General features: G+C 39.8%; 1 protein-coding gene, 1 long non-coding RNA gene and 2 pseudogenes across 15 annotated transcripts in view; all 4 read right to left on the bottom strand.

Moving 5' to 3' along the window:
- The window catches only part of LOC112268247 (uncharacterized), an 11,786-nt gene extending 4,647 nt beyond the window's left edge, over nucleotides 1-7,139 (bottom strand). The window contains exon 1 of the long non-coding RNA XR_002958424.1: nucleotides 6,780-7,139. This is a non-coding gene — a long non-coding RNA (uncharacterized LOC112268247). The remainder of the gene's footprint in view (nucleotides 1-6,779) is intronic.
- KRT18P40 (keratin 18 pseudogene 40) lies at nucleotides 15,872-18,239 on the bottom strand (annotated as a pseudogene).
- Nucleotides 28,600-56,046, bottom strand: ZNF85 (zinc finger protein 85). Of its 14 annotated transcripts, none has more exons than XM_047439353.1 (6): nucleotides 55,881-56,046; nucleotides 45,147-45,273; nucleotides 44,250-44,348; nucleotides 35,001-35,045; nucleotides 32,908-32,997; nucleotides 28,600-30,553 (listed from the first exon to the last, which is right to left on the bottom strand). In XM_047439353.1, exons 2-6 carry the CDS (start codon nucleotides 45,178-45,180, stop codon nucleotides 28,995-28,997), a joined length of 1,827 nt encoding a protein of 608 aa, XP_047295309.1. In that variant the 5' UTR covers nucleotides 45,181-45,273; nucleotides 55,881-56,046; the 3' UTR covers nucleotides 28,600-28,994. The 14 variants fall into 14 exon arrangements, 13 of the variants coding, with proteins under 13 accessions (XP_047295309.1, XP_011526565.1, NP_001243100.1 ...); XM_011528263.3 differs by having other exon boundaries at nucleotides 55,894-56,046; NM_001256171.2 differs by lacking the exon at nucleotides 35,001-35,045 and having other exon boundaries at nucleotides 55,894-56,046.
- On the bottom strand, nucleotides 63,060-63,825 carry LOC100418993 (proline rich 21 pseudogene; annotated as a pseudogene).

Below are 64,460 nucleotides of genomic sequence, written 5' to 3'. Positions count from 1 at the left end.
CACAAAGAGAACTACAAAATACTGCTAAGAGAAATCATAGATGACATAAACAAATGGAAGTACATTATATTCACATGGATTAAAAGAATCAATATTAAAATGACCCCATTGGCCAAATTAATCTACAGATTCAATGCTATCTCTATCAAACTGCCAATAAAACTTTTCAGAGAATTAAAAAAAAAACTATTCTAAAATTTATATAAAACAATAAAGAGCATAAATACCCAAAACAATCTTAAGCAAAAAGAGCAAAGCCAGAGACAGCACTCTACCCAAATTTAAACTATACTATATGGCTACAGGAACCAAAGAAGCATATTACTGGTATAAAAGCAGACAGAGACCAGTGGAACAGAATACAAAACTCAGAAATAAAGCTACACACCTACAGCCATATAATTTTTGACAACATTGACAAAAATAAGCAATGGAAATAAGACTGTCTATTTAATAAATGGTGCTGGGATAACCAGCTAACCGTATGCGGAAAAAAATACTAGATAATACTGAACCCCTACAATTTGCCATATACAAAAATTAACACAAGATGAATTAAGGATTTAAATTTAAGACATCAAACTATAAAAATCCTACAAAAAAACCTACTAAATATCTTTTTTGACATTGGCCTTGGCAAAGAATTTTTGACTAAGTCTCCAAAAGTAAGCAAGAAAAACAAAAAGTGACAATTTCCCAACTTCCTAACTATTCTAAAGAGCTTCTGCACAGCAAAAGAAACTATCAACAGAGTAAACAGACAACCTACAGAATGAGAGTAAATGTTTGCAAACTATGCATTTGACAAGTCTAATTTCCAGAACCTATAAAAAAATTAATTAAAGAAGAATAAATAACCCCACAAAGATGAGCAAAAGACATAAACTGATACTTCTCAAAAGAAAACTTACAAGAAGCCAACAAACATAAAAATATGCTCCATATTCCTAAACATAATTTTGCTTTCAATGAATAGTTTTAGATCCCTGCTGTCTAGAAAATTTGGGGAATTTGTTAGTATAAAAAAAGAATTTTTTTGGCTGGGCGCGGTGGTGCATGCTTGTAATCCCAGCACTTTGGGAGGCCGTGGCAGGTGGTTCACCTGACGTCAGGAGTTTGAGACCAGCCTGACCAACATGGTGAAACCCCATCTCTACTAAAAATACAAAATTAGCGAGGCGTGGTGGGACATGCCTATAATCCCAGCTACTCAGGAGGCTAAGACAGGAGAATCGCTTGAACCTGGGAGGCAGAGGTTGCAGTGAGCCAAAATCATGGCACTGCACTTCAATCTGGGCAACAAGAGCAAAACTGTCTCAAAAAAAAAAAAAAAAGTAGTGCAGTGGTCTTGGCTGGTCTTGAACCCTTGACCTCATGATCTACCCACCTTGGCCTCCCAAAGTGCTGGGATTACAGGCATGAGCCACCGTGCCCCGCCCAATATGTTTTATTTTGAGATTAACCTTTTTTTCTTGAATGATTGACATTCTTCACTCTAGTTTAGTGGTAATTATAGAAATTTAGTAGCATAAAATGTTGCTCATATTTTAAAATCCAATTTTCACCACCAGCTTTTGATTCAGTAGTACTACTGGGTAGTGAGCTAAGGACCCACAAATTTAAAATACTTTCTAAATATTCTAAAGATTCTGTCGAAGAAAAGGTATTTTGATATTAACTTTACATTATCTGTAATATTCTTTTTCTTTAGTAAGCACAGTACTAAGTACTAGTCTGGTAATTGGAGAATCCAGCAAAACTCATGTTTCCTTTTTCTAATAAGACAGATCTTGCTGTGTCTAATCTGGGCCTGATCAACTCTCTGAAGCAAAGGAAAGAATCTTGGAATTTAGAAAGACAAGAGACCATAGCCAGCACCTAGGTAGGCGGGAGTGAAAGAAGATGACACAGCTGAGGTCCAAAGGTGAAGAAGAAAGCCAGACCATAAAATGTGGTTTAGGAAGGTCTGCTGCAATAGAAATAGTTTCTAAAATGCCTGATTTCTTTTCTCATACCCAAACAGTGGGGCAGCTTCTGTCCCATGGTCTTAAATCCCCCAAGAATTCTACTTTAATTTAATCTTCCTTCAAGCTTATACTTAGAGCTGAAGTCCATCTTATGGTTTATAAGAGGTTGAATAATCTGACAGGTCTTCCATTGCTATTGGGGGACATGAGACTATTTGTCTTTTAGAGAAACTCTGTATGAAACTATTTTAAATCCTTTCTACATCATTGCTGAAATGTGTGAAAGCAGTAGTGATATTGAAATTTGGTTTCAAAATCGCAAGAACACCAGATAAAGATGTGAGTTTTCTACTTTATGACTTTCTATTCTGTGATGGTTTCAGATGTGTTTCTAGAGATATTTGTACTCAGTAACTTTATCAGAACACTAAGTACCTCTGTAAATGTAAGAAAATCTATTTTTTTTTTTTAATTTTCAGGTTTTTTTTTGTTTTGTTTTGTTTTTGAGATGGAGTTTAGCTCTTGTTGCCCAGCCTGGAGTGCAATGGCATGATCTTGGCTCACTACAACCCCTGCCTCCCGGGTTCAAGCGATTCTCCTGCCTCAGCCTCCCAAGTAGCTGGCATTATAGGCACCTGCCACCACGCCCAGCTAAGTTTGTATTTTTAGTAGAGATGAGGTTTCACCATGATGGTCAGGCTGTTCTTGAACTCCTGACCTTAGGTGATCAATCCACCTCGACCTCCCTAAGTGCTGGGATTACAGGCGTGAGCCACTGCACCTGGCCCCGATTTTCAGTTTTTTTAATATAAATTGAGATAGGTAATTTAAACACTACATGACCAAATTTCTTATGGTAATGTAGCTTAATGTATTTATTGCATATATAATATATGTACATATATTATATATATGTACACATGTATATATTATATATACATATATTATATATGTACACATGTATATATTGTATATATGTACACATGTATATATTATATATGTACACATGTATATATTATATATATGTACACATGTATATATTATATATGTGTATATATATATATTTTAAAAGGAGTATCACTCTGTTGCCAGGCTGGAGTGCAGTGGCATGATCTCGGCTCACTGCAACCTCCCAGGTTCGAGTGATTCACCTGCCTCAGCCTTCTGAGTAGCTGGGATTACAGGCACATACCACCACACCCAGCTTATTTTTGTATTTCTAATAGAGACGTGGTTTCACCATGTTGGCCAGGATGGTCTCGATCTCTTGACCTTGTGATCTGCCTGCCTTGGGCTCCCAAAATGCTGGGATTACAGGCATGAGCCACCGCACCCAGGCTACCGTGTATATTTTTACAATATACTGTGTCATTGGGAAGCTTAGAAAATTGCTGAAGGCCAGGTGCCATGGCTCATGTCTGTAATCCCAGCACTTTGGGAGGCTAGGGTGAAAAAAACACTTGAGCCCACGAGATTGAGACCAGCCTGGGTAACACAGCAAGACTTTGTTTCTATAAAGAATTACCAAAAAATTAATTTATTTGTATGTACATTTAAAAGGAGGAGATTGATTTTTCTTCTGGAGAGTTATAATTACATTCAAAGCATACTTTTTGCATTAAAAAATTAAAATTCTTGAAAAGCAAACATTGATGCAATTCAACTCTTTTTTATTTTTTTGAGACAGAGCCTCACTCTGTCACCCAGGCTGGAGTGCAGTGGCACGATCTTGGCTCACTGCAACCTCTGCAGCCCAGCTTCAGGCGATTCACCTGCCTCAGCTTCTCAAGTAGCTGGGATTAAAGGCACCTTCCACTGCGCCTGGCTAATTTTTGCAGTTTTTAGTAGAGATGGGGTTTCACCATCTTGGCAAGGCTGGTCTTGAACTCCTGACCTCATGATCCACCTGCCTCAGCCTCCCAAAATACTGGGATTACAGGCGTGAGCCACCATGCCCGGCTGCAATTCAACTCTTAGATCACTTGTTATGCCTTCATTCTTAGTGTGTATACAAAAGCACATGGTTAGTTTTTGCTTCATCAGACCTATAAGAGGCACATCTCTATTAGACAAGCATCATTCACATAGTTTTTCATAGACACTGAAATGTAAGACATATCAAGAGATTCTAAGTGGGGAAGTGCTTTGTGGTTGATTAACAACAGCATGTGATACATGGGGTAGGTTTTTAGAGTAAGATTCCATGCATTATAGTAAGGGAGAAACATTTTAGATCTTCAATTCAAGTTGTTTTTCCAATTGCTTATTAAAATAATAAGATACAGTGGATTTAAAAAAAAATTTAGATTCTGTGTGAACTTAATTTGTTTTAATTAAGCATAATTGTTTTTGTTTCTACTATTGTGCATTGAACAAAGTATTATTTTTTTACCAGTGTTAACCTATCCAACCTAACTGAAGCTTGTAGGTAACAGATGATAACAATACACTATTGGTTAACATAGTTGAATAACATTTTTAGGGATCCCTTTTTTCAATAACTTTAAACATCAAACAGTTTAAAGAATATTGTTTCTATTGGTAATATTTTTATTCTTTTTGTAACTACAGGGCCATTATAATGGTAATAATGAAGATTATATAAAAGTACAATTTAAAGCCATGTATTTCTGAATATTGAATGAGTATTTACAAAATTTTATTCCACTTTTTTTTTTGCACATGTCACCTTTCTGACTTGCAAAATATATGCAGACTGATAGTCTTGTTTTACAAGGATAAAATATACAAATATATTCCTCTAAGGATAAATCTTAGAAGTAAAGGAGTTACGGAGTAAGTAATTGTGTTTGTGTGAGTTTGGGTGTATACCTATTTTGCAAAGAAAAGAAAAATATTGAAATAAAACATAATTTCCAAAGTGTTGATAATTTACTAAAAAGGCAAAAATGTCAAAAATTCTGAAAGCGAGTCTATTTTCTTTGCTTTATGTCGAGCTCACTTCTCTGAGATTTTATTGGTCCTCCATAGGATTCTCCCCATGCAAATCCCCCCGCCTTTTTTTTTTTTTTGAGATGGAGTCTCACCGTGTCACCAGGCCGGAGTGCAGTGGCATGATCTTGGCTCACCGCAGTCTCTGCCTCCCGGCTTCAAGTGATTCTCCTGCCTCAAGCTCCACAATAGCTGGGACTACAGGCGAGCGCCGCCATGCCCAGCTACGTTTTGTGTTTTTAGTAGAGACAGGGTTTCACAATGTTGGCCAGGATGGTCTCGATCTCTTGACTTCATGATCCGCCCACCTTAGCCTCCCAAAGTGCTGGGATTATAGGCGTGAGCCACCGCGCCCGGCCAATTGCTTTTTTTTCTTTAATATTAAAGGGAGTCTGGAGAAATAACTACAACAATCCCAGAACTGGCAAAGGGGCAAATGCTGGAAAACTCCAGGGTGGGAGAATGCCCATCACAGGGCCAAAGATCTGAGCAGATGACTCAAAAAAGAGAAAATCTTAATAGGTCTTAAACAACTGAAAGGTGACTCAAACGTGTCAGTTTAAAAACTGAAAGTGAAAGGGACAATGAGATTTTATTTGCCATATAGACACAAACTGACAACAAAAATTAAAAGAATGTAATATGCAGGAGAGCTTAGATACAGAGCAGCAGGTGCATCAGAGAATGCCAGCGCCGATGGACCTGCTACAGCCCTTTTGGAAAGTCATCTGGCTGTAACTGTGAACAGTTTACATAGACATCATTTAACCCAGTAATATATTTTCTGAGGATCTATCTTCAGATAATTAGTAAATGTTATGGGATAATTTGTTATTTTCTCAATTCCCAGGATAAATACTTTGTATCCTTCAATCCAATCAAGTTGACATTCAGTATTAACCATCACACCTGTGGACTCCATCCATGGATGAGTGTCACAATTCCAACTGTCAACTTTTCTGGGTGTGAGATTCAGAACCTCAACAGTGGGTTGTGTGCATGTGTGAGGCTGATAATTCTAACATTTGGTTGAGTATGCATACAAGAATCACAATTTTTCCTGTGTGCTGGGTTCTTTTATGACACTCTATGTACCAACCAAGTGCTTTATACAGCATGCATGAGAGCTGCAATCTTCCCTGAGACCTGCATGATGGTATAGACACATGATCTTACCTGTGGCCTTAAGCCCAACAGAAGAGTCAAAATGTTTCTTTTTTTTTTTTCTTTTTCAAGACAGAGTCTCGCTTTATTACCCAGGCTGGAGTGCGATGGTGCGATTTCAGGTCACTGCAAACTCCGCCTTCCGGGTTCAAGAGATTCTTATGCCTCAGTCTCCCAAGTAACAGGGACTACAGGTGTGTGCCACCACGCCTGGCTAATTTTTGTATTTTTAGTAGAGATAGGGTTTCATCATATTGGCCAGGCTTGTCTCAAACTCATGACCTCGTAATCAGCCCACCTCATCCTCCCAAAGTGTTGGGATTACAGGCATGAGCCACCGCACCTGGCCAAAAATGTTTCTTATTGGCTGGGTCCAGGTATGAGACTCATGATCATGCCTGTGGGCTTGGTCCAAAAATGAATGACCATCCCACCTGTGTCAAGATTCACATAGAAGAGTCACAATTCCAACTGTCCAGTATGTTTGGCTATAAAATTGGGGACCTCACTAGTGAGCTGTGTCCATGTGTAAGAGTAACAATCCTAACTTTCAACTGGGAGTGCATGAGAGCCACAGTCTCACTTGCGTGATGGGCACTGTTATGACACTCTACCACCTGAGAGTTTTACGTGATATGCTTGAGAGTCACAAACCTCTCTGTGACTTTTGTACAAGTATGAGATCCATGACCTTACCTATTTCCTTAAGGCTAGCTATGAGAGTCAGAATGTCTCCTCTTCACTGGGTCCAGGTATGAGAGTCATCATTGCCTGTGAGCTGGGTCCAGCTAAATCTTACAATTCCCCCTGTGAGCCTGGCTCAGGCAGAAGAGCTACATCACCTGAAGGCTGGGCCCATGTATATATCGCAATCTCTCTTATGGTCGAGGCCCAGCAGAAGAGTCACATCACCTAGGTGTGGGGCCCAGGTATATTAAAGTCCCCTGTTTGGCAGGTCCCAAGCAAGAGAGCCACATCACCTAGGTACTGGGCCCAGGTATGTGTCACAATCCCTCCTGTTGCTTGGGCTCATGTTGGAGATTCACATCACCTAGGTTCTGGAATTAGCTCTACATCACAATCCCACCTATGGCCTCAGCCCAGGCAGAAGAGTTACATAGCCTAGGTACCAGGTATGTGTCACAATCCCCACTATGGGCAGGTCCCAGGTAAGAGAGACACATTGTCTAGGTGCTTAGCCCTGGTATATTGTCACAATCTCTTTTGTTGGCTTGGCCCAGGTTAGATGTACACCTCACATAGGTGTTGAGCCCAGGTATGTGTCACAATACTCCCTGTGGGGTGGGCTCAGGCTAAAGAGTCACATCATCTAAGTGCTGGGCCCAGGTATATGTCACAATGCCCCTTGTGACTTTGGCCAGGCATGAGAGTCAGAACACATAGGTGCTTGGTTCAACTATATGTCACTATCCCATTTGTGGCCTTGACCTAGGTGAGAGAGTCGCATGACCTATGGTCTGGGCCCAGGTATATGTCACAATGTTCTCTGTGGATTGGGCCCATGCAGGACAGCCACATCACCTTAATTCCTGAGCCCAGGTATATGTCAGTCCCCCTGAGAACTTGACCTAAAAAAGGCTCAAATCACCTCAGTACTCGGCCCAGTATTATGTAATCCCACTTGTGGCTTTAGCCTAGGCAGCGGAGTCACATATCTTAGGTGCTGTGGTAAGAAATCTGTCAAAATCTTTTCTTGTGTTCTAGGTCCAGGCAAAGTGTAACATCACCTAGGTGCTGGACCCAGGTACATGCCACAATCTACCCTCTGGGTGGGACCCAGGAGGAAGAGCAACACAACTCAGAAGATGGGTTCAGGTATATGTCACAATTACCTGGAGGCAGGGCCCAGGCAGGAAAGTCACATTACCTAGGTGCTGGAAGCAGGTGTGTTACAATCCTCCCTTTGGACAGGGACCAGGAAGGAGAGCTACATCACCTAGGTGATGGAAACAGGTGTAGGCCCCAATTTCAAATGTGGGCAGGGATCAAGCAGAAAAGTCACATCCACAGGTGTGTCACAATACTCTCTTTGGGTAAAATCCAAGCAAGACACTCACATCACTTGGATGCCGAGCCCACCAATGTGTCACAATCTCCCCTGTGGGCAGAGCACAGACAGGAGACTCATATCACCTTGGTTCTGGGCCCACTGATATGTCACAATCCCACATGTGGGCAGAGACAGGGCAAGAGAGCCACATAACCTGGATGCTGGGCCAGGAATATGTCACAATCCTTTTTGTGGGCAAAGCTAAGGCAAAATAATTATACCACCTTGGTTCTGGGCCCAGAAATATGTTACAATTTCCTCTGTGGGCAGGGCCCAGGAAGAAGTGTCCCATCACCTGGGTGCTTGGCCCAGCAATAAGTTACAATCTTCTTTGAGGGTAGGACCAAGGGAGAAAAGGAGACACATCACATAGGTGTCGGCCCCTGTAATATGTCACAATCCCTACTGTGGGCAGAGCCCTGGCAGGAGAGGCATATCACCTGAGTGCTGAGCCCAGCGATATGTTACAATATCTCCTACGGGCAAGACCCAGGCAAGAGATTTACATCACCTGTGTGCTAGATCCAGTGATATATCACCATGCACCCTGAGGACAAGGCCCAGAAAAAGAGTCACATTACTGGGTGTTTGGCCCGGCAATATACCGTAATGCCCTGTGTGGGCAGGGCCCAGGCAGCAGAGCTATATCACCTGGGTGCTGGGCTCAGCGATGTGTCACAATCTCACCTGTGAGCAGAGCCCAGATAGGACAGGAGAGTCACATCACCTAGCTATGTCCAGCATTATAGCAAAATCCCCCATTATGACAGGGCCCAGGCAGGAGAGTCACATCACCTGAGAGCTTGGGCCCAGGTATATCTCACAATCCTATTTAGGAGCCAGACCCAGGCAGGAGAAGCACCTCACTCAGGTACTAGGCAAAGATATATCTCACAACCACATCTGTGGAAAGGTCCAGAGAAGAGCTTAACAATTCCACACATGTCCTGGCTTCAGGTATGAGAGTCAATGCCTGTGAGTTTGGTCCAAGTACATGAGTCAGTCTTAAGGGTTAGCTGGATTTGTGCATAAGATCCCCAATCCTGCCTGCAGGGGACTGTGTTTCAGTAAAGGAGTCACAGCCTCACCAGTGTTCTGAATCCTGGTCTGAGAGTCATTATCCAACTGTGGAAAACATTCACGTAGGAGAGTCACAATTTCAACTTTTGACTGAATCCAGGTGTGAGATTAAGAACTTCGACAGCGGGGTGGCTTTATGATAGAGGGTGACAATCCTTACTGTTGGCTGGGTGTGCATATGAGAGTCACAATCGCTTCTGTGTGCTGGGCCATGTTATGAAACTCTGTGTAACCCAAGGGCTTTATACAGTGTGCAAGACAGTTGCTATCTGCTCTGGAAATTTGTGCTGGTATGGAGCCAGGATCTTACTCATTGTCCTAGGTACAAGAGTCAACATCTCTCCTATTGGTTGGGTTCAGGTATGAAAGTCATCATTGTCCCTGTGTGCTGTGTCCAGAAATGAGTCAGCGTCACACCTGTGGCCAGGCCTACGTATGACAGTCACAATTCCAACTGTGTACTCCTGTGAGATCCAGGACCTCACCAGTGGGCTGTGTCCATGTTTGAGGGTGACAATTCTGGCAGCTGAGTGTGAATATGAGAGTCATAATCTCATCTGAGTGCTGTGTTTTTGTTTTTGTTTTTTGAGACGGACTCTTGCTCTGTCACCCAGGCTGGAGTGCAATGGCGCAACCTCGGCTCACTGCAACCTCTGCCTCCCGGGTTCAAGCAATTCTCCTGCCTCAACTTCCCGAGTAGCTGGGATTACAGTCATGCACCACCACACCTGGCTAATTTTTGTATTTTTAGTAGAGACGGGGTTTCACCATGTTGGCCAGGCTGGTCTCAAACTCCTGACTTCAGGTGATCTGCCCGCCTCAGCCTCCCAAAGTGCTGGGATTACAGGTGTGAGCCACTGTGCCCTGCTCCTATGTTCTGACACTCTCTGTACCACTCAAGGGCTTTATATGATATGTGTGAGTGTCATAATCCTCTGTTATCTTCATAAAAGTAAGAGACCCAGGACCTTACCAGTTGCCCTAAATGTATCTATGAGAATCAAAATCTCTCCTATTGGCTGGGTACAAGAATGAGTTATTTTCACAGCTGTGAGTTGAGCCCAGGTATGTCGCACTCTCACCTGTGGGAAGGAACAAGGCAAAAGAGTCACATCACCTAGGTGCTGGGCCCAGTGTTATGTCACAATTCTTCCGGTAGGCAGGGCCCAGGCAGGAGAGGTGAGTTACCTCACCTAGGTGATGGAAGCAGTGATATAATTCCTTCTGTGGGCCAGGCCCAGGCAGGAGTGTCACCTCACCTGTGTACTGTGCCCAGAAATATGTCACAATCTTTTGTGCATAAGGTCCCCCCAAAATAAGTGAAATGACCTAGATTACAGGCCCATAGATCTGTCACAAAGCCTTCTGTGGGCAGAGCCTAGGCAGGAAAGTGATATATCACTAGATGCAGCATGTAGGTGATGTGACTCTCCTTCCTGAACTCTATTCCCCAGGGGACATTGTGACACATCACTGGGCACAGCACACAGGTGATGTGACTTTTTTCCTGGGCCCTGATCTCAGGGGGCATTGTGACATATTGCCTTGCCCGGTACCCAGGGCAGGTATTAAGCAGGAGAGGAGACTAACACCACCTAGATGCTGGGCTCAGGCACATGTCACAATCCCATCTGTGAACAAACCCAGGCAGAAGAAGAGTAACATCTGGGTGCTGGGCCCAGTGATATGTCACAATGCAACCTGTGGTCAGGGGCCAGGCAAAAGAGGAGTCACATTACCTAGGTGCTAGGCCCAGTGATGTGTCACAGTCACCAATTGGGCAGGTCCTAGACAGGAGAGGAGAGTCACATCGCCTAGGTGCTGAGTCCAGTAATGTGTCATAGTCCCAGAGCAGGGAGGGGGCAGGAGAGGAGATTCACATCACCTAGAAGATTGGCCCAGATAGATGTCACAATTTCTCCTTTGGGCAGTGCTAAAGCAAGAAGGTTACATTACCTGGGTGCTGAGCCCAGCAATATTTTACAATCCTTAGGGCAGGGCTCAGGCAGAGAGGAGATTCACATCACATGGTTGATGGGCCTGGCGATAGGCCACCATGCCCTGTGTAGGCAGTGCACAGGCAGGAGAGTCACATTATCTGAGTGCTGGGTCGAGGAATATGTCACAATTTTCTCTGTAGGCAGGGCCCAGGCAGGAGAGGAGAGCCACATCACCTAGGTGCTGGGTTCAATGATATGTCACAATTCCCTTGAGGGCAGGGCTCAGGCAGGAGAGTCACATAACCTAGGTGCTTGGCCTGAGTATATGTCACAATCACATTTGTGGGCTTGGCCCAGGCAGGAGAGTCAAATCATTCAGATTCTAGGCAAAAATATCTGTCACAATTACACCCGCAGAAAGGTCCAGGGATGACATTTACAATCCTGCACATATCCCGGGTTATGTATGAGAGCCAGTATCTCCTGTGGGTTGGGTCCAAGAATGCAAAGCAGTCTGAATGCTGGACTGAATCCCTGCATGAGAGCCCCAATTCCACCTGAGGTCCAAGAGTCATTATTCCACCTGTGGACCACATCCATGTGTGAGAGTCACAATTCCAACCTTTGACTCACTCTTGGTGTGACATTCAAAACCTCCACAGTGGTCTGTGTCCATCTGGAAGGGTGACAGTCCTTACAGTCAGCTGGGTGTGCATAGGAGAGTCACAGTCTCTTCAGCATGGTTGGCCCTGTTGACACTTTTGGTGCCACTTGAGGAATTTATATGATATGTGTGAATGTTGTTATTCTCTTTGACTTTGGTACAAGTAGGAGACCCAGGACCTTATCCATTGTTGTAAGCCAACCTATGAGAGTCAAAATCTCTTCTCTTGGCTGTGTCCAGGTATATGAGTCATTGTAGCATCTGTATACCTATGTAGGCCCAGGTATATTTAATAATCCCACTTATGGGCAGAGATAATGCAGGAGAGTCACATCACCTAGGTTCTGGGCCCAGTGATATATTCAGGATAAATGAATTACAATTTTAAAAATAAATATAGTAAAATAACAGGCCGGATGTGGTGGCTTGTGCCTGTAATCCCAACACTTTGGGAGGCCGAGGTGGGCAGGTAACCTGAGGTCGGGAGTTTGAGACCAGCCTGACCAACATGGAGAAACCCCATCTCTACTAAAAATACAAAATTAGCCGGGTGTGGTGGTGCATGCCTGTAATCTCAGCTACTCAGGAGGCTGAGGCAGGAGAATCACTTGAACCTGGGAAGTGGAGGTTGTGGTGAGCCAAGATCGCACCATTGCACTCCAGCCTGTGCAACAAGAGTGAAACTCTGTCTCTAAATAAATAAATAAATAAAACAAAATAAAATAAAATACTGTCATTACTTCTAGTTGACGTAACACAAGAATTCAGATGTTGTTGCTGTAGAAGCTCAATATGTCATGGCTGACTCCACTTTACTTCCTGTCTTTCTATTTTAGACAATCAAAGTAGCACAAGCAAAGCCAGAAATGCTCCACCCTGATTGCAAACACACCAGTGCCCTTCTAGTGAGAATATATGTGTGAGGATATTAACTTGAAATTCTTGGCATCTTTTGTTGAAGTACAGACTTCTATATGACAAATAATAAAGACAAGAATTTAACATTGCAATAGAATCAGAAAGATATTCTAAAAGTACCTTCTAATCCATTATTATTATTATTATTATTTCACCAGAATGGTTGTGATAGAGTGGTTGCAGCAGTGTGGTCATAAATAACCCATACCGTGTACTTTGTCATTTTTGGTCTATGACCATAAGACTTTTATGCTTAAAAATAAATGTTTTCTTGCCAGGTGGAGTGGCTCACACCTGTAATTCCAGAACTTTGGGAGTCCAAGGCAGACAGATCACCTGAGGTCAGGAGTTTGAGACCAGCCTGGCCAACATGGCAAAACCCCATCCCTACTAAAAATACAAAAATTAACTGAGCATGGTGGCAGGTGCCTGTAATCCCAGCTACTCAGAGGGCTGAGGCAGAAGAATTGCTCGAACCTGGGAGGCAGAGGTTGCAGTGAGCTGAGTTCACGCCACTGGACTCAAGCCTGGGTGACAGAGCTAGACTCCACAAAAAAGAAAAAAAATTATTTTCCTAATTCAGGAATTTAACATGATTTTCACAGCCTCACATTTTCAAAAATGGTTTATTCTAAAAGAGAAATGTGATTAAACCATTTTTTCCCCAAAAAGAGTAGAGTGACAAATTATAATCTAGTGTACAGTTAATAAATACAATATAAAGATGTGGCCATTTATTTTAGCTGCATACTTGGGGATAAGACACTTTTTGGGCTATAAACCAAGGGTTTTCAGAGACGTTAGGTCATAAAACGTGGGGCGACCAGGTATAAAAACATTCACCTCTGTACCCAAAACGGACATAATTCTGTGTCTTTCACTCCTAATTTCAACTATTAACCCAGAACTGGAGAAATATAACATGCCATTATACCACAAAGCATTTTATTATTTTTATTTTAGATTCATGAGGGTACATGGGCAGATTTGTAACATAAGTATACTGCCTGATGTCGAAGTTTGGGCACTTAATAATTCCATTGTCCAAGTAGTGTACCTCATACCTGATAAGTAGTTTTTCAATGCTGGTCTTGGCAGTTTTTTTAAGAACTCCCAGCATTTATTGTTTCCATGTTCACCCAATGTTTAGCACCCAATTATAAGTGAGAACATGTAGTATCTGAAATACGTATATACCGTGCAATACTAAGAAACCACAGAAAAAGATGTTCTTTGCAGCAACATGGATGCAGCAGAAGGCCTTTATTCTTTTTTTTTTTTTTTTGACCTTTGAAGTTTTTATTGGCCTCTTGCTCCCCAAAGAGTACCCTGCTTCTGCTGGCTTAATGTCTCAATTTGGTGTCATTGGTCTCAGACAGCACTTTGCCATCCATTCTCTGGCGGGTGGTGGTCTTTTTGATGGTTTGCATGGAGTTGCTGCTGTCCAGGGCATCACCTAGATTGAAGTCCTTGCCATCTTCCAGCAGGCGGCGGTAGGTGGTGATCTCAGCCTCCTGCTTGACTTTGATGTTCAGCGGGGCCTTGTACTCCTGGGCCTGCTTGACTTTGATGTTGAGCAGGGCCTTGTACTCCTGGGCCTGGACCTGTGCCAACTCTGACTACAGGTGCAGCAGGATCCCATTGAGGTGCTCCATCTGCAGGGCATAGTGGGCTTCCACCTCCCTCAGGCTGTCCTCCAAGCTGGCAGAAGGCCTTTATTCTAAGCAAATTAACAAAGAACATGAATCTAAGATTCATGGGTACCTACTTTAATTCTGTCTTTTTTTATGGTGAATAGTGCTGCAGTAAACATGTGAGTGCCAGTGTCTTTTTGGTAAAATAATTTTTTCTTTGGGTATATACCCAGTAATTCGATTAATGGGCCAAATAGCTATTCTATTTTTAGCTATTTGAGAAATCTTCAAACTGTGTTCTACAGGGGCTGAATTAATTTGCATTTCCACCAACAGTGTATATAGATTCCCTTTTCTCCACAACCTCAACATGTTTTTATTTTTGTTGCATTAACTTCTAAGGTGTTAGTTATAATTTTTTTTCTAGAGCCCTGTGTCTAGAAGAGTACTTTCTGCATGTTCTTCTAGAGTTTTAATAGCTTGAAGTCTCACAGTTAAGTCTTTAAACTATATTGAGATATATTGTTTATATGGTGGGAGGAAGAGTTTTTTTTCTTCTTCTGCATATGACTAACGAGTTTTCCCAGTATCATTTATTAGATAGGGAGTTATTTTCTTTTTATTTCTGTTGACTTTGTCAAAAGTAGGTTGTAGGAGTGTAGCTTTATTTCAGGGCTCTCTCTTCTGTTCCACATGGTTTGGCTCTGTGTCCCCACCCAAATCTCACCTTGAATTGTAATAATCCCCACATGTCATTGGAGGGTCTGGGTGGGAGGTGATTAAATCATGGGGGTGGGTTTTTCCCATGCTGTTCTCTGGGTCGTGAATAAGTCTTTTAAGATCTGATGGTTTTATAAAAGGGAGTTCTTCTGCACATGCTTGCTCTTGCCTGCTGCCATGTCTTGCTTTCCCTTTGGCTTCCATCATGAATGTGAGGCCTCCCCAGTCATATGGAACTGTGAGTCAATTAAACCTTTCTTTTATAAATTACCCAGTCTCAGGTGTGTCTTTATTAGCAGCATAAAAATGTACCAATATAGTCTGTATGTATATTTTTGTACCACGACCATGTTATACCGATTACTGTAGCTTGTAGCACAGTTTGAAGTCAGGTAATTCGAGGCCTCCAGGTTTTATTTTGTTTGTTTGTTTAATGTTGCCTTGGCTATTTTGGCTTTTTTTATTCTTCCATATAAATTTTAGAATAGCTTTTTTCCCTATTTCTATAAAAATGGCACTGATAGTTTGATAGGAATAAAAATCTGCAGGTTGCTTTAAGTGGCATGGACATTTTAATTATATTAAATCTTCAAATTCATAAGCATGAAATGCTTCTCCATTTATTTGTGTTTTGTCTGATTTCTTTCAGCAGTGTGTTTTCTTTGTAGCGATATTTTACCTCCTTCGTTTAATGTATTCCTAAGTATGTTATTTTTTGTTTTTGGCTATTGTAAATAGAATTCTGTTCTTTTATTTTTTACCTCTGAACTTTTTATTGGCCTCCTGCTCCCCAAAGGGTACCCTGCTTCTGCTGGCTTAATGTCTGAGAACTTTGGTGTTGTTGGTCTCAGACACCATTTTGCCATCCACCATCTGGCGGGTTGTGGTCTTTTGGATGGTTTGCTTGGAGTTGCTGCTGTCCAGGACATCACCAAGATTGAAGTCCTCGCCATCTTCCAGCAGGCGGTGGTAGGTGGCGATCTCAGCCTCCTGCTTGACTTTGATGTTCAGCGGGGCCTTGTACTCCTGGGCCTGGTACTGCCCCTCTGCCAGGGTCTGTACCAGCTCTGACTCCAGGTGCAGCAGGATCCTGTTGATCTGCTCCATCTGCAGGGCTTAACATGCCTCCACCTCCCTCAGGCTGTTCTCCAAGCTGGCCTTCAGATTTCTCATTGAGTCCAGGTCGATCTTCAAGGACTGGACTGTACATCTAAGCTCTGTGAGCATCATCTCAGCAGCTACAACCTTGGTGGACTGCGTGGTGACCACTATATACTCTCCTCAATCTGCTGAGACTGGTACTTGTCCAGCTCCTCTCGGTTCTTCTGAGCTACCTCGTCGTATTGGGCCTGGATGTCTGCCATGATCTTGGCAAGGTCCTGAGCTTTGGGGGCAACTACCTCCCTGGTCAACCCAGAGCTGTCGACCTTGGCTTGTAGTCCTTTTACTTCCTCTTTGTGGTTCTTCTTCATAAAGAGCAGCTCCTCCCTGAGAACCTTGATCTCTGTCTCCAACCGCAGCCGAGTGACATTGGTGTCATCAATGACTTTGCAAAGCCATGGATGTTGCTCTCCACAGACTGGCACATGGCCAGCTCTGTCTCACACTTGGGTCTAAAGTCATCAGCAGCAAGATGGACTGAAGGGGGCCAGCCCCTCCACACCTGTGGGTATTTCTTGTCAGGTGGGATGAGAGACTGAGAAAAGAAATAAGACACAGAGACAAAGTACAGAGAAAGAACAGTGGGCCCAGGGGACCAGTGCTTAGCATACAGAGGACCCACACTGGCGCCAGCCTCTGAGTTCCCTCAGTATTTATTGATCATTATTTTTACTATCTTAGCGAGGAGAGTGTAACAGGGCAACAGGTGGGGAGAAGGTCAGCAGGGAAACATGTGAGCAAAGGAATCTGTATTATGAATAAGTTCAAGGAAAGGTACTGTGTCCAGATGTGCACGTAGGCTAGATTTATGTTTCTCTTTACCCAAACATCTCAGTATAGCAAACAGCAACAGAGCAGTACTGCTGCCAGCATATCTTGCCTCTAGCCACAGGGCGGTTGTCTCCTATCTCAGAAGAGAATGAATGGGAATGGCCAGCTTTACACTGAGACATTCTATTCCCAGGGATGAGCAGGAGACAGAAGACTTCTTCTAATCTCAACTGCAAAGAGGCCTTCCTCTTTCACTAATCCTCAGCACAGACCCTTTATGGGTGTCAGGCTGGGGGATGGTGAGGTCTTTCCTTTCCCATGAGGCCATATCTCAGGCTGTCTCAGTGGGGGGAAACCTTGGACAATACCCAGGCTTTCTTGGGCAGAGGTCCCTGCAGCTTTCCACAGTGCATTGTGTCCCTGGTTAATTTAGAATGGAAAATGGCAATGACTTTTACCAAGCATACTGCCTGCAAACATATTGTTAACAAGGCACATCCTGCACAGCCCTAAATCCATTAAACTTTGATTCATTACGCACGTTTCTGTGAGCACAGGGTTGGGGCTAAAGTTACAGGTTAACAGCATCTCAAAGCAGAAGCAATTTTTCTTAGTACAGATCAAAATGGAGTTTCTTCTATCTTGCTTTTCTACATAGACACAGTAACAATCTGATCTCTCTTTCTTTTCCCCACAACGGACACTGTCGATCTGCAGAACGATGTGGGCATTGTCCACAGTATTTGTGAAGATCTGAGCCCTCAGGTCCTTGATGGTCTTGAAGTAATGGCTTGTCTCTGACCTGAGGTCCCATCTTCTCCAGGTGCTCCCAGATTTTGCTCTCCACCTTCCGGTTCTTGGTCCTCAGGCTCCTCACTCTGTCCAGGTAGGAGGCCAGGCAGTAGTTCAGGGTCTGCATGGTCTTCTCGTTCTGGATGCCTCCCATTCCTGTCAGACCCCTGGCTATCCCCGCAGCCAGGCCCCTGAACCCCATGGGCCTTGAAGCTGGTGAAGCAGGACACGGAGATCCTGGAACCAGAACCCCCCATGCCTGCATAGATGATGGCTGTGCTGCTGACTGGCCAGGCACCTGGACAGAGCCCAGGGACTGGTAATTGGTGAAGGTTGAGCGAGTGGTGAAGCTTATGCTGTCCAGGGAGGAGAGCAAGAGGACAGGACTCAGGCTTTGCTGACGACCAGAACTGTGTTTTTTATTTTGTTCTCAGCTTGAATGTTATTCATGTACAGAAATGCTACTCATTTGTGTATGTTAATTTTGTATCCTGAGACTTTGCTTAAGTCATTTTTTAGGCTTAGGGGTCTTTTTGTGGCATCTCCAAAGTTTCCCAGGTAGAGAATTATATCATCTGTGAGAATAATTTGACTTTCTCTTTTCTTATTTAGATCTCTTTTATTTCTTTATCTTGTTTAATTGCTCTAGCTAGGACTTCCAGAACTATGTTGAATACGAGTGTTAAGAGTGGATATTCTTGTCTTATTTTTATTCATATGGAGAGTTCATCCAGCTTTTGCCTGTTCAGCATGATTTCAGCTGCAGATTTGTCACAGATGGCTTTACTATTTTGAGATGTTTCTTTAATACCTAGTTTGTTGAGAATATTTTTATAGGTATTGGATTTTTTGAATGCCTTTTCTGTATCTATTGTGATAATCATGTTAGCTTTTAATCATCTTTACCTGATGAATCACATTTATTGACTTATATATGATGAAACATCCTTGCATTCATGAAGTAAATCTCCCAGGATTGTGGTAAAATAACGTTTTGATTTGATTATGAACTCAGCTTGCTAGTATTTTATGGAGAACTTTTGTTTTAATGATCACCCAAAATATTGGCCTATAGTTTTTGTTGTTGTTGTGTCTTCACTAGATTTTGATATCAAGGTGATACTGGTTTTATATAGTTAGGAAGAAATCCCACCTTGATTTTTGGAGTACATTCAGAGGATTAGTACTGGTTCATCTTTGTATATGTGGTAGAATTTAGTTGTGAATTCATCTGATCTAGGGCTATTCATGGTTCGCGGGTTTTCTATTACCAATGTATATATTTCTATTACTAATGTATGATTTCTATTACTATTCTATAATATAATGTATAATTTCTATTGCTAAATTTATAATTTCATTATACATTTTATTAATTTTTGCTGTGTTCAAGATGTTTGCTTCTTTCTGGTTCAATCTTGAGAGGTTGTGTGTATCCAGTTTATCTATTTCCTGTAAATTTTTTACTTCGCATGCATGGAGATGTTCATAGTAGTCTCTGAGGATGTTTTGTATTTATGTGGAGTTAGCTGTGATTTCACAACTCAACATTTAAATAGATGCAGAACAAAAGTTTAACACATTCCCTAATGATAAATCTCTGAAAAAATTAAGTATAGGAAAAATGCACCTGAAGCCAATAAATGCCACATATAACAAAAAGTGCACAGGAAACAGCATACTAAACAGGGAAAAGTTGTAAGCTTTTACTCTGAAAGTTAGAACAAGACAAGGATGCCCACTTTCTTCAGTCTTGCTAAACATAGTACGAAATGTCCAAGACAGAGAAATTAGAGAATAAAATCAAAGGCATCCAGATTGGAAAAAAAAGTTGAATTATTACTATTTGTAGAAGACATAATCTTAAGTATAGGAAAGCCTAAGACTTTACTAAGAACTACTAGAAACTAATAAATTCATTAAATTTACAGAATAAAAAATCCACATGCAAAAGTCAGTGGCATTTTTGTAAACAATTAACTATCTCAAAATAAAATTAAAAAACAATCCTATCTACAATAACTGTAGTAACTACACTTTGAGATAAATGTAACCAAAAAGTTGAAACACCTTACATTATAATCTAAAGAATATTAAAGTAATAAATAATACACAAATGAAAATATTTATGAATTGGCATTAATATTGTTAAATACCTACATTATACAAAATGATATACAAATATAATGCAACTTCTATCAAAATACCAGTGACAAACATCATAGGAATTTAAAAATATCTATCTAAAATTTATATGGTGCTGCAGAAGACCCTGAGTAGCAAAAGCGATCAAACAAAACAAAAAAGGCTGAATGTATTACCCTACCTGGCTTTGAAATATGCTACAAAGCTATAGTAACCAAAACAGTATGGTACTGCAATAAAAAAAGACACATAGGCCAGTGGAGCAGAAGAGAGAAATGAGAAATGTATTCATTTACTTACAGCTGATTATATTAACAGGTGACAATCTTTTAGGGAAATGACAATGTCTTCAATAAATGATGTTGAGAAAACTGTATAGCCACATGCAGAGCAATAAAATGAGACCCTCATTTCACACCATATATAAAAATCAACTTAAAGTAAATTAGATATTTAAATGTAAGGCTTGAAACTATGAAACTACTACAAAAAATATACAGTGAAAGCCCCATAACATTGGTCTGGGCAGTGACTTTCTAAAATTTAATCTCAGAATCCCAGGGAACCAAAGAAAAATTAGAGGAGTCAGATTACTTCAAATTAAAAAGTTGCTGCACAGAATCTGATACAATCAACAGGATGAGAAAACTAAAAAATGGGAGAAAATATGTACAAATTATACATGTGACAAGGGTTTAATATCAAAATATATAAGAAACTCAATTATAGAATAAAAAATAATATTAAAAATGAATTAAAGACTTATTTTTCAAAAAAGACATATAGGCAAGAGATATAAAAAATAATCAGTATCAATTATTACCAGGAAAAGCAAAAAAAAAAGAGAAAAAACTATGATATCAACTCACTTGTTAGAATAACTCTTATTAAAAAGAAAAAAATTAGTAAAGGTGTGAAGACAAAGGAATGCTTGGGGGCCGGCTGTAGTGGCTCACGCCTGTAATGTCAGCACTTTGGGAGGCTGAGGTGGGTGGATCACGTGGTCAGGAGATCCAGACCATCCTGGCTAACATAGTGAAATTCCATCTCTACTAAAAATACAAAAAATTAGCCAGGCGTGGTGGCGGGTGCCTGTAGTCCCAGCTACTCGGGAGGCTGAGGCAGGAGAATGGCGTGAACCTGGGAGGCGGAACTTGCAGTGAGCCGAGATTGCCACTGCACTCCAGCCTGGGCAACAGAGCGAGACTCCGTCTTGAAAAAAAAAGAAAAAGAAAAAGGAAAAAGAATGTTTGCATATTGTTGGTTTGAGTGTAAATGAGAACAGCCTTTATAAAAATAAAATAGGCCGAGCACGGTGCCTCATGCCTGTAATCCCAGCACTTTGGGAGGCCGAGGCAAGTGGATCACCTGAGGTCTGGAGCTCGAGACCAGCCTGACCAACATGGAGAAACCCTGTCTCTACTAAAAATACAAAATTAGCCAAGCGTGGTAGTGCATGCCTGTAATCCCAGCTACTCGGGAGGCTAAGGGAGGAGAATTGATTGAACCTGGGAGGCAGAGGTTGCGGTAAGCCGAGATCATGCCATTGCACTCCAGCCTGGCAACAAGAGTGAAACTCCATCTCAAAACAAACAAACAAACAAAAATAAATAAATAAAAAATAGAGAAGTCTCAAAAAATTTAAAACTATCATATAATACAGCAATTGTAATATTGGATATATATCCAAAACAATCAGAATAAAAAAAATTTGCACTTCTATGTTGTTTGCAACACTCTTTACAATTGTCAAAATATAGAATCAACAGTTTAACATCAAATGAGTAAATAAAGACAATATAGTAGGCTGGGGACAGTGGCTCATGCCTGTAATCTCAGCACTTTGGGAGGCCGAGGCGGGTGGATCACTTGAGGTCAGGAGTTCAAGACCAGCTTGGCCAATATGGTGAAAACTCATCTCTACTAAAAATATAAAAGTTAGTTAGCGGGAGGTTGCAGTGAGCCGAGATTGCACCCCTGCTCTCCAGCCTGGGCTACAGAGAAACACTCTGACTCAAAAAGAAAAAAAAAAAAGTATGATATATTTAAACAATGGAATACTACTCACCTTCAAAAAAGAAAATTCTATTATTTTCAGTCAGATGGATTACATTACCTGAAATAAGCCAGGCACATCAAGATTATTATTATTTTTGCAACAGAGTCTTGCTCTGTTGCCCAGGCTGGAGTGCAGTGGTGCAATCTCAGCTTATTGCAACCTCTGCCTCCCAGGTTTAAGCGATTCTCCTGCCTCAGCTGGGACTACAGGCACCCGCCACCATGCCCAGCTACTTTTTGTATTTTTAGTAGATGGGGTTTCATCACAGTGGCCAGGCTGGTCTCAAACTCCTGACTTTGTGATCTGCCCGCCTCGGCCTCCCAAAGAGCTGGCATTAGAGATGTAAGCCACCGCACCCGGCCTAGAAAGATTATTTCATAATTTTACTTACACACGGATCCTCAAAAAACGTAATCTCATGGAAGTAGAAAGTAAAATGGTGACCACCAGATACCAAGGTATTTAGAAGGGGGGTTTGGAAAGACGTCAGTCAAAAAATACATAATTATACTTGAATAGGAGAAATAATTTCAAAAGATTTTTTCTACAGCATGGTGGCTATAGTTCCTAATAATGTATTTGTATTTTTGAAAAGTGCTAAGACTATGTCACGTGCTCTCACCACAAAAAATGTTAACTATGTGAGGTAAAGCATTAATTACCTAGAATTAAACATTTGACAATGTATACACACTTCAAAATTCATGTTTTACAGAATAAATATTTATTTATTACAGATAATAACTGCATAAAAGACACTAAAAGGGCAGTTGTTGCTTTGGTCTCATGACTGGCCACTCTTCGAACACAGTAAACAAGTTTGTGAGCAAACTAATAGGATATGTTTCAATCCAAAAGCTGTCATGATCTCCAAGTTTTACAGAGAAAATGATCAATAAGTTGGCTACAGTTATGTGACAAAGAATAGAAACTCTAGACTGAACTTCACCCACTAAAAAAATTATATAAGACTGAGAGATTTTTTCAAATTGTAATATCAATATAAAAAAGAAATATTATTCCAAATTTTAAATCCACAGAGGTCATTTTATTATTTTACAAACTTTAACATTCACACTTAAAAATAGAAGATTCTGCACGGAAACGTTAAGTTGTGCTATATCATAGAAAATTAAATTTAAAAAATTTCACTCACCATTAGCTTTCTTAAAAATTTAATTTCTGAGATATATTTTTTAGCAAATATTTGCCACACTTTGTGTAAGATTTTTTTTCTTTTACAAGCAGAAAAAAAGAAAACTAACTGACTTATTCCTCTCACCTGTGGATACTGAATGCCTTTTATCTTAATTAACTGATCTGAAAGTTGTATTGACAAACTCTCCAGTTAAAACTAATTTTTTAGTACATTAAAAAAATACCAACTTTCTCATCAAAACCTACAAAGTACCATGTAAAATGACATGGCATAAAGACAACAATGAGAAAACCATAGATATAATACTGAAAAAGAAGGAGAAGGGCTGTGATGCATACATAGCTGGAATACACATAATAAAACAAAAGATACTTAGAAAATAAAGGAAGAAGAATTTCTCTTCAAATTCAGCAAGAGTTAGTTTTGTAGCCTGGAAAAAGTGTCTTTTTAACATGAAAAATCAATATTATTTTTTCACCATTGATATTTTCCATCTCTGACTTGAAGTTACAAACTAACTTCAGCAGGAATATTTATAGCTTGTTATGCAGCATTTGTTACACAGCAAGCACTCTCATGTTTGTTTGCTATATTTATATATAAAAACATCCTCATGACTTATAAAGCATCCTTAGTATTTACCTGAAAAAAAAATTGGCTCAATAAATAAATATAGTTATTTCAATTATAAAAAGTGAAAAGAACAACAACTAAAGCAGGTTTAAAGAGTTCTCCAATTAAAAGAACAAATGAAATGTTCTAAGAAAATAAAATATAACTTGATAGACTAATTTTGGAATTACATATAAATATTATTTTGTGTGCACTACTAAATTTTATAAAAGCATTATAATCCCTGACAAGCTCACATAATGCCTCAGAAACTATAAAAAAAATTATAAAAAAAAGAAAATTATAGGTCCAGCATGAGTATCAGGCAAGTCAAAACAAAATATTTGCATGGGAAGATTCTGAACTATAAACCATAAGATATTACAGTAATAAATTTAACACAAAGCAGACAGTATACATTTGTTTTCAGCATTTTTGAGGTATTCAGTTTTCTAGTAAACTAGTTACCTTATTATTTTTTTGAGATGAGTCTTACTCTTTCACCCAGGCTGGAGTGCAGTGGCATAATCTCAGTTCACTGCAACCTCCAAATCCTGGGTTCAAGCAATTCTCTTGTCTCAGTCTCCTGAGTAACTGGGACTAGAGGTGCACACCACCACACCCAGGTAATTTTTGTATTTTTAGTAGAGATGGGGTTTCACCATATTGGTCAGGCTGGTCTCGAACTCCTGACCTCAGGTGATCCACCCGCCTCAGCCTCCCAAAGTGATGCGATTACAGGCGTGAGCCACTGCACACAGCCAATTAGTTACCTTATTAAGATGATTTGTTTTGTGCCAATATTGCTCTTTTCTTCTGAATATAGGTACAAATTCATATTCACAAAAACACACATACTTTATAATTTTCTTACCCTTAAGGTTTATCTTTAGAGTAATATATGTGTATATTTACATCTATGTAAATAAAAATTAAGAGTCTGTATGTGTTTGCAGGCAGTAAGACCACATGTTTAAAGAAAAATATTAACAAATTTTTAAATGTTTATTCAGAATTCAGAAATGTATGGATTTTATTAATACTTCTATACAATTCTTATTATGACCATAAAACAAAATCATGACCAAAATCTTGCCACTTGCCAAAGTGGCCAGATGGAAATAGACATTCCATGCAAATTGGTTACTGTAACCAATAACAATTGCACATTTCAAAAGAACTAAATGTGTAGAATAGGTTTGTAATACAAAGGGTAATGCTGGAGGTGATGGATACTTCACTTACCCTGATGTGATTGTTACATATTATATGCCTGTATCAAAATATTCTATATATGGTATAAATATATACACATACTATGTACTCACAAAAATTTTTAAAAATAAGTTCATATAAGAAAAAAAGAATAAAAATTTAACCTACAAGAACAATATTCTTTAACCTATTTGCAGTTTAAAGCCACTGGCAAAAGAGATGTTAGTTCATTATGTTACCAACCTGCACACTGTAACCATCTTTTAACTACATTCTTGAGTACGGTAGATAGGTTAAACTTAGTGGCATCACAACGCATCGTTGAATGCACAATGATCATAATATGTTTAAAAAAGTTTAATTATAAAACTAAGTTTACATGTAGTCTGAAAATTTAAAAACGTACTGCATTTTATTACATAGAAATATAATTAGTAAAATAATATATTACTAATTTTAACTAATATTAAAAATGTTTTTCATTTACTATAATGCAGAAGAATATTACTCTAAACAACCACCTCATATATCACTCAATATTATGTTAACCACAAAGAGCCCCACCACTTAGATTTTCATCATGCATCTTACGTTTTAATGTTCTTATTCTTTTTTTTTTTTTTGGTGGTACAATGGTTATTTTTTTCTTTTTTTTTATTATACTTTAAGTTTTAGGGTACATGTGCACATTGTGCAGGTTAGTTACATATGTATACATGTGCCATGCTGGTGCGCTCCTTTTTTGTTTTTGAGATGGAGTCTCGCCCTGTCACCCAGGCTGGAGCATACGTAATAGTGTACTTCTCCTTCTCCCTCTCCCTCTCCCTCTCCCCACGGTCTCCCTCTCCCTCTCTTTCCACGGTCTCCCTCTGATGCCGAGCCGAAGCTGGACTGTACTGCTGCCATCTCGGCTCACTGCAACCTCCTTGCCTGATTCTCCTGCCTCAGCCTGCCGAGTGCCTGCGACTGAAGGCGTGCGCTGCCACGCCTGACTGGTTTTCGTATTTTTTTGGTGGAGACGGGGTTTCGCTGTGTTGGCTGGGCTGGTCTCCAGCTCCTAACCGCGAGTGATCCGCCAGCCTCGGCCTCCCAAGGTGCCAGGATTGCAGACGGAGTCTCGTTCACTCAGTGCTCAATGTTGCCCAGGCTGGAGTGCAGTGGCGTGATCTCGGCTCGCTACAACCTCCACCTCCCAGCCGCCTGCCTTGGCCTCCCAAAGTGCCGAGATTGCAGCCTCTGCCTGGCTGCCACCCCGTCTGGGAAGTGAGGCGCGGCTCTGCCTGGCCGCCCATCGTCTGGGATGTAAGGAGCCCCTCTGCTCAGCTGCCCAGTCTGGGAAGTGAGGAGCGCCTCTTCCCAGCCGCCATCCCGTCTAGGAAGTGAGGAGCGTCTCTGCCCGGCCGCCCATCGTCGGAGATGCAGGGAGTGCCTCTGCCCGGCCGCGGCCCCGTCTGGGAGGTGAGGAGCGTCTCTGCCCGGCCGCCCCGTCTGAGAAGTGAGGAGCCCCTCCGCCCGGCAGCCACCCCGTCTGGGAAGTGAGGAGTGTCTCCGCCCGGCAGCCGCCCCGTCCGGGAGGGAGGTGGGGGGCCCGCCTCCGCCTGGCCGCCGCCCCGTCCAGGAAGTTGGGTGGGGGGGCGCCTCTGCCCAGCCGCCCCTTCTGGGAAGTGAGGAGCCCCTCTGCCCGGCCGCCACCCTGTCTGGGAGGTGTACGCAACAGCTCATTGAGAACGGGCCATGATGACGATGGCGGTTTTGTCGAATAGAAAAGGGGGAAAGGTGGGGAAAAGATAGAGAAATCAGATTGTTGCTGTGTCTATGTAGAAAGAAGTAGACATGGGAGACTTCATTTTGTTCTGTACTAAGAAAAATTCTTCTGCCTTGGGATGCTGTTGATCTATGACCTTACCCCCAACCCTGTGCTCTCTGAAACATGTGCTGTGTCCACTCAGGGTTAAATGGATTAAGGGCGGTGCAAGATGTGCTTTGTTAAACAGATGCTTGAAGGCAGCATGCTCGTTAAGAGTCATCACCACTCCCTAATCTCAAGTACCCAGGGACACAAACACTGCGGAAGGCCGCAGGGTCCTCTGCCTAGGAAAACCAGAGACCTTTGTTCACTTGTTTATCTGCTGACCTTCCCTCCACTATTGTCCTATGACCCTGCCAAATCCCCCTCTGCGAGAAACACCCAAGAATGATCAATAAAAAAATAAAAAATAAAATAAATAAAGAAAAAAAAAGAATAGTATACTTTTTTTTTTTTGAGATAGAGTCCTGCTCTGTTGCCCAGGCTAGTGTGGAGTGGTGCGACCTCGGCTCACTGCAACCTCTGCCTTTTGGGTTCAAGTGATTCTCCTGCCTCAGCTTCCCGAGTAGCTGGGGTTACAGGTGCGTGCCACAGTGGACAGCTAATTTTTGTAGTTTTTAATAGATGGGGTTTCACCATATTGGCCAGGCTGGTCTCAAACTCCTGACCTCATGATCTGCCTGTCTCAGCTTCCCAAAGTGCTGGGATTATACGTATGAGCCCTGCGCCCAGCCTAATGTTCTTATTCTTTAATAGAAAAGGTCATAAATAATGACCTAAGAAAAAAAAATCTCCTATCTTTGATGTAGCAACCACTGATCACATGCTTTCACATGTGAATATAATAGCAATGAAGAAGAAAGAGCATGAAGTAATTTGAAAGTTGAATGACATGATTATTTTCTTTTCAAAAAAACCTAACTTTTTTAAGGAAAAAAGTATACTTTGAATGTAATTAAAACTCTGCAAAAAAAGTTCTACTTCTTTTAAAGTTATATACAAATAATTAATCCACCAAATTTAGTTTTGGATTATTTTCTATACTCAGCACTCTGATTTAGTGTGGTGTCTGAAGTGCCAGCACCTTAGATATTTCTACTGTGAATCCTCTGATATTTACATAAACTTAACTTTGGATTAAATATATTTTTATATCTACTGCATCTGCAAAAATATATTTTAGTATGAATCCTCTGCTGCTTTTTAAGCTGTAGTTTTTGAAAAAGTTTTTCAAAATTTGTTACATTTGCAGGGTTTTTCTCAAATATAAATCCTCTGATGTTGGCCAGGTGTGGTGGCTCATGCCTCTAATCCCAGCACTTTGGCAGGCTGAGGCAGGTGGATCACCTGAGGTCAGGAGTTTGAGACCAGCCTGAACAACATGGAGAAACCCTGTCTCTTCCAAAAATACAAAATTATCCAGGCGTGGTGGCACATGCCTGTAATCCCAGTTACTCAGGAGGCTGAAGCAAGAAAATCGGTTGAACCCGGGAGGCAGAGGTTGTGGCGAGCCGAGAATGCGCCATTGCACTCCAGCCTCGGTAACAAGAGCGAAACTCCGTCTCAAAAAGAAAAAAAAAAAAATCTGATTTTAAACAAAATTTAAGCAACTGCTTCAGGGGTTTCCTCTAGTACAAAATCTGTACAATAAGATTTGTGATACAATTAAAGGTACTACAACCCTCTTTAAATTTGCAATGTTTGTCTTCAAAATGGTTACTCTTTTTCACATTAAAGGCTTATATTTTCTGAATGCTTTTGACAGTAATTCCATTTATAATGCTTTTATTAAGTACTTTCTGATGCTGAGTAAGATGTGAGCAGATATTAACGGCTTTTCCACATTCTTTATATTTGTATACTTTTTCTCAACTAAAAATTCTTTTCTGTGCAGTAAGGTGTGAGCATAAATTAAGTTTTGCCACATTGTTTGCACTTGTAGTTTGTTCCAATATGAATTATCTTACCTAAAGTGTGACAACCATTTAAAGACTTTGCCATAGTCTTCACATTTTTAGAATTTCTCACCAGTATGATTACTTTTATAAGTCTGAGGTGTTGTCAAAATTATTGTCACATCTTTCAGGTTAGTAGTTTCTCTCCAGTATAAATTTTCTTATGTTTAGTAAGACTTGTAAATTGATTAAAGCTTTGCCATAATTTTCATATTTGTAATTTTTCTCCGGTATGAATTATCTTATGTTTAGTAAGGACTGAGGACCATTTAAAAGCTTTGTCACATTCTTCACATTTGTAAGGTTTTTCTCCAGTATGAATTCTCTTATGTTTAGTAAGGTTTGAGGACTGGTTAAAGGCTTTGCCACATTCTTCACATGTGTAGGGTTTCTCTCCAGTATGAATTTTCTTATGTTTGGTAAGTTTTGAGGATTGGTTAAAAGCTTTGCCACATTCTTCACATTTGTATGGTTTCTCTCCAGTATGAATTATCTTATGGATAGTAAGGGTTGAGGGCCATTTAAAACCTTTGCCACATTCTTCACATTTGTAAGGTTTCTCTTCTGTATGACTTTTCTTATGTCTAGTAAGATTTGAGGACTGGTTAAAAGCTTTGCCACATTTTTCACATTCATAGGGTTTCTCTCCAGTATGAATTTTCTTATGTTCAGTAAGTTTTGAGGATTGGTTAAAAGCTTTTTCACATTCTTTACATTTGTAAGGCTTCTCTCCAGTATGAATTATCTTATGTTTAGTAAGGGTTGAAGAGTGTTTAAAAGCTTTACCACATTCTTTACATTTGTAAGGTTTCTCTCCAGTATGAATTATCTTATGTGTAGTAAGGTGTGAGAAATGATTAAAGGCTTTTCCACATTTTTCACATTTGTAGGGTTTCTCTCCAGTATGAATTACCTCATGTGTGGTAAGGTGTGCAGACTGGTTAAAGGCTTTTCCACATTTTTTACATTTGTAGGGTTTCTCTCCAGTATGAATTATCTTATGTGTAGTAAGGTTTGAGGACTGCTTAAAGGCTTTGCCACATTCTTCACATTTGTAAGGTTTCTCTCCAGTATGAATTTTTCTATGGGTAGTAAGGGTTGAAGATCGGTTAAAAGCTTTACCACATTCTTTACATTTGTAGGGTTTCTCTCCAGTATGAATTATCTTATGGGTAGTAAGAGTTGAGAATCGGTTAAAAGTTTTGCCACATTCTTCACATTTGTAGGGTTTCTCTCCAGTATGAATTTTCTTATGTTTAATAAGGTTTGAGGACTGGTTAAAGGCTTTACCACATTCTTCACATTTGTAAGGTTTCTCTCCCGTATGAATTCTCTTATGTTTAGTAAGGGTTGAGGACCAGTTAAAGGCTTTTCCACATTCTTCACATTTGTAGAAATTTACTCTAGTATGAATTCTGCTATGTTCAGTTAGGCATGAAATCATGCCAAATGATTTGCCACATTTTGTACATTTGAAAGGTTTCTTTTTAGTATGTCTTATCTCATGTCTGTTTGAATTTGAAAATTTATGAGCGACTTTTACATATTTATCACATTGAAATATTTTGCTCTGGGTAGCTGTGAGACATTGGTTAAGTCCATTACAACCTCCTTTGTGCATCTTACACTCATCCATACTTTCACAGCCTTTTCTTAATGGTAAATTTTCATGTCTACATTTTCCATATCTTTTCAGTGTCACTTTTTGGAAAGAATCTTTTATATTCTGCTCCGGCCAAAGGTCTTGGGCAAAATGAGAACACATAACTGAAAGAAACAAAAATGACAAATTACTCCACTTGCTAGACTTAGATGAAGATAGTTTACAAATGTAATATATAAAATTAAACAAACTACATTAAGTAAGATGGCACAGCAAAATACCATAGGCCCTAAATCCTTCATAGACATTTAAATGTAACAAAAACATACTGACCAAAATACATTTGTGGAAAATTTATAAATGAGTTAAGTGTGTGCAGTGCCCCAGGTGAGCATAATGCAAAGAGCCACATAGGAAAAAAAAAGTTTGTTACATTTACAACACAGCTATTTCGGTTGCCCAATGTAACACAGTGGCTTTAGAAGTAAATTGGCAACTCTTGGTTTCTTTTATAAAAGACAAGAAAAATAGCGGCAAAAAACATTTTTATTTCTGGTTTCTAGGGACTTTTCCAGACACTGGTTTCTGTCTTGAAATAAATGGTATACATTGGAATGGCAGTTTGAGTCTGCTGAGATCAAAGGTAAATGCTACAGCAGCAAAGAGACTGCAATATTATAGGCAGGAAATAGTTGTAGCAAATGATTACTGACTATTAAGAAGAAACATGAACAAACTCCTTTAACTAAAAAAGACCTAAAACATTTCAGACAAGACACATCCTAAGAACATGTTAGAGAAACTCTCAGAATCTCTATCCAAGACAATTGGTTTCAGATATGCCAAGACAAAGCTATATTATAAAGATTGTTACAGGTGGTTTGTTTTTAATGTCTAAATTTCAATGAAAGATTACAACATATAAAAATATTGGGGCAACATAGCCCCATCAGAAACATAAAAATTTCAGAAAGCTATCATTAAAAATAAAGATATACAAATTAGTTTGAAAAACTTGAATAATATTCAGTGAGGAAAATAGAAACACAGACAACAATTGAAAATTAGAAGAATGAGGATAACAACAAAAATATTAAAAATATCAAAAAACAGAAATTGTGGAGGTGAAAAATACAAAAAAATTTTAATATAAGAAAAAATGATGTAAAAATGAAGAAGCTCAACAAACTAGAATACACACAAAGATATTTATAACAAACACATGCATGAGTGCAATTTCAAGTCACAAAGTAGAAAATCCTCAAAGATGCAAGATAAAAGTGATGTGTCATTTATAAGCATAGTCTTATGAGATTACTAGTAAATTTGTCATGAAAATTTTGCAAGCGAGAAGGGAACTATGTGATATTGTAATAGTCCTGAAATTAGTAAAAAAAAAAAAAAAAAAAAAAAAAAAAAGTGTATTGGCACTGCATATGCCCTACATATCAAAGATGCTAAAAATAACATAATGTAAGAAAACAACATATTATTACATAAAAATGCATAACTTTCTGGGAAAGATATGCACATATCCAAAATTAGAATTCCTTAGCATTATCATAATGGTGCAGAAAACATTTTTAGTTATTCTCTAAAAGTTGAAAAATAAAAACACTAATTATTATAAACACTCATTAATGTACTTACAACATAAAGATATAATTAGCAACATCAATAAGAAAGTTGAGGGCAGATATAATGAGAAAGATTTTTTGTATACAACTAAAGTTCATTTTTTACCATAATTAAATATACTGTTGCATCTTTTAGAGATTTTATGTAAACCCCAAGGTACCACAAAAAAATCTGTATAGAGATATAAAAGAAAATTTTAAAAAGTGAAAGCATATTAGTACAAAAATAAAAATGACACAAAGAAAGAGAGAGAGAAAATTGGGAACAAAGAAACAAGAATCAACTAAAACAATAAAATAACATTTGTAAGTCTGTTTCAGAAAATTAAATATACATAAAGTTAACTTTTTAATTAAAAGACATACTTTCAATAAAGGGATTTATTAAAAAAATTAAAAACCAGGATTCAACTTGCCTTTCTACAAGAGTCAGTTGCGATCTAATGATAAAGAAAGACTGAAAGTGGCAAGATGGAAGTAGACATTCCATGCAAATTTTAACCAAATGAGAGCAGAAGAGGTCTAAGTAATATTACACAACACATCTTAAGTTAAAACTGTCATATTTTATAAAATGTACTTTAAAGTCAAAACTCCAAAGAGACAAAGAAGGACATTAAACAATAATAGATTCACTCACTGAGAACCTCTGAAAAATTTCTATATACATTTGTGGGGTGTGTGTGTGTGTGTGTGTGTGCATGTGTATATCTCACATTAAGGTTCCAAATATATAAAACAAATATTGACAGAATCGATGAAACACATAGAGTGCAATATAATTTTTATAGTAGGATATTTCAATACCTACTTTCTATAATAATAAAAAAAAAGAATATTAGAAGGCAACAGGTAACTTTAAGGCAATATAAAACAATTACTTCTAACAGAGGCATAGAGAACACTCCTCAGTAACATCAGGATATACACCTTTCTCAATAGCTCATACGACATTCTTTTTGATAGACAACCTGTTAGGACAAAAAAAGAAGTCTTAACAAATTTTTTAGAACTAAAATTTTATAAATTACTCTTTAAGATAAAAATGGAATCAGGGTATAATTAATGCTGTAAAGATGTTCATACTGCTCAATGTAATCTACACATTTAAGGCAATGTTTTTAAAACTTCTCATTGCATTTTTGAAGAAATAGAAACAGCAACCTCAGAAGTATATGGAATCTCAAAAGACAATAAAGTACCCAACAATCTTCAAAAAAAAAAAACGTTTGAGGCATTACACTTCCTGATTTCAAACACAGTACAAAGCTACAAAATTAAAACAACTTGGTATAAGTATAAAGCTGAAAACATAGACTAATAAGAGAATGCAGTACATACGTAATGTACATGTCATATAAAGAGTCATTTACTTACCCATAATTATTGCAGCATTGTTACTGAAAGCCAATGGGTGAAAGCAATGCAAATTTCTGTCATTAAACCATCCAGCAGATTTAATTTGAAATATAAAATTACTGGAATAGGCTGGGTGCGGTGGCTCAAACCTGTAATCCCAGCACTTTGGAAGGCCAAGGCGGGTGGATCACATGAGGTCAGGAGTTCGAGACCAGCGTGTCCAACATGGTGAAACCCCACCTCCACTAAAAATACAAAAATGAGCCGGGCATGGTGGCGCATGCCTGTAATCTCAGCTACTTGAGAGGCTGAGGCAGGAGAATTGCTTGAACCCAGGAGGCGGAGGCTGCAGTGAGCCGAGATCGCGCCATTGCACTCTGTACTCCAGCCTGGGCGACAGCGTGAAACTTCACCTCAAAAAAACAGAAAACAAAATACTGGAATATCCCTCAGTTTTCAAAAAGCAGGAAATATTCTGACAACTGTAAATATAAGTTTTGATGACATTATGCCAAATAAAATGAGCCAGCCACAGAAAGACAGAGATTGTATAGGATATTTAAAGCAGTTACAACCTTAGACAAGGAAAACAGAGTGGTGTTTGGAAAGTGCTACAAAATGGAAAAAATTGGTAGTTGTTTAATGTGTATTCAGATTCAGCTTTGCAAGATAAAAACATTTTGGTGATATGTTGCAAAACAATGTCAATATAATTAAGATCACTAAATTGAATATTTACAAATATTTTATTATAAATTTTATGTTTTTGATAAGTAAAAATAAACAGAAATACCTAAGATACAGAGTAATGATAGTTTTTATATTATCTTAAAATTCAAAAGTGTTTCTCCCACACAGAAATAATATAGATTCACAAATAAGATGATAAAAGTAGAAGAATTTTTATGACTACTCACCTACACAGGATTAAACAACCATTCACAACCAAACTACACAATAAATACACAAGTTATAGGAAAATAGAAATAATATTTATACAGGCAAGCAAACATAAACACATTAGCAATAGACATATGGCTGATTCATATTTGATTTTGCTTCACACTGTCATAAATTGCAGAGTTAAATATTTTCATACACAATTATAATATAAACTAAAACATCCAAACACAATTAACTAATGTGAGCTGGAATACCCTTAAATATAAAACGCAAAAATATAAAAGTGCAAAACAAAATTAAAACATGAAATGTAAAACTTATTGGACACCATCAAGTAGAACAATATATTCATGAAAAAAAATCATAGAATAATATAGCAAAAAAGTAATACAGAGGTTACTTGAAGATTTAAAAAAGCTGAGAACTTTCCAAATTATGATGTAATAAAAAATTCTTAACCAATACTACTTGAAAATATGTTTATAATTATATATTAATATAATATATAAGTATATAAAAATATATAATAATTATACTACTAATTATAATTACTTTACTTCAAAAACAAGATAAAAATAAAGACTTTTCAAAATAAAAGGTGAGGGTATTCATCACCCCTACCACAGTCCTACAAAAACTGCTACATGGTTGCCAGGCAGTGGCTCATGCCTGTAAATCCTACAGTTTTAAGAGGCCAAGGCAGTCAGCTTACTTGAGACTAGGAGTTGAAGATCAGCCTGAGCAACATAGTGAGACACTGCATACAAAATAAAAAAGAAAGGCTAAATGAGTCCATTATGTTAAAAAATAAAATGATGCTGAACAGCATCATAAAAACATATATAAATAAAAAACTATTAAATATATCAACACATAAAATTATTTATTATCAAAATAATGGTGCATAAAACTCTTAAATTTCCTCTATAGAATATGAAAAACAAAATATAAATCTGTTAATAGATACACAACATAAAATAATATTTAATACCAATAACAAACTGGAAAATATAGAGTCAAATAAGCTGAAAGTAACAGAATGGAAAAACTTTTTATTACATGCAAATATAACCACAATTGAGTAAGACACTCATAATTATATTAGACATTATATGCTTTAAGTCAAGTACTAGCATGAGACAAAGACTGATATTATACAATAGTAAAATGGATCAATTTACCAGGAATCTAAAACTATTATGCCTATTTATTTATGTGTATATGTATATACAACATTAGGGCTCCAAAATACGTAAAGCAAATATTGACAAAAGTGAAACAAGAAATACATAGCAACATAATAATTGTAGACATCAAGACCCCATTTTTAATAATAAATAGAAAATTCAGACAAAAGATCAATAAGAAAACAGAAAACTTAGACAACGTTACAGAATATATTATTTTGCACATAGAGGAATACCTGAGAGTGGATAATTTATAAATAAAAAGGCTTGTTTGGTTCATCGTTGGGCAGACTGTACAAGAAGTGTGTGCCGGCATCTGCCTCTGGTGGAAGGTTTCAGTAAGCTTCCACAATGGTGGAAGGCCAACAGTAACTGGACATATCACATAGTAAAAGACAGAACCAAATGTGAGGTGAAGGGGCCAGGTTCTTTTAATGAGGCAGCTCTCATCTGAATTAACAGAGTGTAAACTTTTTGATTACCAAGAGGATAGTACAAAGCCATTCATGAGAAATTTGCCCCATGATCTAAACATCTCCCACCAGGTTCCACATCCAACAGTGAGGATTACATTGCAGCATAAGATTTGAAGAACACGAACATCTAAACCACATCACAGACCAACTAGGATTAACAGACATGTACAAAACTTTTCAGTCAAAAGCAAGAGAATACACAACATTCTTATTTGCACCTTGTGTATTCTGTTAGGACACATAACAAATCTTATTAAATTTAAGAATACTGGCTGGGTGAACAGGCTCATACCTATAATCCCAACACTTTGGGAGACCAAGGTAGGAGGATCATTTGGAGCCAGAAGTTTGAGACTAGACTGGGCAACAAAGTGAGACTCTGTCTCTACAAATAATCAAAAAATTAGCCAGGCATAGTACTGCATGTCTGTAGTCCAAGCTACTCGGGAGGCTGAGGTGGAACAATCACTTGACCCCAGAAGGTTGAGGCTGCAGTGGGCCAAAATCTTGCTACTGCATTCCAGACTGGGTGACAGAGTAAGATTCTGCGTCAAAATAACAATGACAACAACAACAAATAAATTTAAGCAGACAAAAATTATACACTGTGTGTTTTCTGACCAAAACTGAATGCAACTAGGAATTAAAAGCAAAACTGGAAAATCCAAAATTACGTAAAAATAAAACACACCCTTCAACATATTCTTGCCCAAGTTTCAAAAAAATTAATTTTTCAAAGATGTCAATACAAACTACAGTGGCAAACAAATTCAATATAATCTAACTAGAAATCCCAATACCACATATTTTTACAGAAATATTGTTTAAAATTTGATTATAAACTATAGCCAAACACCCATGAAAAAGAACAGAGGCATTATACTTCCTGATTTAAAAACATAATAGGCCAGCAAGGTGGCTCACGTCTGTAATCCCAGCACTTTGGGAGGCCAAGGCAGGTGGATCATGAGGTCAGGAGTTCAAGACCAGTCTGGCCAACATACTGAAACCCCGTCTCTACCAAGAATACAAAAAATTAGCCAGGTGTGGAGGTGGGTGCCTGTAATCCCAGCTACTCCTGAACCTGAAAGGCAGAGGTTGCAGTGAGCCGAGATTATGCCATTGCACTCCAGCCTGGGAAACAGTGAGAGACTCTGTCTCAGGAAAAAAAAAAAATTAATAATAATAATATAAAAGCTACAATAACAAAAGCAATGTGGTACTGACACAAAAACAGATAAACAAAGAACAGAGTAGAGAGCACAGAAATCTGTATATGATCAAATGATCTTGTAAAGTTGCCATGAGCACACAATAGAAAAAAAGATAACCTCTTCAAGACATAATGTTGAAAACTGGATATCAACATGGATAAGATGAAGATGGATTATATCCTTGAACCACATATGAAAAATATTTTTAAATAAAATGCCCAGATATAAAAATGAAGGGGGAAAGACATGACATTTGTCTTGGCACTATTTTCCTAGATACGACATTAAACGCATGAGCAACAAAGAAAAGACAGTAAAATTTAACTGCATTACACTTCAAAGTTTCTGCGCATCAAAGAAAACATTCAATAGAGTGACAATGCCTCCTAGGAAATAGCTAAAAATATTTGCAAATCACATATCATAGAAGTTAACATTGAGAATGTATAAACAACTTGTAAAACTTAACAATAAAGTTGAATAATTTTATTTAGAAATGAACAAATAATTGAACTAAATTTTTCTCAAAAAGAATACACAAATGGGAAAAAGCATTTGAAAGGAAATGTGGCCAGGCACGGTGGCTCATGCCTGTAATCCCAGCACTTTGAGAGGCTGAGACGGGTGGATCACTTGAGGTCAGGAGTTCAAGACCAGCATAACCAACACGGTGAAACCCCGTCTCTACTAAAAATATAAAAATTAGCCGGGTGTGACGGCATGTGCCTGTAATCCCAGCTACTCAGGAGGCTGAGGAGAATTGCTTGAACCCCAGAGGCAGAGGCTGCAGTGAGCTCAGTTCATGCTACTGCACACCAGCCTGGAGCAAGACTCCACCTGGGGCAGGAAGAGTGGGGGGAGGGAAGAAAGGAAACACAAAATTACTAATTTGTAGAGAAATGCATAAAAATAACAATGAAAAACAAAATCACTTCACACCCATCAGAATGGCCACTATAAAATATAAAAAAACCCACCAAATTTGTTGCTGATGCAATGAAAATAAAACTCATACTAACTGGTGGAAAACAAGGATGCAGTCATTATTTTAAAATGTTATAAATGTTCCTCAGATAATTAAAACTGGAATTATCATTAAGTACAGCAATCACATTTATGAATGTATATCCGAACTATGCAACACAGAACCTGGGAGACATATTTGAGCATCCATGTTTATTGTACCAGTATTCACATAAGCCAAAAAACTGAAGCAACCCAGATGTCCCTTGATTTATAAACACATCAAAAAATGTAACATATACATATAATGAAATATTTTTTCAGACTTAAAACAGATTATCTTGTAACAATTTAAGATAACCTTTGAGAATATTATGTCCCTTTAAAATAAGCTAGTAATAAAATTATAGATACTATATTATTCCAGTTATATGAGATATCTTAAGTGGTCACACTCATAAAAACAGAAAGTGGAAGGGTGTTTGTCAAGAGCACCAGAGAGGGTAAAATGGGTTGCTGTTACTTAATGGGTATTGAGTTTGGTTTTACAAGACGTAAAATTTCTAGAAGTCTTTTGCATAACAATGTGAATATACTTAACATTCCTGAAATATAAAGCTATTTTTTTTTTGGAGACAGGGTCTCACTTCGTCACCTAAACTAGAGTGCAGTGGCACAATTATGGTTGACTATAGTCTGAAATTCCCAGGCTCAAGTAATCCTCTTTCTTCAATCTTCCAAAGATCTTGGACCACAAGTGCACACCAAAATGCCAGGCCATTTTAAAGAAATTTTTTGTAGAGAAGGAGTCTCCATATGTTGCCCAGGGTGGTCTCAAACTTTTGGGTTCAAGTGATCCTCTTTGTCTTGGCCTCTCCAAATCTCTGGGATTACAGATGTGAGCCACAACCATGCCTGGCCCTAAAATGTACACTTCAATAGATTTAAGATGACAAACTTTATGTGTTTTAAAAACAATTTTCTAAAGAAAAAAACTGAAAACAATATAGAATTATAAATCCTTTCAGGAATTACCTTCATATCACAAAGTGTTTTTTTTTTTTTCACATAAAGGAAATAGATATTCATTATTAAACGCATGGTAAAAATAAGAGTATCTCCATAACTACTCACTTAAACAAGATGAAACAACCACTGAAAATCAGCTAAGAGGTCAGGCACAGTGGCTCACATCTGTAATCCCAGCACTTTGGGAGGCTGAGGTGGGCGGATCACCTGAGGTCGGGAGTTCGAGACAAGCCTTACCAACATGGAGAAACCCCGTCTCTACTAAAAATACAAAATTACCTGGGTGTGGTGGTGCATGCCTGTAATCCCAGCAACTTGGGAGGCTGAGGCAAGAGAATCGCTTGAACCCAGAAGGCAGAGGTTGCGGTGAGCTGAGATTGTGCCATTGCACTCCAGACTGGGGGTCATATTTATAGATAAGCACACACACATATATAATCAGATTGTTATAGACATATGGCTGATTTGTATCTTAATTAAACCTCACATTGACTTAACGTGTACATACAGAATTGCAAGTTATTTAAAATTATAATGCATAAGTAAAAGCAAAAAACACAATAAACTGATGTTAAGAAACCTACACTACCTGGGAGTGGTGGCTCAGGCCTGTAATCTCAGCACTTTGGGAGGCTGAGGTGGGCGGGTCACTAGGTCAGGAGTCCGAGACCAGCCTGGCCAATATGGTGAAACCCCATCTCTACTAAATATACAAAAATTAGCCAGCCGTGCTGGTGTGTGCCTGTAGTCCCAGCTACTTGGGAGGCTGAGGCAGAAGAATCACTTGAACCAGGAGGCAGAGGTTGCAGTGAGCTGAGATCATGCCACTGCACTCCAGCCTGGGTGACAGAGCAAGACTGTCTCAAAAAACAAAACAAAAAACAAGCCTACACTAAAACACACTAATATGGAACTGCAAGACAGTAATAAATGTTTACTCCTAAACTCTGGTTTGCAATATTGATGTACCATTAAGAAAGAATGTGTCTAGACAACAATATTTGACAGTGTACTCATGGAAAGCAGGTACTTTGAATCATTGGCAGGCACTGTATGGCAGTAAAATTTCAGAGAAAATACAGTATAAGCATAAATAGAATATTGTAATGAGAAACTTTTTATAATCATTTAAAAGAAACGAGATAAATTTTGTTTTAAATATATGCATTTTTACACAAAATGAAAGTGCTGCAATCCAAATTTAGAAGCAAATAGCCTTAAACTGCTAAATAAAATACACACACACACACACACATATATATACACACACACACACACACACACACACATATAGCAGAATATGGTTAGAGCCTCTGATATATAAAACAAATATTTGGGAATAAATTATGCTATTATTTAGATTTAGGCTGAAGAAAGTGGGTGAATATCCTATAATTCCGTTTTGCCTGCAGCAAACTTAAATTTATAAGTAACTATTTTAGTAAATATGGAGTGCCTACTAATTGTATAATTTACTTCAGGCATAACATGTAAATTCTAGCATATTGTTCTAAATGTCTGAATCTAAAATTACAGAAAAGTTTGAAATGGAAAATAGAAAGAAAAATGTATATAGAGAGTAACATCAGCAAGATGGAAAAATAAAAGGTGCCCTACTTTCTTATGCCCCAACAGCAAGAAAATTTTTTCAGCCAATCCTGACAAAAATGCCCTTATGAGAGAGCCAGGCATCATGGCTCACCCCTATAATGACAGCTACATGGTACACTGAGGTTGGAGAATTGCTTCAGGCCAGGATTTCAAGAGCATCCTAGGACAAATGCAGTGGCTCATGCCTGTAATTCCAGCACTTTGGAAGGTTGAGGTGGGAAGGTTAACGTCAGAAGTTCAAGATCAGCTTATCCAACATGGTAAAACCATGTCTCTATTAAAAATACAAAAATTAGCCCTGTGTGGTGGTGTGTGCCTGTAATTTTAGCTACTTAGGAGGCTGAGGCACGATAATCACTTAAACCCAGGAGGAGATGGGAGTGAGCCAAGATCATGCCACTGCACTAAAGCCTGTGTGACAGAGTGAGACTCCGTCTCAAAAACAAAAAAACAAGACTAGTCTGGGTTCTGAAGCAAGACCCCATCTCCAAAATAAGTGCCTCTAAGAGCTTTGAGATCCAGGGAGGGACTTGTGAAACTGCTAAAGCCCAAGATTGAGGAGTATCCGTTTCGGAAGGCAGGCCCTCATTCAGGTGGCAATCTACAGAAACTCTGTTCTTGACTATAGACCAAAGAAATGGCCCACCCAGCTTGGTCATCCCAAACTCCTCCCAGCCACAGTATGAAAGAGGCCCTGCCCTTCCAGAGTCCTGGAGGAAGACATCAATTTATAGACATGCAGACAGGCCTGCAGACCTTGGCCTTTACTGTGGTCCCCAAAGCAGTTTAATGACTCAGTTCCAGCTCCCTAAGCCACAGTTTATGGCCAGTTCTGCCTACACAGAAACCCACACAGTGTCCCAGAGAAATGCTCTCTGGTATTCAGTGAAAGCCATACTCATCCACATCCTGATATAAGCCCTGCCATTAGCAGACTCGACTGCAGAAACCTGCCCTAGTGTCTGCCTTATATATAGAAGTCCTGAAGGATATTCAGTTTGTCCAAAAATAAAATGGGAGTTACAGCTACCCAAGCCTCTTATAACAAACCAACTAAAGGCGGACCCTAGTGCAGACCCAGCAGCCTTCTGATCAAGCTACAATTCCTCTGCACTATAAACTCAGAGGGCATCCCGTCACCCTGGGGGCCCAACAGAAGATCTTTACCTTCTGAAACTGGTTTATAAAAACTTGAAGAGGGCTGGGCGCTGAGGCTCATGTCTATAATCCAAGCACTTTGGGAGGCTGAGGTGGGTGGATCACGAGGTCAGGAGTTTGAGACTCGCCTGGCCAATATGGTGAAACTTCGTCTCTACTAAAATACAAAAAATTGGCCAGACGTTGTGGTGCACGGCTTTAGTCACAGCTACTTGGGAGGCTGAGGCAGGGGAATACTTGAACGCAGGAGGCGGAGGTTGCAGTGAGCCGAGATCGTGCCACTGCACTCCAGCCTGATGACAGAGTGAGACTCCGTCTCAAAAACAAAAAACAAAAACCCAAAAAACAAAACAAACAAAAAAACCCCAAAAACTTGAAGAGCTGTTTGCTCATTCAAATTCATATACACCAATGCAAAACTATATTGTGCTCATCGTAAAATGTGAAATAGAGGTTCCTTTTCAAAGGGACTTTCCTCCTCGTGTAATTAGGAATAAATAGTAACTTCTCTTAGAAGCAAAATGTATTCAAACACCTGTGCTGACATTCTTAGATATCTGCTAGCCGTGATAAAGAAATCAATGTACTTTGTGTTCTTAGCTCCCACATTTTAGCCTAAATATTTGCCCTGGCATGCTTATACTGGTCCAAGCAAGCATTAGGTCATAGCCTGTTCCTATTCCTTATCTGGAGGTGTTTTTACCTTTCTCAGCATCCACAAGTTGCTCCCTCCTTCCTTTGTTCTCCTCTGCCTTTGCCTCTTTTAGAAAGTTCTAAGTTGCTAGCCAACTGGGACAAATACAGAATGTGAGGTCCTGTTGTAGCCAATGGAAACCGGACACAGCAGTAGGGTGGACCCATCAGGTTATAAATGACCCTGCCTCCTTTGTTTAGTGTATTCTCTTGGCAAAACTGCTGGCGAGTGTACTCTTTCTGCAGAAAGTAAACTAGCCTTGCTGAGAGATCCTTTGTCTCTCAAAGGATTTTTGTGACACCAAGCACCCATTCCCAATACCATTGTCAATGTTTCTATTTTAATATAGCACTGGAAGTATGTGGCAGAAGAATTAGTAAAAAAATTGTTTTAAAGCCATTGAAATTGAAGACAAATAAGTAAAAGTTGCTGGTTGTAGATCATATAATCTTATATATAGAAAACCATGAATAGTACATTAAAACCTGTCTAAACTAATAAATACACCCAGTAAATTAGCAAAGTATAAAATTAACATACAAGTATAAATTAGGGTTCCATATACATAAAACAAACTATCTGATAAAGAAAACAATCTTATTTATAATAGCATCAAAATAATAAATTTCTGAGAACAAATTTAACAAAAGAGGTAAAACATTTTTATACTGGAAGATATAAGATATCATAGAAAGAAACTAGAGAAGACACAAATAAATTTTAAAATATTTTATGTCTATGCATTGAAAGGATAAATATTGTTAAAGTGTCATATTATACAAAGTAACCTATAGATTCAACAAACTCCCTATCAAAATTCTAGTGGTGGCCAGGCATGGTGGCTCACGCCTGTAATCCTAGCACTTTGGGAGGCCAAGGCACATGGATCACCTGAGGTTGGGAGTTTGAGAACAGCCTGACCAACATTGAGAAACCCTGAGGCAGAGGTTGCGGTGAGCCGAGATCACACCATTGCACTCCAGCCTGGGTAACAAGAGCGAAATAAAAAAAAAAAAAATTCTAGTGGCATCTTTTACAGTAATGAAAAATACAATTCTAAAACATACATGAAACTATAATAAACTTTGAATAGCCAAAGCAATCTTGAGGTAAAAGAACAAAGCATAGGGGCATCATACTTTATAATTTCAAACTATATTTCAAGAATGTAGTAATACAAACAGGATGGAATGTGCAGAAAAACAAACAAAAAAACCCCCAATGGAACAGAAACCACTACTCACATATTTCAAACATGATGCAAAAATACAATTAAAAATATTGCTTAACATAGACTTTTTCAAAATTATGCAGATATTTGTGTGTCCCCCAAAACAATGAAAAAGCAGCCAGACTGCGCAGTCTCTTATATGCCACGAAGAGGACTTTGGCTCTAACTGCAAACTTGAAGATCACCGAAGGAAAAGTAGAATCCTTAGAAAATTTAAAAGTATAAGACAGAAGATGCCCCCATGTGAGAGCAAAAAAGAAAGAAAGAAACCTCAGGCTTCTGAGAAACTATTTTCTTTGGAACACAGCTTCCTAAATCACATTTTAAGGACTGGCTTTCTCTTTGGCCTTTGGACCTCTCATGTGTCATCTGCTGTATTCATTTTCACTTTCACCTACCTGTGGGTTTGGCCACCATGATCTCATGTCTCTTCATACTCCAGGCCTCTTTCCCTTGCTCCAGACAAGTGATCAGGTCTGGCTTAGAAACAGTAATACCTGTTTTATTAAAAATAAATAATATAAATCTTGCTCATATTCTCTAATGACCAATCTAGTAATGTGCTTAGCTAGTAAATTAATCCCAAAATACTAATTTATAACAGACATTTTCAAATATTTAAAAAATATTTTTGATTTGTAGGTTCTTTTTTTTTTTTTTTTTGAGATGGAGTCTCACTCTCATTCTGTCACCCAGGCTGGAGTGCAATGGCGTGATCTCAGCTCACTGCAAGCTCCGCCTCCTGAGTTCATGCCATTCTCCTACCTCAGCCTCCTTAGTAGCTGGGACTACAGGACTACAGGTGCCTGCCACCACACCCAGCTAATTTTTTGTATTTTTAGTAGAGACGGGGTTTCACCGTGTTAGCCAGGATGGTCTCGATCTCCTGACCTCGTGATCCGTCCGCCTCAGCCTCCCGAAGTGCTGGGATTACAGGCGTGAGCCACCAAGCCTGGCCCAGTTTCTTAATTTTACTATCCAGTACTATTGAATCAAAAATTGGTGTTGGCAATTACATTTTAAGGTGTGGGCAAAAATTTTATGCCATTAAATTTGTGGAATTTAGTAATCTACAGTGAAGGATACAGATCAGCTCAGAAATTTGGAAAGTTAAGGTCAAAATGAAACATCTTGCAGAAATTCTTTTCTACATGTATTAATCCCCAAGATTTTCTTGAAAACAGGGATCTGAAACTAATTTATGCAAAGCACACTTTACCAGAAAAACATTCCACAAATAAAAGAAATAAAACCTTTAGGGCATATTAGAAATTGTGTATTGAAGTTATCCTCACCCAGGAAGACCAGGTTTCTGTAGTTCTCTAACATCACATTTCTATATAAATTCCGCTGTGCAGTGTCCAGGCATTGCCACTCCTTCAGAGAGAATTCTATGGCCACATCCCTAAATGTCAATGGTCCCTGAAAGATACACACACATACACATACACACACACACACACACACACACACACACACACACACACATAATTACCAACTGGTTATGAAAAGCATTTTTAATTTTACTCAAGGTGAAATGAGAGAGTACAGGTAACTGTTTCTGACTTACAGGAGTGACTAAAATTATAAAATAAAATAATTTTTTTAACACAGAAATATTCTCTAATATATTTTTTAACTCTAAGAAAAGAGAGTGGCATAAGATCCACAATACCAGTGTATACATGATACTTTTCTGGATGATATAGTATAAAATTAAGGGCATAAAAATGTGTATTTTTGGATGCCATATACACATTCTACAGAATGAGTTGTGTATATTTTTCAGATGGAAAAGACAGGTTGAGTTAGAAGGTACTTTTTAAATTTTAATGTGTACAATAAACTGGAGAACTTGTTAATGCAGATTATTTTTTCAGATGATCTGGAATAAAGTCTGATTGTCTGAATTTCTAACAAGCTCACCAGTAAGGTTAATGTTTTTGGCCAAGAAGAATATTTTGTCAAACATCCAGTAAGGGGAAGAACCTGTGTTTTTCCTAATTTTTCTGGCCTGTAAACAAAGATAAGAGCTTTGACTTTCCAAAGACAGATGTATGCAAAAAAAAAAAACTAAGAAAAAAGGGCAGCTGCTGGATTAACTGTGATGGTTTATGCACATTAGCTGCATTAAGATAATAATGAAGAAAAAATAATTATCTCTATAGTGACAAAATCTGTCAGAGAGCTCTTTAACCAAGTGAATCATTAACATGAACTGCACTAGGACAAATTTTTTTTTTTTTTTTTTTTGAGACGGAGTCTCGCTCTGCTGCCCAGGCTGGAGTGCAGTGGTGCAATCTCAGCTCACTGCAAGCTCCGCCTCCTGGGTTCACGGCATTCTCCCGCCTCAGCCTCCCAAGTAGCTGGGGCCACAGGTGCCCACCACCATGCCCGGCTAATTTTTTTTTTTTTTGTATTTTTAGTAGAGACGGGGTTTCACCATTCCCAGGATGGTCTAGATCTCCTGACCTTGTGATCTGCCTGCCTTAGCCTCCCAAAGTGCTGGGATTACAGGCTGAGCCACCGCGCCCATCCTAGGACATATTTTTATGATGTGTTGATGCACATGAAATGACACAGCATCACGGCTGTGATACTGCTCCTCCAAACTATAGTCTGAATTTTAACATTAAAAAATCAGTTTTATGCAAAGTTCAGGATACAGATATCTTCCCTGTCTATAATTTGTAATAGTAATTTTAAATCATCTTTCTTTAGCACCCTAGAGAGCAGGTATCTCCTGATAATTTTTTTTTTAGAACTTTCTGGGTAATAAATGTCATCTTGTTTAACTAAGCATTTCCTTGATCCTGTTTTGCACAGAGGTAATGGAGAATACAGATGGAACCTCAACATTACATGTTTTCCATCTTTACAAATGACTCCAGCTTTCCCCCAATAGAAATCTTGAGTATCCACACCTTTTCATGTTCAAGAGCCACAAAGGGAACATTTTTAATAGTGCAGATTATAAATTTGTGGTAGGAATTCTGCATGGCATATAAAAAGCCACAATGTAAAGAATGTAGAAAGGGCTCTGGTATATAGAAAAAAAATACTTTTCAGACACCCTTGACTATCATAAGAATTTTTACAAGTAGTTAAACTCTTTAGGGAGGGGTAATACAATAGAGAAGTAATGATTTGCATGGCATTCTAGGAGGCAAAGTGGACACAGCTCTTGATCTGAGACATGTTTTGCTTTAAAAAAAGAAGCCATTTTTTTCCTCTTTTTCCTCCTTTTCTGGGAATCCTTTCCAGATGAGATTCTTTGAACAAATTACAGCTGCATGTTGAGAATATGTCTTTAAAGATGTCAACATCAACTGCTCATCTGCTACCACCAGACCCACAGGCAGAAGGATCAAGACCTGCAGAAAAAGCTCACTCATTTATGTCCTTTATAATGGAAGAGATTCAGGAACAATGAGCTGCTCCATGGGTATCAAAATATGTTTCACTTTTCCTGTTCTCAGGTGCCCTCCCCTGTCACAGACACCAGCAATTTCTGCTACAATAATGAAAATATGGGCCATGGCCGGGCTTGGTGGCTCACGCCTATAATCCCAGTACTTTGGGAGGCCGAGGCAGGCAGATCCTGAGGTCAGAAGATTGAGACCATCCTGGCTAACACGATGAAACAGCATCTCTACTAAAAATAGAAAAAATTAGCCAGGCGTGGTGGCATGTGCCTGTAGTCCCAACTACTCGGGAGGCTGAAGCAAGAGAATCGCTTGAACCCAGCAGGCAGAGGTTGCAGTAAGCCGAGATTGCACCACTGCACTCCAGTGAAACTGCACCTCAAAAAAAAAAAAAAAAAAAGAAAAAGAAAAAGAAAAAGAAAATATGGCCACATTGCTCTGTCCCTACCAAATCCAAACAGAAACAGTCCTGCGGCCACCCTTTAGTGCAAAGGTGGAACTTAACTCATGAATGTATCTGGAACACCTCATACTTGATTCTGGCCTCAACTTAAGAGTCACATGAGGCACTTCATTACTACAACATGACTGCTTCCCCCTAGAACAATAAACAGAATCTGTGGAAAGGGCACAAGTAAAGAGATTTCTGCAAATTGGCCATGGAATCCTAATGAGAAGCCTGGGCTGATAACCACTTAGCTAAGCATTGCCTCTCAAGTTTTAATGAGCTTATAAATCACTTGGTAATTTTGGCTCCATTCTATGTAATATGATTCTGCAGGTTTGAAAAGAGTCCATGAATAGGTAACAACCCTGTCAGTGCTGATGTTGCTTCCCTTGGGCTCATTATTGGCATTAGAGAAAGCAGGCACAGCACAGGTTCCCTTACACTCAGCACTCTTGTCACAACCAAATACTTCTGGTACAAATAAAGACAACCCATCTCTGCCAGGCGCAGTGGCTCATGCATGTAATTTCAGCACTTTGGGAGGCCGAGGCAGGTGGATCACCAGAGGTCGGGAGTTTGAGACCAGCCTGACCAACATGGAGAAACGCAGTCTCTACTAAAAATACAAAAAAATTAGCTGGGTGTGGTGGTGCATGTCTGTAATCCCAGCTACTAGGGAGGCTGAGGCAGGAGAATCATTTGAACCTGGGAGGCAGAGGTTGTGGTGGGCCAAGATCGTGCCATTGCACTCCAGTCTGGGCAGCAAGAGCGAAACTCTGTCTCTAAATAAATAAATAAAATCCATCTCCATCCTTAAGTATCATATTCTTTGCTGGCTCATTAAAGTTTACAGAGGAAACAGAAGGCAGCAATGTTTGAATAAGCCTGCATTTGGCAACAACATGTACACCTGTACTAATGCAAGATATATTAAGCAGGAACTATGTACTCAAAAGGATGTTAAAAAGCACTGTGTTGGCCATAACACATTACGTGATTTCATCATCATAACACCCTGAAAGATGTTATTAAGTGTTTAATAATTCTTAGGATTTAAATAAAGAGCCCTGCCTTTCCATTTCTTCTTGTTTCTCTGTCATTGATTTTTTTTAATTGCATAGAAGAAAAGCTAAATATAGACAGATGAGAGGAATACAGAAAGGAAAGTTTAATGTATTTTAGAGAAGTTTTTTACTGTGTTTGTATTTAATTTTATGTGACTTGCAGAGCAACTACTGGATTTGCAAAAATAGAAAACAAGTTGTTAAATAGAATGTTTCTGCAAGCACTCACTTTAATACAAAATTTAAAAATTAAGACCCTAAAATACATACTTTATTTTTACCATTTATCTGTTTTGGGGTTTAAGGAAATTGTGAGCATGAACTCTAGAAAGGCAGAAGGATTCACCAGACAAAAACTCTGATTTCTTTTTTTTTTTTTTTTTTTTTTGGGACGGAGTCTTGCTCTGTCACCCAGGCTGGAGTGCAATGGCATGATCTCAGCTCACTGTAACCTCTGCCTCCTGGGCTCAAGAGATTCTCCTGCCTCAGCCTCCCAAGTAACTGGGATTACGGGTGCATGCCAACATACCAGGGTAATTTTTGTATTTTTTAAGTAGGGATGGGGTTTCACCATGTTGGTCAGGCTGGTCTCGAACTCCTGACCTTATGATCTGCCTGCTTTGGCCTCCCAAAGTGCTGGGATTATAGGCGTAAGCCACCACGCCTGGCCCAAAACTTTGATTTCTTCTAACAAATTGTGTGAGGCAAGACTCCAGGGTGGGGCCAGACCTAAATAAGGCCTCCAAATAGGTTAAATCTAAACAGAACTGGGGCAGGGAGAGGACCCTATGTAGAACTCTGTTCTCTATGCCACTAGGGTATTTCCAGTTCTGTTTTTCCTAAGCTTACCTAAGAGAAACTTAAATCCCAGAGTTTGTGTAATCTTAATCTTTTTAAGCCAAGCCACTGCCCCCTCAATTTTATAACATATACTAAGAAATTTAAAGAAATATTTTAAGGTTTTCTAGGGTAATTTTATTATAAGATACATATGTATTCTTAGCAAGGTTAAAGAAATAGAAATAGGCTGGGTGCAGTGGCTCATGCCTGTAATCCCAGCACTTTTGGAGGCTGAGGTGGGATCACAAGGTCAGGAGTTTGAGACCAACCTGGCCAAGATGGTGAAGCCCTGTCTCTACTAAAAATACAAAAATTAGCCAGGTGTGGTGGTGTGCACCTGTAGTCTCAGCTACTTGGGAGGCTGAGGCAGAAGAATTGCTTGAACCTGGGAGGCGGAGGTTGCAGTAAGCTGAGATCATGCCATTGCACTCCAGCCTGGGTGACAGAGCAAGACGGTGTCTCAAACAAAAAAAAAAAAAAGAAGAGATCAGTTTTTGTCTAGTGAATCCTGTCACTGTACTCCAGCCTGGGTGACAGAGCAAGACTCTATCTCAAAAAAAAAAAAAGTAAGAGCTAAATAAGAACACGTACACAAAGAAAGAAACAACAGACACTGAGGCCTAGTAAGGGTGGAGGGTGAGATGACAAGGAGAATTTGAATAAATATTGGTTTGGTGCTATGCTTAGTACCTCTGTGAGAAAATAATCTACACCAAACCCCCGTGACACAATTTTACCTATATAAGAAACCTGCACGTGTACCCCTGAACCAAAATCAAAAGTTAAAAGAAAAAAACTTCATGGGTGGGGTAAAGTGCAATGTAGGTGGAAGGACTGTAGGTTTTTGCTACAGACAGCGGTCCCGGTGGGGCTGTACTCTGATTTATTTGTGCCTGTGCAGGCAGATGAGATTATGAACAGGTGGTCCAGAACCCTAGGTTGGTGGAGAAAACAGTTTGCTGCTGCAGATTCAGTGTCTGGGGGTTGGGATATGCCAGGAGACTTGTAGACACTCTTGTGGGATTTTGGCAAGAAATACTAGGATCCACAATGCTGTGGTGAAATTCCTGAGGATGATGACTAGTCTTGAGAGGGATGTGGACACGTCAATGTCTAGTGTGTGTGAGTGGGTGGGACTCCTGTGGTGGCAGCTGCAAGAAAAGGGGGTCTGTCATCAGAGGTCCTTTCCTCTAAGTTTTCAGTCCACAGTCACCCTGGGAGGAGACCTGGAATCACAAGACAATGGGCAGTGTGACAGCCTGTGTACAGGAGAGCAGAGCCTCCCCTTCCCAGACACCCAGAGTTCCATTCGAGGCCAGGCCTCTGTGATATCTTTTTTCTGGTATCAAATCTATAGAGTTTGCTGAACACAAAGCAATTCTCCAGCACCTACTCATTATCTGAAATTTGAATTCTGACACCACCCAGAGTCAGCACAGACCCCGATTCAGGGTTCAGTCCCACAACACTGCCCTCATTACAGATGCCAGTCACAAACCCCATAGGCCCACCTATGCTTCTGAGCTACTGTTTAAAATTTGGGGATTCCCATAACCTCCCTCTAGTTCAATAATTTGATAGAGCTACTCACAGAACCCAGCAAACTCTGTAGTTTATTATAAAAGATACAACCCAGAAGAAGTCAAATGAAAGAAATGTATAGGACAAAAAAAGAGGTGGGGAAAAATGAAACACATACATAATCCTGGAAAATAGCTGTGATTAATAAAAGTCATCCTTTGTGTGCTCCAGCAACAGTTTATGAAAAGAAACACTTTTTTTCCCCCTCAGATGGAGTCTTGCTCTGTCGCCAGGGTGGAGTGTAGTGGCATGATCTCGGCTCACTGCAACCTCCGCCTGCCGGTTCAAGCGATTCTTCTGCCTCAGCCTCCCAAGTAGCTGGGACTACAGGCACACACCACCACGCCCAGCTAATTTTTGTATTTTTAGTAGAGACAGGGTTTCACCATCTTGGCCAGGCTGGTCTTGAACTCCTGACCTCGTGATCCTCACGCCTCAGCCTCCCAGTGTTGGGATTACAGGTGTGAGCCACCATGCCCAGCCAAAAACACCCTTCTTATTATGACTTAGAAGACACTCCCTTTTCTTACCTATCACATAGCCAGATACATACTGTACACATTTTCTTCCTTTTCTCATTAAAAAAATGAGCTGAATTTGTCTTCACTGGTCTAAATAAAATACTTTTTTTTTTTTGAGACACTTTTGATCTTGTTGCCCAGGCTAGAGTGCAATGGCGTGATAACAGCTCACAACAACCTCCACCTCCTGGATTCAAGGGATTCTCCTGCCTCCGCCTCCTGAGTAGCTGGGATTACAGGCATGCACCACCACGCCTGGCTAATTTTGTATTTTTAGTAGAGATGGGGTTTCTCTGTGTTGGTCAGGCTGGTCTCAAACTCCTGACCTCAGGTGAAATGCCCATCTCAGCCTCCCAAAGTGCTGGGATTACAGGTGTGAGCCACCACGCACAGAAATAAAATACTTCTTAATCAAACTTAAGTTTATTTTTTTCCCACAGGCTCCTGAACTTTGAGCTACCCTGAGTGTGAGTCAACATACAACCCCATTTTATGTCCCTCCTATGAACATGCTGACTTCAGGGTAAAACATTATCTGATCTAAAATCTGATTTTTTTCACACTCCATTTGCCACTCCCCTCCCACCTTTTTTCTAATCTTTTATGCTCCTCCCTAGGAAACAAAGCCTTTGTCTGCCTAAACTTTGCAAGCCATAAAGATGATATAGTTGGTACTTCCTCCTGTTGCAATATTCCTTTGGAATTCAATTTTTTTTTTTACACAAATCTAACTTTGTTTTATTTTACAAAGTCTAGACAGTGCCTCAAAACAATAAAAAACTTTATCATCAGTGAGACCCTCCCAGTTTCCTTTCATCTTAACCTTAACTGCATCTGCCTGTGGGGCCCCAGCTTTCCAAGGCTTTGGAGCTTCTCTCAGGATGGAAAGACTTCTTCCATGGCTGGGGTGAGCAGGCTGGGACATCTGCAGGGGAGGCTCCCCAGAAAGAACTAACTGGGCCTTTAATAATCTTTTTTTTTTGTAGGCTCAATATTAGCCTTAGGTTGGAGTCACTGGGTTCAAGCTTTAATTTCCATGTCAGATTTATTCCCTTGGTTTTTGAAACTGAAAACTCCAATGAAATCACTCAAACACAGTGTTCATATAAAAAAAGAAAATTTTTGGTGCTTACATTTTATACCTCAATTAGAAAAGCAAAAGCATTTATTCCTTTCAGACAATAAATGTATTATTTTATTATTTCTATAAAAAATCATGTAGTAAACAATTAGTCATGGGAACACTTCTAGGAGGTACCAAGTTTCATCTCATAAAATTTATCATGAAACTTAAAAATCAAGATAACAGGATATGGGACAGAAATATTCACTGTCACAACTTTACCCTGCAAAAAGAGAAATTTGTGTTTTCATGAATCTATGTAACTCACCAATTATATACCACATTTTCTTGTGGAAATCTATTTATTTTCTACAGCCAAAATGGAAGAGAGATTTTTCCTAATTTTTTCCCTGATAACATTCTAAAAGCTAAGCCTTGGAATTCTGTTTAAAATCACCCAGCCATAAGCACACCTGAGAAAATTTTTAAACTCACTCTGACAAAGGAACAAGTAAATGAGAATTCTTAACAAATGGAATATATGATTAGATTTTAATTTTTTTCTAAAACCCACTTCTTTTACACCCTGTGCAAATATTTTTGTGCCTTTTAAACTTTACTAATCAAATGCAATTTACAATTAAAAGAAGCTGAAGTCAAAATAAGTGAACAAATCTTTTCAAGGTGACAAACCCACAGAGGGACAGTGCTGATTAGAAAAGAGATGTGTCTGACCTATGTGTCAAGTCAGGCCGTTCAATCACTTGAAAGATTCTCCCACCCGCTCCTGCTCACTAAAGTTCTCAATGACCAACCTCTCAAGAGACACTACACTATGCCCCAGTGACTGCCCCAAGTGCATTTTACTTTGCAAGTTCTTGCACCATCTCACTGGGGTGACCTTTTTTTTGTCTTTTGGGATACTATTTTTTCTTTCACAAATCTTAGAGAATCCAGGGGGTAAAAATTATTTCTGCATTTTTCTCTCAATGTGTCTCCAAGAAATAGAAGCTGGGTTGGGTGAAGTCAATCTTTTTTTTTTTTTTTTGTATACAGTCTCGCTCTTTCACCCAGGCTAGAGTGCAGTGGCATGACCTTGGCTCACTGCAACCTCCACCTCCCGGGTTCAAGTAATTCTTCTGCCTCAGCCTCCCTAGTAGCTGGGATTACAGGTGTGTGCCACCAGGCCTGGCTAATTTTTGTATTTTTAGTAGAGATGGGGTTTCACCATATTGGCCATGCTGGTCTCAAATTCCTGACCTCGCGATCCGCCCGCCTCGGCCTCACAAAGTGCTGGGATTACAGGTGTGAGCCACCGCGCCCAGCTGGGTGAAGTCAATTTTAATGTCTCAAGGAGTTAGCTTTTCAAAGGAAGAGTACACCAGGAGACTGCACTCAGACCCTGGGTATCTACCTGCTCCCTTGATAGGATACACTTCATACCTCAGGTTGTCCTATGAGAGAAAATGACCCAGGAGCTGATATTCACTAGACACTCTAGCCAACATAGCCACAATGGTGGGCATCCTGGTTTATCCCCATACAGTACTGAAAACCCAGGACCAGGAAAAAACTGAAGAGTGGCTGATGACCCATCACACCATAAAGTCTCCAAACGGAAACCTTGACCCACCAATATTCTGATAAGAACTCTGTGCCTAGGGAAGATAAAAGGAAAAGAGACACAGAGATTTTTTTACAATATGGTGTCAGGGATTATTATTCACTTTCTTCTCATGGGAAATATTTACAAACAGAAGACAATTTTTTAAATAGTGCCATCCAATGTTTTGTGGAAGAATTATTAATTGAAATATAAAATGTACAATAAAGGACAAATAATTGATAATGTGTATCAGAGAGGGGAAGGTGGCATTTGGGAATGTCAATGACACTGGAAATTTAGTATTTTACTGTAAATCAGAGTTAATCTGGAAGAACAGGGAGTAAGAAGTAGACTTGAGACCCTGCTTGAGACATATGTGAAAAATGCAGGGGAAAAGAAGTCCCCTGTGGACTGTGAAAATGATTCAGTGGCAGGCAATTAGACTGAGGTGGCTCTAGTCCCTGGGGTCCTCCTTTTTAAAAAAATCTAACTAAAATTTCATTTTTTAGTAAATTACCACATCGGGGAAAACAAAATTCAGGCTTAACCAACTATAAACTGCCAATTAAATTCTGATCACATAACCAGAAAATTGCCAACACGATCGTACAAATTAAGAGACTATATAACTGTACCTAACCAATTACTAATTTGATTTTTTTATCATGCACCTTATAAAAGTCTTTTATTCAAGCTCCTCCCATGGACCACAAACTACAAACCATAGCTGAGTGCTCTACAATACTTGAACCACTTTTTAAGTTCTTTAATATTTTTGCGGTGACTCCTATACATCTTTTTTTTTTTTTTTTGAGACGGAGTTTCACTCTTATTGCCCAGGCTGGAGTGCAGTGGCGCGATGTAGGCTCACTGCAACCTCCGCCTCCCGGGTTCAAGCGATTCTCCTGCCTCAAACTCCTGAGTAGCTGGGATTGCAGGCGCGCGCCACGACGCCCGGCTAATTTTTGTATTTTTAAAAATTGAGACGGGGTTTCACCATGTTGGCCAGGATGGTCTTGAACTCCTGACCTCAGATGATCCGCCCGCCTCGGCTTCCCAAAGTGCTGAAATTACAGGCGTGAGCCACCACGCCCGTCCCCCCATACATTTTTAACAGAAAAAAAGAGGAACTGGGAACCCCACAGCCCAAAGCTCTTTCATGAACCCGCACCCCGAGTCAGGATTCTCCCCTGACAACCCTCCCGTGGTCCCTGCTCAATCTGGGAGAGACGCGGTGCTGCGAATGCAGAGCTGCCCAGAGAGGGCTCCAGTCCAGGGCACAGTCACTGCGCAGGGAAGAGACAGGACGCCCGGGCCGGCTGTCAGCGCAGCCGCCATCTTATGGCTGGAGGAACTGGGGCCGAGCTGGGCAAAAAGAACTGGAGCGCAGATTGTGGAGCTGACTACAGGGAGGCCTGAGTCCCGCCACAGCCGCTTCCCACCGGTTTCAACCAACCCCTTTCCCCCTCGGGATGGCGGACCTGGCACTCTCACCATTTCTAGGCTTCCAGGGGGTCCCGGCGTCTTAGCTGTGGATCTCCCAATACCTGCAGGCCACAGGGCCACAGAGGCTGGGCGTCCACGAGCAGAAAACACAAAGCAGGGAAAACAAGACCTAGAGCTCAGGCTGCAGCGAGAGACAAAGGCCCCGCCACATCCCGGAAGCCGCCCTATCCGCACCAGCTGCGTTCCTGATTGGACGGTTCCCAGCCCAGCGTCTCTGATTGGATGATATTTAAGGCACCTTCTTTTCAGGCCCTGAGTGACAGAAGATGTGATCAGATGCTGGGCTGAAAGAAGAGCGAGTGACAGCCTAGGCTGCAGCCTTTTCAGACAGGGCTTCCTTCCTGAGCTGAGCCAGGCTCACACCAGAGAGTATTTGCCCTTACCTTGTGTATCAATTTATATGCATTCAAAAATAATATATTATATGGCTATTCACAAATGAACAAAGTATAACAACAATTGTTCTAAAATTTTAGATTTTATGACCTTCCTGTATTCTGGTCCTTTGAACAGGCAATCCTCTGAAATAAAATGTGAGTCACAGGTGAATTTTAAATTTTCTAGTAGCCAAACTTTAAAAAGAAAGAAGAAACAAGTGGAATTGATTGTAGCAATTTATTTAACCCAATATATTCAAAATATTTTCATTTTAATATGTGAGCAATATGTAATTATTAATGAAATATAAATACATTTGAAACAAAATCTTTGAAACTAATTCTGTATTTTACCTTTCTAGCACATCGCAGTTCAGACCAGCCACATTCCAGGCACCCAGGAGCCACACATGGCCAATAGCTGCCACATTGAAGTACAGCTGTGATGTCAGTGGGGGTGGAGGGCCTGAACACCCCTTTTCTGCCACAGGTGAGGGGACAGCCTCTATTTATCAACGTCTCTTTTCAGTTCCGAGGGTGAAACAAATAGTGGCTATAGAAAAAGCTGATGGCAGCAGGAATAAATCACAGGTAAACCACTGCTTACCACCTGTTGCCCATCTTTCTTTCAGAGATCAGACAGTGAGCAAAGGATGATGGGCCACAGGAGAAAAAAAACTATGTCTTCAGATCTGTTCACAGTCTTGACCTTTAATGTTTACATAGGAAGAAAATAGATTAAAGGCAAACTTATTTTGCTATTTGACCTCGACTCTAATGTTCAGGCTGTGGTTACCTGTTTTCTTCTGTGGTGTGGGAAACTGAGTGAATATAAGCACAATCACATGCATACATGTCCACATGTATTTCGGCATTTCTTTTTTTTGAGATGGAGTTTCACTCTTGTTGCCCAGGCTAAAGCGCAATGGTGTGGTCTTGGCTCACTGCAACCTCTGCCTCCTGGGTTCAAGCAATTCTCCTACCTCAGCCTCCCGAGTAGCTGGGATTACAGGCATGCACTACCACGCCCGGCTAATTTTTTGTACTTTTAGTAGAGACGGGATTTCTCCATGTTGGTCAGGCTGGTCTTGAACTCCTGACCTTAGGTGATCCAACCGCCTTGGCCTCCTAAAGTGCTGGGATTATAGGCATAAGCCACCACCCCTGGCCATATTTCTGCATTTCTCAACATTATCTTACAAGACATCTAACTTTAAATCGGGAAAAATATCAGTACTTTTATGGTGCCCAATGTTAGAAGGTAACTAGTAATCAACCTGTTATTAAATCTTGGCATTCTATCTGCACTGGGTGCACATATTAGTTAACTATGGCAGCATAATGAACCATCCAAAACTGATTTGCTCATAATTGAAATGCTCAGCCATTTAGGCTGGGCTCAGTGGGGCCATTCTTCTGTTCTCAGCTGAGCTCCTTCAGACATGTATCATGAGCTGCTCATTGACTAGGAAAGCAGCAGCTGTGCTTGTAGAGGTGAGCTTCTGCTTCTGGGACTGTCAACAGGGATACCTTACTTCTCCTCTTCATAGTATCTTATACTCCAGTTGGCTAATATGGGCTTTTTTCTTTTCTTTTTTTGAGACGGAGTCTCGTTCTGTCGCCCAGGCTGGAGTGCAGTGGTGCGATCTCTGCTCACTGCAAGCTCCACCTCCTAGGTTCAAGTGATTCTCATGCCTCAGCCCCCTGAGTAGCTGGGACTACAGGTGCCCACCACCACACCCGGTTAATTTTTTTGTATTTTGAGTAGAGACGGGGTTTCACTGTGTTAGCCAGGATGTTCTCGATCTCCTGACCTCTTGATCTGTCCATCTTGGCCTCCCAAAGTGCTGCGATTACAGGCACCAGCCACCGTGCCTGGCCTAATATGGGCTTTTTTTCATGAATATGGCAGCATTCTGAAAGAAAAACAGAAGCAGGCCGGACATGCTGGCTCATGCCTGTAATTCCAGAACTTTAGTAGGCCAAGACAGGTGGATCACATTAGGTCAGAAGTTTGAAACGAGTCTGGCCAACATGGCGAGACCTCACCTCTACTAAAAATACAAAAATTAGCTGGGTGTGGTAGCATATACCTGTAGTCCTAGCTACTCAGAAGGCTGAGTCAGGAGAATTGCCTGAATCTGGGAGGTGGAGGTTGCAGTGAGCCAAGATCATGCCACTGCACTCCAGCCTGGATGACAGAGAAAGACTCCTTCTCAAAAAAAGAAAAAAACAGAGAAAAGAAAAGGAAAGAAAAGAAAAGCAGAAGCAGTCAAAACTGTTTGAGCCTAGGCTCCAAACCAACACATTGTCATGTTCTCAGGTTTCTACTGCCATGAGCAAATAAGGCCAGCCAGATCAAGCGTTTGGAAAATAGATTCTGACTCTTCATGGGAATGGCTGTAAAAGCACCTGTCAATGTACATGGATACAGGAGGGATGAAAAATTGCTACCATATTTGCAATCAGTATCCTTCTGCTTTTTTTTTTTTTTTTTTTTTTTTGAGATGGAGTCTCATTCTGTCACCAGGCTGGAGTGCAGTGGTGTGATATTGGCTCACTGCAACCTCTGCCTCCTGTGTTCAAGTGATTCTTGTGCCTCAGCCTCCCATGTAGCTGGTATTACAGGCCCACACCAACACACCCAGCTAATTTTTGTATTTTTAGTAGAGATGGGGTTTCTCCATGTTGGCCGGGATGGTCTTGATCTCCTGACGTCGTGATTCACCCAATTCAGCTTCCCAAAGTGCTGGGGTTACAGGCGTGAGCCACCATGCCCAGTCCATTCTGCTTTTTCTGCATATGTAGTCTGTAGAACTCTTCCACATCAAGAAATTGTCCAAACACTCACAGCTTCTAAGTGGCTGGGCCGGGACTCAGGATCAACTCTGTCTGACTTCAAAGCCTATGTACCTCCATGGATCACACTACTCAAGTAGCTGCCCTAGACTCTTAAAACCCTGGAGAGTGACACTTCTAAAATAAAAACCAGATTGCTTGTAGATTTGTGCCCATAAAGTACTATTTATTATTGGAAATAATCTCGAGAAATTACTGAAGCACATGGTGGCCTTAAATCCTTAATTCCAATACTTTGGGAGGCTTGGGAGGCTGAGATGGGAGAATCATTTAAGCTCAGGAGTTCAAGTGCAGCCTGGGCAACATAATAAGATCCTGGCTCAATAAAAGAAATTTAAAAAATTAACCAGGCATGATGATACTCAGGTGTCTAGGGCAGGAGGATTGTTTAAGACCGGAAGGTGGAAGCTGGATTAAGCCATGATTGATTACACGACTACACTCCAGCCTGGTTGATAGAGTGAGACTCTATTTCAAACAAAATGAAAAAACAAAAAAGAAATTGCAAAAGCATTTTGAAAGAACATAGAATAATTTGGAAAAAATAGCTGACATAGCTGATATAGAGTAATTTGGAAAACATAACTTATTTTAGATAATCAAAGCCCTACAACACATCACTTATTTTTTATCATAGAACAAATTTGAGGCCGGGCGTGGTGGCTCACACCTGTAATTCCAGCACTTTGGGAGGCTGAGGCGGGCAGATCACGTGATGTTGGGAGTTCGAGACCAGCCTGACCAACATGGTAAAACCCCGTCTCTACTGAAAATACAAAATTAGCCAAGCATGGTGGCTCGCTCCTGTAATCCCAGCTACTCAGGAGGCTGAGGCATGAGAATCACTTGAACTCGGGAGGCGGACATTGCAGTGAGCCGAGATCGCGCCACTGCACTCCAGCCTGGGCAACAGAGTGAGACACTGTCACACACACACACACACAAAAAAATATATATATATACACATATATATACATGTATATATACTTGTATATATATATGAAAGAAAACATTTGAAAACTTTTAAAAGAAAAATAACTTCAGAGAAATTAAATTTAACATAGTTTAATTAAGCAAATAATAATTTGCAAATTAAGTAGTCTGTGGGACCTGAGTAGCCTCAGAGAGAATCCAGCACAGCCACATGGTAAAAAAGATTTATGCACAGGAAAAGCAAAGTGACATACAGAAAATAGAAGTGGTACAGAAATAACCAGATTAATTACAGTTTGGGATTTGCCTTATTTGAATATGGCTTGAACAGTTGATGTTCTTTTATTGGCACAAACATAGTGGTTGGTACATGAATAGGTAACAATCTATTTAGATATCCAGTTAGGTTTTAGTTAACTATGTACAGAAAAACCTATTGACCGAAATTAAACATAAAAGGGGTTAACTTTAGGCTATAATTAATTTAACAATATTTCTCATTTGGTTAGCTTCTCAATTTTGAGAAATAACCCCAAACTTTAGACATCGATATTACTTTGTCACCATCAAAAATTTACTTATGGACGGGCATGGTGGCTCATGCCTGTAACCCCAGCACTTTGGGAGTCCAAGGCAGGCGGATCACAATGTCAGGAGTTCAAGACCAGCCTGGCCAATATGGTGAAACCCCATCTCTACTAAAAATATGAAAATTAGCCCATCGTGGTGGCGGGCACCCATAGTCCCAGCTACTCGGGAGGCTGAGGCAGGAGAATTGCTTGAACCTGAGAGGCAGAGGTTGCAGTGAGCCGAGATCATGCCACTGCACTCCAGCCTGGGTGACAGAGTGAGACTCCGTCTCAAAAAAAGGAAAGAAAAGAAAAGAAAAAAGATGTATTTAGTCTCAATTTCCACTGTAAAATAGTAGAACTGTGGGTTTTGTAAAGTGAAAAAAGGGACTTCAGGTTATTATTGTTTAAAAGGATTACAGTGGATGGGACCTCCTTGTATTGATATCTGCTGTTTGCAAAAGAAAAACAAGACCTGGTCAGTTTTAGAATCTACCTATTTCTTTAAATTTTCAGTTTAACTATGTCACATTTAGCATGAATGACTAATTGGTTCATTTTGGTCTGTTTGGGCCCAGTGAACAAGCTCAGTCCAGGATGATGGCCTCCAATAATTTTGTTTAAAAAGATTCCCCCCTTTTGATTAAGTTTTCACATAGATCGGAGTGTAACCAAACCTCAGAGTTTTAATGTCACTCTCAGTTTTCATTATTTTAGGTTTCCGTTCTTATCAGATCATTCATAGGTTATGGTGTTCTCATGGTCAAATACATCTTCAAGTTTTCATCATTCCAGTTAAAGAGAGATCACTTGGCATTCTAGAGATGACTGCATGCAAAGATTTATAATTTTTGAGAGAATAGAGTGCAGTAGGGTGACTATTATTTTGACTATCAGGAAAATAATATCAAGAGTTTGAAGTATGGATTTATTTATTTATTTATTTATTTATTTATTTATTTATTTATTTATTTATTTTGAGACGAAGTCTTGCTCTTGTCACCCAGGCTGGAGTGCAATGATGTGATCTTGGCTCACTGCAACCTCTGCCTCTGGGATTCAAGGGATTCTCCTGCCTCAGCCTCCCAAGTAGCTGGGATTATAGACTTGTGTCACCACAGCTGGCTAATTTTTGTATTTTTAGTAGAGACGGGGTTTCAACATGTTGGCCAGATTGGTTTCAAACTCCTGACCTCAAGTGATCCACCTGCCTTGGCCTCCCAAAGTGCTAGGATTACAGGCATGAGCCACCATGCTCAGCCTGAAGTATGCTTTTTAACCGAGGTCCCCATTGAACCAACCAACTATGATTAAATAGATCAAATGATTAGCTAGATAAGTGGTCTCCTCATTTCAACCAAGCAGTGTGTTCATTAATCCCCTACAACTGAATCTCTGTAATACTCGATGTATTTCTCCATGTGCAACTACAAATACTAGCAACTGCACAGATACTTCTCTGTTTATCCAGTAAGTAAACTAGATAAATTCTTTTATTTAGCACAACTTTAGTAAAAAATTTTAAAGTCTATTGGGTAACCATAGCCTTTACAGTAGAATCTGCTATTGAGCCTATTATGGAAGATAAATTTCCAACCATAGCCTCATTTACTCTAAGCCTTTGAAAGAAAGACCTAACGAATAATGACCACTCAGAAGAGTAATGGCCTCCTGGCAATGTGCTCTAACTTATTCTGCATAAGTTTCTCTTTAAGTCAATATTGCTCCAAGAGCAGTGGATAAATATTCTGTTTCTTATATTATGAGACAACAAATTTCCCATGTCACATTTAGCAAGAATGCGAGACATTTCTTATTTCTCACCTATAGTGGCCCTTCATCTTTTACCTATCCAGACATAAGTTTGTTGATATATAAGGTTAGTTGTGAAATTATTTACATATATAAGTATACCCCAAAAGTGCACACAAGAGATCCCTTTTTTATTTCTGTTGTTTGTAGAGCCATTAAAAAAGTGAACTAGGAGTGTCATGATAGAAGAGATGTCTTTGTTTTTGATCTTCTGGAGAAAGCTATCAATGTCAAGGTTGCCATCTGCTTTTGAGGAGAAGCTTCTCTGCTTAGATTTACCTAAAAGTCTCCAATTAAGATCTCCAGTATGATTGCAAGAGTTTAGAGGGCCCTTTGTGAGTTTAAAGATTATGAACCCAAGGTTTAAGATCCCAAAATCTTGATGCAGTGTAAGTGGCAAGCAGACTCATTCTCTTTGTTCTAGATTATAAAAGGTTTTCCTGTTCCCAGTCAGTAGATGATTAAAAGCTTTTCTGGCCAGGAGCAATGGCTGAACAGGTTCACACTGTGATGAAGGAGTGGGTTACAGTGAATAGGTTCCTTCTGTAATGAATGAGTGGGTGACAGTGAACAGGTTCCCACTGTGATGTCTGTGTGAGTGACAGTGAACAGGTTCCCACTGTGGTGAATGAGTGGGTGAGAGTGAACAGGTTCCCACTGTGTTGAGTGAGTGGGTGAGAGTGAACAGGTTCCCACTGTGATGAGTGAGTGACTGACAGTGAACAGGTTCCCACTGTGGTGAATGAGTGGGTGAGAATGAACAGGTTCCCACTGTGGTGAATGAGTGGGTGAGAGTGAACAGGTTCCACTGAGGTGAGTGAGTGGCTGACAGTGAACAGGTTCCCACTGTGGTGAAGGGGTGTCAGACAGTGAACATGTTCCCCCTGTGATTAATGAGTGGGAGACAGTGAACAGATTCCACTGTGATGAATGAGTGTGTGACAGTGAACAGGTTAATCCTGTAATAAATGAGTGGGAGGCAATGAACAGGTTCCCAATATGATGATTGTGTGGGTGACAGTGAACAGGTTCCCACTGTGGTGAATGAGTGGCTAAAATTGAACAGGTTCCTACTGTGGTGAATGAATGCCTGACAGTGAATAGGTTCCCACTGTGATGAATGAGTGGCTGATTGTGAAAAGGTTCCCTCTGTGATGAGTGAGTGGGTGCGAGTGAACAGGTTCTGACTGTGGTGTATGAGTGGGTGAAAATGAACAGTTTCCCACTGTGATGAGTGAGGGGCTGACAGTAAACAGGTTCCCACTGTGGTGACAGGGTGGCTGACAGTGAACAGGTTTCTATAGCGGTGAACGAGTGGGTGACAGTGAACTGGTTCCCACTGTGATGCATGAGCGGCCAAAGTGAAAAAGTTCCCACTGTGGTGAATGAGTGGGTGACAGTGAAAAAAATTCTAAGATGGTGAACCTGTGGATGACAGTCATCAGGTTTCTCCTGTAATGAATGAGTGGCTGACAGTAAACAGGTTTGCACTGTGATGAGTGAGTGGGTGAGACTGAACAGGGTTCTACTGTAATGAATAAGTGGGTGACAGTGAACACGTTCTCACAGTGATGAATGTGTTGGTGACAGTGAACAGGTTCCCACTGTGATAAATTAGTGGCTGACAGAGAACAGGTTCCCACTGTGGTGAAAGGGTAAGCGACAGTGAAAAAATTCCCACTCTGGTGACTGAGTGACTGACAGTGCACAGGTTTCTACTGCAGTGATTGAGTGGGTGACAGTGAACTGGTTCCCACTGTGGTGAATGAGTGGCTGACAGGGAAAAGGTTTCCATTGTGATGAATGAGTGCTGACAGTGAACACGTTCCTACTGTGGTGAATGAGTGTGTGACTGTCAACAAGATTCTACTGTTTTGAACGAGGGGGTGACAGTGATCATATTCCTCTGGTAATGGATGAGTAGGTGACAGTGAAGAGGTTGCCACTGTGATTAGTGATTGGGTGAAAGGGAAAAGGTTTCTACTGTGGTGAACGAGTGGGGGAC

This window comes from Homo sapiens, chromosome 19 (genome assembly GCF_000001405.40).
Source record: "Homo sapiens chromosome 19, GRCh38.p14 Primary Assembly".
Taxonomy (NCBI): domain Eukaryota; kingdom Metazoa; phylum Chordata; class Mammalia; order Primates; family Hominidae; genus Homo; species Homo sapiens.
Note: the sequence above shows the minus strand (reverse complement) of the source record. Positions and strands in the feature narration are given on the sequence as shown.

Coding starts and splice junctions, on each gene's coding strand:
- ZNF85 (XM_011528263.3), bottom strand. Junction 35,046..44,249: donor CATGGTGGCCAAACCCACAG/GTAGGTGAAAGT, acceptor TTTTGTATGCAG/TGTCTCACTATGTTGCTCAG. Junction 32,998..35,000: donor TCTTCAACTCCTAGTCTCAA/GTAAGCTGACTG, acceptor TTGTCCTAACAG/GTTGTCTATCAAAAAGAATG.